The following is a 72,089-nucleotide window of genomic DNA, read 5'->3' on the forward strand; positions in this document are numbered from 1 at the left end:
CTCTGTTGATGCAAATTATATTTACATTAGAATGATAATATCTGCACTGTGGACTGAATAAAGGAAATGATGTAACATTGTCATACCTGTACAAAACTAAAAGGTTTTATTTAGATATAAAAACAGGTTGAAGAAAAAATGAAATATTAAAGGAGGTAAATTAATAAGGCACAAAAATGACAGATTTTGTAATGATTTTGACAGAAGTATCTAGTCAACAGTATGTAGTATTGTCATTTAAAATTTTATTTTGCTAGTCAGCAAAGGCTTGCATTTTTCTTATTAACATCATTAATCAGTCTTTCTGTATGATTATTTTTTCCTTGTAGTTCGTATTTGCAATTGGATTGCTACACTTTCCCTTTTGCACTCTTCAGTGTTAGTCTAAAATTAAAGACTTCAGCTCTCTTTGAAGTTAGGAAATATTTTTATGCCTTAGCTGCAAATTATGTCTCTTAATTAACAGGTTACTGGAAAAGTGTTTAAGTATCTAAGCCCATAGAAAAAAAAAAAAGGAATAAAAAGGACACCTCTCCCCTCCCTGCTGCTTTGTGGCATAGGCTTTTTTATTATTTGTACTGTGGTAACAGCCAAAGGCCCCAACTGTGAAGCTGCATGTGCTACAAAGCTACATGTGCTACAAAGCTACATGTGCTAAACATAGTAAAAAACACCAAAGGAAGACAATTTCTGCTGCCAAGAGGTTTTGACCTGAACAAAGGTCACCAGGTATTTTAATTTCACTGGAATTTGAATATTTATCTTACAGGTATTTCTGAATATAGACAACAACTTGAGTCTAATGTACTTGCAAATTGGCTCACCAAACTCTAGAATGGTTGCTCGAATGATTACTAAAATGTACAAATTATGGTATGTTACACTGTACTTCTACCAAAGAGATAAGCTTTCCTCAACTCACGAACATCCTAAAGGAAAAATTGCTCAGCAATACTGAAAAGAAAAAAATAAATACACCTCTGAGATTTTAGTTAACTCCATATAAAGACAGCTAAATTTTGAATCATAGAATCATAGAATCATTTAGGTTGGAAAAGACCTTCAAGATCATCGAGCCCAACCATCATCCATGCCCACTAAACCACGTTATGGAGTACCTCGTCTACGTGCTTTTTGAATACCTCCAGGCATGGTGACTCAACCACTTCCCTGGACAGCCTATTCCAATATCTGACAACCCTCTCAGTAGAGCAATTTTGAAGTCTATTTGTATGGGTTTCCATGTGAGCAAGGCAGCTTGGTTTACTAGCTCTTACAGGATCAGATCACATTTGAGAAACTTTTATTGGAATTTGTTAATATTTTCTTGGCTTCCTGATGGATTTCTGAAAGGCGTAAGCCAGCTATATGCTATATGTACCAGTCCAAGGTAGATATCTTGAAACGTCTCAAATGTCACTGAATGTGCTGTATATGAGTTGCTAGTCAATGCAGAATCTGGAAGATGATTCAGCTGCCTGAGCCCAGGTAACACATGACGTATGAGGAATCCTTTGCTATCTTGCCAGGTCTGTAGCTGCTGCCCCATAAAAACACAGGTACCTTGTAACTTCTGTGTCATACCTGCTAACTTCCTATGGATGTTTCACATAGGCATGGTGTTAAAGTAGCCATAGACACTAACTTGAGGTGCCTGAATCAATCCTGAAGAAAAGCAATTTTATGTGCTTTCCTGGAAGAACTCTGCAATGGAACCCACCCCAGTAAATGGCAAAATGAGTAAAAAGTAAAATCAATATACTTTTTCAAGCACTAAAACCTTCTCAGAGTAGATTTTTTTCCTGATTTTTCTTTTTTATAGACAGCATGGGAAACTTTCAGAAAGCATTAGGGCATCAAGGAATTTGAGACAAGTTACATAATTTAACCATTTTACATTTTTTTGCTAAAGCAATATTGCTACATAATTTTTTAAATTAAGACCTAGTAACAGATCATCAAACAATTTTTTGTATTGTGCATTTATCCATTGTAGTCGACCTATCTGTCCAAAACATTTGTCAAATCAGATACCCAGATAACAAAAACCTTTGCAATTGCATACCTAGTGATAACTGCTTTACACTGTGCAGAAATAGAACAATCTACACCAGAATGAAGAGAAATGCTTTCTCTTGATGATCTGAAAAGTTATGGAATTTGTTGAATTATTCAGAGTTACATTGTTCTAAGTCTCTGACAAACTTCATTAACCTTGCAAACATAACTTTTAGTTCTGATCTCCACTTCATTTCTCCTTCCCCAAGCCAGCTCATTGAATACAATTTTACTGACAGTTTTAACAAAATGGAATAGGCCAAATCATCAGAACACTGTGCAGCACTGTTTAGGATAAACCATGAAATTCCTGGAGTAGTTAATATATTTGAACAGCTAAATCCCCATTTACTGGGAAATTTTTCATTTTCTTTATAAAGATTTTACAAAAGAAAATTGCCAAATAAATGCAATTTTGTTGTTTGAATCATTTTTTCTACATTAACTAAAAGTACAAGTTCTAAGAGGACAACAAAGACCGTTTCTGGAAAACATGTTTTAATCTGTACATGGAAATGCGAATGCCAATGTAGACTATAACTCTGTAGCCCTATAGTTACAGTACTTCCACAGACCTCAGGCTTTGTATTTGCATGGACTCAGGACTAGGATTTGCAAGGCTTGCTTTGTCTGGACTTGTCTTGATCTGCCAGGAACTTTTATTTTAGCTTAGTTAACAGCAACAGTCTCACAGACAGATGGCTGTTATATTATTAGTTTTAGTTATTGTTTAGCTTTCTGCAATTTTGTTGTAAAACAACTATTGCCATTATTGTTTTTGTATAAATTTCTTTAACTAATAGTACTAACCAGCTGTCGTTCAGTGTAGAATGATCTATGACCATAGAACATAATACATGAGAGCAGTCTTTAAAATGTGCGTGCGGGATGAAGACAGAAAGCCCAGGGCTACATGCAGGTCATGGATCACCAGTTACTGATCATCAAAGAAAGCAACCTTGAGTGCTGGGTGAAAAGGGTATGGGGATAACAAAGAGAAAAAAAAGTCATGTATACACAGTATAAAACATACCAGAATAGTAAATTTGGGATATAATAAAAACACTGGCCAATGAAGAAAGAGCAAGGTGTACTGTTTATTAGAAAATGTTTTAGAATAGTCCTAAGTGGACTCTAGGGTAAGGACGAAGAAACCCCCACCATTAACGTCGTACTTCTCTCGGCAAAGAATTTGTCATACTGACAATTTGCTGTGATCCTTCCAATACCCACCTTCTTAAGGAAGGCTAACACTGTTGTCTTAAAGACCCAGAGCAGCACAGCAATGGTTAGCAAAGCAGAAATAGGGATAGAAACTGGAATGTTTGTGTATATCAGTTTTAACTATTATTACTGTGAAGCAGCACTGATAGAATACTTAAGAGAGTATGTGTTAGTATCATGGTAACTGGGTTCGTAATAGTGATATGGTTAGATTGCTAGTGTTTTAATTACACTATCAACAAATTACTGTGTGTATGTGTTAGCTGTTTCTTTAGCCCAGATAAGTTGCTTGGGGTCCTTAGTCTGGTATCTTGCCTTTGGGATTTGTTGTAAATTGTATGCAATCAGGGTAGACCCAGATGGCTTTGTCATAATCCACAAAAATGTCCCATATATCTTAGTACACTTACTCAGATTCCGTGAGACAGGTAGATAGTTAAGCATGTGAAAGTAGGAAGAAGTAGCATTAAGGTTAGATGTACTTTTAATTTGGGGCTCTCGTACACGTGCTTTATAATATAGTCCTTAATTACATGATCACATTCTCTATTTCACAATTGCCTTAAAAAAGGTAGAAGGAAAGAAAAAAGTCTCATTTCATTCACCTTGTACAACGTAACTTGCTGCTTAGGTCCATTAGTCAGAATTTTCAGTTAGCCTCCTAAATATCCTTTAAGTAACACAGGAGTGGTGGTGTCAAACTTTATGGATGGAATTTGGATCTAGATTCAGACACCAGATTATAGTGTATATCTGCATATGAATTAGCGAATGGGATCTAATTGTGTAAACTTTGGCCATCTGTGCATCTAAAATTACATACCTACAAGCCTTGTCTTTACATATGTTTTAAACTGATGTTCCATAAATGCATGTTCCAGCTCAATTAAATAAATACTAATTTGAAGAAGGTTTTGCGTGTTCATCTATATATCTATTCAAGAAAAAATTGTATTTGAAGGTATAAGGCACAGCAATGTATTGCAAGGTGAATGAATTAAGGACTTTTATTGCTTTTTTTTTTAATCTCTCACTGGCATAATTTTTCTGTGTTTAGTCAATAAATAGTAGGGAAGAATAATTGATAAATGATGCTACTTTCCTTTTCTAAATATAAATCTTCCCTGTGCTGTCAGATATTACTTAGGGTTTGGCCAATAGCCTAAGATTCCTGGATTGCTGTTTAAAGGTAATCTGTATCATTGTTTTATAAGATTTTTCTTCTACAGATTGTATTTAACGTATGAATTCTGTTGATTGCTAATTTTCTGTACTCTTTTAGGTGTCTACTTGTCATGTAATAGCCATTATCTTGATTCACCACACATATATCTTTTGCTCTCTGTACAATCTATCAGACCATATTAAAATAAATCTTTACGTGCAAGTTACTTAAGTGCTGTAGTTTTATTGTGCTCTGAAAAATCTGTACTTGTTTTTCCACTCATCTAATTTCTGTTAACTTATATAATGAGAAATGTATCCCAAACCTCAGTCATTTTTCTCTTCATATTCTTGTTTCTCAGTGTCTAGAACACTTGTGTTCAAATATTTTAATTTTTATTAGACTTTTTTTCTGCTTTCATTCTGTTATTCTCTTAATTTCTGTGAGATGATGATCAAGAAAATCAACAAAGTCTAGAAAGTAGACTAATTACATTTGTGGACAGAACTCAATTTAGTGAGCATAGAAGCCGAAGAAATGTATCACAAAAAGAAAGGTTAGATCCCCGATAGTTTGGTCAAGAAACTGAGGTTCACTTGATGCTACGTTGACACAATTAAGAAATATATTCTGCCAGTGCAGACTCTCCCACCAAGTTACATTTATCTTTCTTCTGTGATAAATAACATTGCATATTGTATATCTGATGTTTTCAGCTTATTATCAGTTATTAGGTAAAATAACACTCTAACCTCTACACACAGCATACATGAATGCCTGAATTCCCTTGGGCTGCGTATTATTTTCAGTTTTATTTTTTTTTAAACTTGTTGCCATCATGATGGGACACATGTACTGTTACAGGCAGTGAACCGTAAGTGGGAATGACTATACCATTTTGTTCCTTTTTACTGCCTGTGGGAAATTGCTGTAATGATTTCTATCAGGTCAGACTCAGCATCTCTAGGAGGTAAGCTTCTAAAATAAAACAGGACCACTTTCTCCACTGTATAAGATTTGCTGCATATATTTTTTGTTGCATATGTGCTACTTAGCATTTTAGAAAAACAACAATCCCCCCAAACTAAAAAGCTCAAACAGACAACAAAAAAAATTCATAGTGGAACTGCTTAATTGTACAGATTTGTGAGACTGGATCATAGAGGAAGCCATCAGAACAGAAAATTCCACAACATTTTAAAATCTGATTAATTTCTCAGAGTACAAAACAGTTACAGAACATGACTTCTTAAGACTAACAAAATACTAGATAACCAGGAAGAGAAGATATATATCACAGCATGTCCATATATTCGTGCAATAAGAAGGTAGATTTTTAAGATTTTTTTGTGCATGTTTGTCTTGGTGCTTCCTGTAATGCCCATCACTACTCAGTATTTAAGTGTAAGAATCGAAGTAGTCCTTACAATCCTAAGGAGGGATTCATCTCACTTAACTAATTTTCCGAAAGTTTTATGGTCAATCATTGCAATCAAACGTAGCTATGTGTAGTCCTCCTATTGTAGATAAAGGGAGAGGGCTTTAGAAAGTGATTTAATCATAGTCCAAGATAATTTAATTTTTTAAGATTTCTTTCTCTGTATTAACTGTAGAAGGAACCCAGCTAACTTACATGCTGTTTCTAATGGGTAACGAGAAGAAATCATATTTCTGACTAAAAGACAAAATCCTGTCAAACATAAGATGAATAGGATTCATCTCACCTAATTTTAGAAGTCAACAGTAGATATCAGCACCTGAATTAGTTTATTATAATGTGCTTTTCATTTCATGGTGAAATAAGTGCTTTTTGTGTGCAACTCATCTGACCTATTTTAATGATGATCATACCTCAGGAAGAAAGGGCAATCAGTGGCCTTGTGGACACTTTTGGTAATGGTAGTAAACTGCATTGTGTTTGGATGAGCAGCCTTATATTAGCAGGAAAGTTGTCACACTAATTTTGAAGATGAATAATCTAGTAAACTTTTCCTGAAGAAATGTTAATGTCTATTAAGGAGACACACATTTTCTGTTCAGATAGCTGACATTAGCATTACAGCTCTTTGCTATTGCCACATGTCACTTGAAGTAAGAGAAATTTGAATAGAAAAGTGCTAAAAGGCTATTTATTGCCTTATGCTTATTACTTGCATATTGTATGACATGTTTACTCGCTGTAGGTAATATCTCTTGATATGCTTCTTGTATAAGTATGTATAAACATATAATAGATCCAAGAAACAAATATAAAGATTATAAGATTGCCATATTTATCTGATTGAAAGAGTAAGACTGTTTACAACAAAAATATTTTTTCCTGTCATTAGTGTAAAGTTTTAAGTGTGCAAATACACATGTGCACACAATATAGTAGTATATATAGAGAAATATGGAGACGGTTATTTATTTTATTTTTTTATTTTATTTTATTTTATTTTATTCTTAAAGTCATGTAAGAAAAGCTACATTAATAAGTTAAGACAAGCATAAACAATTTTCAGGGAAATTGGCAGTATTTATCACGCATGCAAGAAGCAATATCTCTGAGACTATGTAATGTTTAATAAGCAAAATAATGTTGAAGTGCTAAGTAAACCACAGCATTCATGGTTATCGATGAAGCAGCCTTTACTTTCTATGAGCCAGTATTTGCTGAAAGGAACATACAGTGATCCCAAAGTAGATGCTGAAATTTAAAGTTTCAAACAAAAGTTTTATTATAAAAAGGTTTTTATTTTATGTGCTTTTCATCAAGGAAGTGTATAAAAATCTTCTAATGTATTGTAGTTGATACTTTAACAAAAGAAAAGGCTGAAAGAACTTTGATAAGCTTTCAAGATCTATTTTCCTCTGTTACAAACTCAGTTCTTTACTTTGTGAGAAATATTCAGTGCTGAACACACAGTGCACCATTATACAGAAGAGACCTACTTTTTGTCTTGAAAGTTTAGCTGCTGTTATTAGGTATTGCAAAATACTTAAGAAACTTCATAGAAGCCTCAGACATCTGTGTGCATCTTCATTTAAGAAATCAGGAAACATGGTCTATGTCTAACCTACACTGCAATATGGCCAAGTATTGTGATGTCCTGATGGACAAGCCCGGGTAACCTGCTGGAAAGCACCACAGGTTTTTTCCCTGCTCATACACCGGCTTTCTGCTCAGTAAAAATGTGAGCAAGAAGGGAGAAATATGTGCTTCCTGGTCTCATATGTGCTGAAGCTTTTCAGTGGTGTATCAAGGAACAGGGAATTATCCCTGAGTCCCTCGGTTTAGACATACATCGTCTGAGAAATTAGGACAGTATTTCCTGTCCTGGGGTCCACCCTGGCTTAGTATTTCATGGTAATAAGCTGAGCCAAGGGTACAGCATCACAAAGTACCTAAGGAAAGTAGAATCAGGCAAACCTTAAGTTATTACAACAATGGGCCACACTAAAAACCTCTGAGACAGACAAAGATGAAAAAGTTTTGTCATGGAAATTAGGGACATAGAGTCCCCACTGTTTATTCTCAATCTTTGTGTGAATCTCCCACAGGTATCAGCTGGCACTCCATTCAGTGGCTAAAAGAAAAATGCAGTCCCAAGCCTTTGTTAGAGTCTTCTGACTAAGTTTTCCTCTTTCATGTGAACAGAACAGATTCATAGGGTTATTCTGATCTTCCTGCATATGTTGAAACACCAGTGCCAGCAATGAGAGTTCTCTGCAAGGAAGAAGAACAGAATAGTTAATAAGTGCTCCATTGTGCAGACAGGAGAGGCGAATTTAGTTTTAATGATCCCATTACTTTCTGCTGGACTGCTAAAAATTGCTACACTGGATAAACTAATTCAATAGATGCTGCTCTTTTTTTTTTCGGAATAACTGGAATGACTTTTATGAACCTTAATTTTTTTACAGAGGCTCTGTAGGGCAATTAGGGCAGCTTAGTAAATTCTTTATTTCCCACTGGATATTGTAATTCATAACAAACTAATTAATATTTTATCTGAAAATGCTACATACTTTCATTGTTGTTTGTTTTTAATTAAAACTAAGGTGCTGAAACAGTCAATGACAATTACAAATACATGAAAGGCATTAAATATGATAATTTGAATTGTTAATTATGCATTATCACATTGACATGCTAATCATTTCGAGCGAAAAAACAAGATACTTTACTAAAATACTAATGTAACTGCACTGACCATTTCAGCTACTGAGAAGACTTATGTAGTGCCTGTACAGAATTGAAAAACTTAGAAAGAACAATAGCATATGGGATTTATTTGTCTTTTGAAAAATCAAAACATTCACCATGAGGACATTTTCAATCTTCTATTTGAGCTGTGAAAGACAGTAATGCACTTACTTACACCATAACAGTGCAAAACCAGAAGACAAATTTTAAAAGCTTTTCAGGAACCAATCCAACTATGTATTTAAATATTGCAAAATGCACCATTGCATAAAATAGTACAAACAAGACAGGCATCTAGATGTATCCCTGGTGGAAACTAATTTTCACAGGAAGAGGTATGCTAGAACTCTCTTATCATCAGTGGTATTGTGTTGCTGCCTCAAAACCACTAGAAACTTTGTTGGAAAGCTGAGGGGTTTTTTATTAAGCACCGTCATGGTTTAACCCCAGCCAGCAACTAAGCACCACGCAGCTGCTCACTCGCTTCACCCCCCCGCCCCCCCCACAGTGGGATGGGGGAGAGAATTGCGAAAAGAAGTAAAACTCGTGGGTTGAGATAAGAACAGTTTAATAGAGCAGAAAAGAAGAAACTAATAATGATAATGATAACACTAATAAAATGACAATAGTAATAATAAAAGGAATGGAATATACAAGTGATGCACAATGCAATTGCTCACCACCTGCTGACCGATGCCCAGTTAGTCCCCAAGCGGCGGTCCCCCCATCCCCACTCCCCTCAGTTTATATACTGGGCATGACATCACACAGTATGGAATATCCCGTTGGCCAGTTTGAGTCATCTGCCCTGGCTGTGTCCCCTCCCAGCTTCTTGTGCCCCTCCAGCCTTCTCGCCCGGCTGGGCATCAGAAGCTGAAAAATCCTTGACTTTAGACTAAACACTACTTAGCAACAACTGAAACCATCAGTGTGTTATCAACATTCTTCTCATACCTAGCTCAAAAACATAGCACTGTACCAGCTACTAGGAAGAAAATTAAATCTATCCCAGCTGAAACCAGGACAGACACCAAAATGAACATCATTGCTTTTTGCCCTATGCTTTATCAGAACAACAGAAGCTAAAGTCTAATTAGCATTTTGGTTGTCTTATTTCAGGATCATGAAAGAAACAAAAAATGTGTGAACTATTCTAGAATTTGATTGCTTCTGTGTTACAGCTGCTTTCCTTATAGAAAGCAAAATAAAATAATAAAAGAAACAACTGCTTGGGGAAAAAAAAATAAAAATCAGAAAGCTGGTTCTGACAGATAAGTGACACAAATATCTCATCGAAAATAATGCAACAGATTACAATTCCTTTCTGTTCCTTAAGGGCATGAGACAATGCTTGCATCCTGTAAGAGATATATCCTATATAACAAAGGCAACAGAAAAGTTTTTCAGTTACTTTGTTGTGATTTCACAACTCAGTGTGTATAGTTTAGAACAAGTTACTGTCTGGGACATGAGCTTAGCTGCTTTTCATGGATGCCAACACATGGTCAATCTCATTTATAGCTGTTTCTCAGTATCCTTTAATCTTTTCAAGCTGCACTGGGCATGGTACCATTACTTGGGACTGGTAGTAATGGTGTTTTAAAAGACACTTTTCACAAACAAATTTTATGATCAGTTCTATCAGAGTATATTAGACATGTTTTGTAAATACTTCTTGGAATCAGCTCCAAAGAAGATCAGCTTGACTGCATCTATGTCCTGGCATAGATGCCAAAGACCTTTCACAGTTATAGTCCTTGTACCTGTCTCATTTTATATGTTCATGACTATTTATTATTTTATTTTCCCCTATGTTGCTGAAAACAGAGCTGTTCACATGTACATGAACACACAGTCAAATTTTATAATGGTGACATTAACTAATACAACTAATAAAATAAAATAATCACTTTGGTGATAAAATAAAATAATTACATGGGCAGTTTCTGTATTCTTTGCAGAATTGTTGTTTTCTCTGTAAACTCCATTGTTTTAGCAGGCTGTAAAACCTCGGACACAAAATCTACTGGAGAATGTCAATAGAGTAAAATTTGTGCTCTGTGCTTTGTGTAAATCCTGCTGTTGGAGCAGTCAAGGGAGAGAAAATTGGATGGTGTATAAGCTTGCTGATAGTGGATTAAACACTGAAATACATTGCAAAAGAGTCTAGTTTGATTTATCGGGCTTTACTGTTTTCTGAGCAAATTCTATTCCTTGGCTGAGCTCAAACAGAAAAAGATATAAAAATGCACCAACTGCAGATTTTCTTGATAAATGTCCTTAACACTTGTAACAGTCTGCTTTGGCTTAACTGAAAAAAAAGAAGGGGGAGTACAGTGATTAGACTTTTTTACAAGCTATATCTTTTTTACACAAAATTATGATTATTCCTATTAGTATCAGCTGTTTAGGATTTCTAGAAAGGAAGAAAGGATGGAATGGAGGGATGTACAGAAAAAGGGAGGGAGGGAGGGAGGGACAGAAGTAGGGACAGAAGGAAGAATGGACAAAATGGAATTTGGACTGTCTGCTAGATAAAATGTTAGTACTTACTCAAAAGACAGATATAATAGAAAGTTCTAGTTCAAATATAATTTAGGTTAGGGATAGGTCCTTAGATCTTTTGAACCGTATTTTGTAGAAAACAAATAATTTCTTTCTTTCACCCTTTGAACATTGAAACTTGTCTCAGGAACTTCAGAAAGGAGAACCAGTTTTTGTAAGATTTTGTATAAGACATAGAATCGAACCCAAATTTCCCAGTATAGAAATAGAAATGGAACATTAATGCAGAATAACAAGAAGAATTTGCAAACCCTGAAGACGTGCAATGAATTCTAATCTTAACAGTGTTTTTGCATGAATGAGGCATTTTCAGGGGATGAAACCCACACTTTTAAATGCAAGTTTTCAGAAAATGCTGAACAGAGCTTTGTAGATTAAAAAAAGTACTTAAACTCTAGAAGACATAAACATGAAAACTAAAATTATATTTAGACAAAGTAGCATTTTTGTCTCATGTACATGCAGGAGATTAGTTCTGATAGTATTTTGCAATGATGAAGCGTGTGTCAAAAATTTGAAGGACAAGTTTCACTTACTTTAGTTGAGCAAATAGCCAAAGAGTATAGCTGCTGGAAATTGTTTTAAGAATGAGACTAGAAAAAAAACCCCAAACATAAAAATCTTTTGAATGTACCTATGCTTTTTCTAGAGATCTCATGCAGTGTGCCAATCTTTCAGTCAGAATTAGGACATTCTCGAACAAAAATCTTGGATATAATAATATTTTCTTTAATTTTGCCCTATATGATGGAAGTAAATTCTAAGCCATTACTGTTTAGAGAAGTCTCCTGAAAGTCTCTTAGTGTAAAACCTAAAATTTCATAGCTTTCGCTTTCATCACTTCAGTCGGACTCCTGGCCTTTTCAGCAAGTGTTCTCCCCTGACACTCTGCAAAAGTCTTCAGATCATTTTAATGCCTGGGATATTTCCAGTTCCTGACCTGTACATTTTTTCTTGAACATAAAAACATAAGGTCAAAAGTACTGGGTTAAAGCAACATCTTATCTCTGAAAGCAGTCAAATGTCAATCTATCGGAAAGAGCATGAGGAAAAGGGAAAGCACATATGATGCTTACCCCTAATAATCTTCAGCTTCCAAACACTTATAACTCAGCTAATTAAGTGCCTTTGTAACCCATAATAGTTTTCTTTTCCATGAGCTAATACAGCATTCCTTTGAATTATGTAATCTTTTGTAAAAGAGTTCCCCAGCCTAACTACACATTGTGTATGCGGGCAAAATAATAAAAAAAGAGTATTCTTTTTCCATCTTCTGTCACCTGCTGATGTTCCCTGACTACTGTGTTTAAACGCAGTGAACAATTCCTGTGAACAAACAACTCCTGTCCACCTTGTTCACTCTGCTGGTATGGCCATGAGTTGTTTCCTGTGGTATCTCATCTCCAAAAGAGGAAGTGTGTTCATTTCTCGTGGTTTGGTAATATTTAGAATATGTTAAGGCTAGGCCCTCAAAAATCTGTTAGGTGTTTAGGTTCCATTTGAATTGATAAACCTTATATATGACTGATATATTTGACCTTTCCCTTCCTTTTTCTTTCTCTGTCTACACCTGCGTCTCGTACAATTATGATACACTGCACTACGTCCTCTTGCTGTTTGGTCCTCTGTATTAGATGTAGCAGTTTGGGATGACCAATTTTTCTGCTAATGAGCTATGCCTTGAGATATGGATTCTGCATAAGAGGCTGAAAATGCCATGCTTCTGGTTTGTGGCATCTCTTACAATAAGGGATTTTACAACCAAAGAAGTCCCTGTTCTTTACTGAAATCTTATTTAGCAATGAGCCGAGTACCCACTGTCTGACCAGTCAAATACTAGAACCCCCAAAAAAGTGTGAATTCTGAAAAGTGTATTTAAGGTCCTAATTCCTTGTCTTAAATGGGTAATCAAAATACGCGTACGTTAAACAGCCAAATGATTTTTTTTAGAATTCTCTACTGTTGAGGTCTTCACATTCTCTGAATACTATTGATTCTGTGCCAGCCTTTCATTCCTCAGTAGCAGATAATTTTGATGAGATTTTTGAAGCCCAAAATAAGTAAATGCAATATGCTGCTTTGAAAATTCACCCTAAAATGTTATATTTTAATTTTGTCATTATTGCAGTGAGCTGCTTACATTGCTTACTTTTTATGCATTTAAATATTCTTGAACATAATGCATAAATGTTCAGAAAATTATCCAGCTATAATGTTATGCATAATGTTGCTGGATTAACAGTTCCTACTCAAATGAATGAGATTTGTGCTTTACAATTCATTTTGATAGAAATAGAAGTATCAGTGCTAAGCATTTGAAGATTCAAAAATCAATAAACCATGACATTTGGCTGTAGGAGTATATGGTTGTAATACCTTGTGACTACCTGTTGAACTGCTGTTCTGATATGGCATTAAAGTTGGATATAGACAATCCACATTCTGTCAGTCAGTGTCTATACAGATGCATATATTTGTATGTATATATATATGAAGAGGGTCCTACAGTTGTCTTCAGTAATTATTAGTTCATCTTTGTGTTAAAATTTCAGATGAAATAATCAACAGATATCAAATTATTTGTGAAAGAAAGTTTTACATAGTGATTTAAAATGAAAGAAAATCACTTTTGCATTTTTTTGCAACAAAAAAATTCTGATCTTAAATGAAGAAAAGAAAATTACAGGAAAGTTTTTGCTCCTCAAGGTATGTTGGAACAACAGAAGAAGATAACGAAATTCCTTGTTTCACCTCAGTTTGATAATACTATATGAAACTTTTATAAAGCCTTTAAGTAGACACTGCATGATATTTTGATAAAGAAATTAGAATAATGTAAATGTGAATTAAAAACTGATCAAAAGACTGAAGGTATTGTTAACAGAATAAAAAAAAAAACAAACAAACTCACAAACAAACAAAAACCCCCACCCAAACAAACCTTTACTGAACAGATGTATTTCTAATTTTTCTCCCTATGTTATGTTAGCATGGAATGGAATGGAATGGAACAGAATGGAACAGAATATTGAGAAGAGAAGAGAAGAGAAGAGAAGAGAAGAGAAGAGAAGAGAAGAGAAGAGAAGAGAGGAGAAGAATATTTCTGTTTGAGCTAATTAAGTGTCATTCATCTGCAAACCAAGACGACAGAACATATTATAAAACAAAAATTTATGAGAAGTTCCATGTTAATAAAACTACTGGCAAACACAGAATTAATCCTTTTTCAAGCAGAAAAATAATTGAGTTAAAAAGGAAAGCAAAATGAGTCAAACATTCTAGTGGACCATATCCACTAGAATATCATAGTACTATAAGAAATGACTGAGAAGCTAAATAATCAGCAGAAGGAATGCATGGAGTTCCATAACTGACAGTTGAGATGAGCTGACATAATGCTGGTCACATAAGAAAAGGGAAACAAACTGAAATGGACTCCATCTCACCTTGTGAGAATCTGAACATGGACCATACACATTCAGCAGATTATGGACACCTATTTTAGATTTACAATATCAACAAATAGCTATACGGTAGAATATAAATGATATATAGGACCTTAAGAAAATACTGAACCACTTGAGGAAATGGCAATAGTAAATATTTTTCTATTCATAGTGTATCAGCAAAAGTTTAGAGAATGGAACATGTATTTATGCCAATGTAATATCCCCTTCCGCTTTTGTCCAGCACCTCATTTATTTATTTATTTTTTTTTAAAAACACTTATTTTTGGTACACAGGATATTAAGAGGATGCTTGGACTGGGAAAAACAGTGGAAGGCCATTGCCAGCCTCTTTAAGTAGTTTTGGAAAGGACCAGAGTTCCTGAGACAGAATGAAAACATCAATATCTACAATTCTAAGTAAAGGTATACAATTCAGAGAAAATGTAATATAGCAAGGTACAAAGCAGATCATGTGATAGCTGAAGCCATATTTTCATGACAAAAGTACAGTTGTGTAAGTACAAGACACTCCTGTCGTATTGAAACACTCTGTGGCAGAATGAGTCATATCTTCTCTAAGGAACAGGACAGAAGAAAGAAGTGCAGAGAACCTGATTTGGAGGTGCAATAAGTAGACAAGCAGAATTTGCTGTTTCTTCAGAGCAGAAATGATATTTTTGCAGATAAGCCTATAATTGCAAAGACTTTAGGGTATTTCATAAGTTAACTAAATAAAACATAAAAATTAAATTCTGCTTTAATTGTGCACTATATTTCTATATAAATATAAACACATATGTGGGAAGTATATTGCTGTGTTTTAGCTTAGGAGGGATTGTGTGTAGATGGGAGGAGGAAGAGGAGAAAAGTGGGGCTAGAAAACAACTGAGCTTTCCCAATCAGAGTTTAAGTAAAAAAAAAATCTGTGAAGTTCTTGTTTATGTCATGCACAATCAGTTAGAACCAGAAGCAAAGCAAAGCTTGCCTTTTGCATAAATGTTAAGCAAGAATGATCACTGAACAATATGTACCTACTAGAAAAAGCAAACTGGGTGAGAGTTCTTGGCAGAGAGCTTAGACACTGAAGAAGAAAATAAAATGAAAATTAAAATGAAGGAAGTTTCTTTTTGTTTTTCATATAGGAGTGATTGGCCATATAAGGTATCCACCAAGGTCTGTCTATAATGCATCTGACACTGTGGCCATAAAAGAAAAAAAAAAAGTATTTTTTTTCTAGAATATAATTTTCCTTGTATGAACAGGTATCAATTAACAGAATACACTGAGTTGTGCTGCATTTTGGGTCCGACTAGATGATTGCCCCAGTGTCCTTTTGCTTCATTGCTTGTGAATCTAAGTAACCTTTATTTTGTGATCTTGTGTAAATGAGAATAAGAATTTCTTTGAAAGATGATGTGAAAAATGTTCTGATATTAATGAATGAATTGTTAAATTGCGAAAAATGTGTCTAAGGTAGCTGGGAGCTGCAAGCTAACAAGTAACAACTCAGAATCAAATTTAGTAGCTATAAAATCCTCTTGGTTCATTTAATGATGTAACTATTCTGTCAAACCAAAATAAAAGTCTAGCAGCTTCTTTAAAGAGCTGCAATTCACTTCGTAATACAAAAAGAACATTTAGTGCCATGCTGAGATTTAAATGTCCAGACATGAAGGAAGGGTTGAAACCTTTTTAAAAAAAAGCAAATTTAATTTGGTACATTACTCTAATCCCTGAAGACTTGACTGACTGAGTGATTTTCTATAGACAAATGATTCTTAAACTTTTTTAGAGCCAGATCACAGTTATGGTCTGGCTGCAATTCTTCCCACTTCCCAGTCTCTCTGGTTATACTCCTCAAATGTCAGTCTTTTTGCCTTTATCTCTTCTGAGGTTGAATCACACAATTCTCCCACTGTTAGACTGAACTCTTAACAACAGTGCCCTGTATATCAGCTGCACTAGCATGCTACATCCTGAGGACATTATCACCTGAGGGATTTGACTTCTGGGAACTATGGACAATGATGAATATGCCCAAATACTTTTCTTAAAGCAGAACATTTTTTACTTTAAAAAAGGAAAAGAAAATCTTTTAGGAAAAGATTTTAAATTTTTTAAAGTCTATGCATTTCTCACCTAAACCTTTCTGTCCTTCGTAACAAGTTATGTAAAGTTAATATTCTAATGGCAATCTTGATAAAAGAAGCCCAAACTCTGTCATCCACTAAATAAGATTTTTTTTTTTTTCCCCATTTATTAGTAAAGGCTACAGGCTTTGCACTACAGGGGCCCAGGAAATGTCTGGGCTTTCACAGTTTAGCTGGGAACCACAGAGAGGTGAGCAGGCTGTGATAACTGAGTGTATAAAACCAAGCCCACGTGCACCTAAGAATAAGGGACAGAGACCGTCACTGGCACTACACTTGCCCCATCGATCAAACCAGGATGCTGAGGATTCACTGTGACACCCACCAGCTCCCTGCTTGACAAAGGGTGTCACCATTAAATTTAGCGCTCGGAATGACCCTGGAAGTGGAAGTATAACACAAAAGAAATGGGGTAGATACTTATAAGACTTCTTGTACAACAATTTTGGCTGTGATACTAACAAGACTTCTCTCCATTAATCTGTATGATGAGCATCAGTACTACTGTAACAGGAAAAATGACAACTGTAGAATTTTGATGAGACTAGTTTACTTAGATTTTACTTAGGCTAACAGTAAGTGCTTGGTTCCAGGTATATAGTCTCTTCCCTTTTGCCCATAACAGAGTTTTTATTCTTGCCACTTCCTTGACTTTGACATAATTGTCAACAACTATTCAGTAAGCTGACAAAGCTAAGAATACCATTGCTTGTTAATGATTTTAGTAAGCCTTTATTTTTTCAGAAGATGGTTTATATTGTTGTTTCTAATCCGAGTGCTTTTTTTGTAGTACATTAAATAAATATCTTCATAAGACAAACTTAATAACCAGACTGACGTATGATATTTATGACTTGTTGCATAGTAACTTCACTTCCTTTGCAAACTGCATCACGTTCTGGCAGTAAGACTGTACTTTATCCATTTGTGCCATTTTTTACAATTTCATAGACCTACTCTCATCACAGAGCTCACTTCCTAACTCCTTGCCTGACTAAGCCTCACACTTTATCACCACAGTCTAACTTAGCTTCATACTAAATCCTAATTCTATCATCTACAGGCATGACCTCCCCATTTTGAGCCTGCGCATGTGAACTGCTAGTGAACTCACAGTCAGACTAGTCAACAAGTAGGACAAGAAGCCTGAGCGGGGCCGAGGAGCTTGAAGGTTTGGGTGCCAGCTACTGGAGGAGAGAGAGTGTCTAGATCCAGCTACTGGAAAGAATGAGTGACTGGGACCAGCTACAGCAGAGGACTATATTTCATGTGTATGTGTAACCATTAATGAACTTCAAGCTGAATTAGCTGATGAGAAAACCAGCACCTAGAAAAACCCTGGTTGGAGCTGATGTTTGGATCCAGGCATGGATATTGGATGAAGTTAAAGTCCACAATGATATTTTCTTCTTAAAGAAGGAAGTATCTCTCTTTTTCAAAGGTAAATCGAGGCCTCCAGAATCATAAGTATAATATGTTGTAGATTTAGGAAAAAAAATGGTTACTGAGGTTCTTATAAGACTCACAGTCTCTGGATGCAGGAATCAATACACTGGAAGTCTACTTTCTTTGATCAGACAAAAGATAGCTGCTTAAGAATTTCTAAGGCCTATTATCCTAAGACTTTAATAATTCAAGTTAATAAGCTCCTTTCTCCCTTTTATACCCTATTTAAGCACTTTCTTTTTAATTAACAACAGGTACTGAATTGGAAACCATGTGCATAAAAAATTATATCTTGTACTGTAGTTTGGGCTAATACTGATTTTATTCTTAGAATCAAGAACAGAAGATAAACCTGCAACCACCTATATGCTCATCACTAAGTTTCAAGCTATATCTACTTTGCAGTTCTGATAATGCAGTCTCATTTTAAGAAAATCTTGAACACCAGCATTAGGACATAGAATTAGATACATCATGATAGCTCAGTGATTTTCAACCATTTCAGGTAGTTCGGTCTGCATGGCTAGTCTAGTAACAGACGTAGTAGAGTATGTCTATGAAAGCAATATCGTAAAATCAGTTACATCTGATGACTAAGAACAGTATTCCATAGTTTTGTTTAAAAAAAAAAAGAAAAGAAAAAAAAGATAAAAGAAAGAAAGTAGGAATTTATATCTTTCTCCAGAGGAAGGTAATGGAGTCATAAAACTCCTTTATTACTTTGTATAAATCAGTGATGATTATCAGATGACTCATTAACAGATACTATGGGAAATCCTAAAATAAGCATCATAGTTACTATACTAATAAAATTTTTGTAATTAACTTCTGTGGACATAAAAGAACCAGGAAAAGATGTGTTTTATTACTCATCTGCCAAGATGAGGAGGAATCTGTCTATAATGATGAAAAAGGACTAGTTAAGAAGCCTTAAATTAATGCCATTAAAATGTAATGGACTAGGCAACAAAATATTGACTCATTCAGTCCTTAATGATATAATGAAATAGCTAATAACATATTTACCTATTAATAATGTTACATTTATTACTATGGAGTAAGTGAATATGGAGAAAAGTAGAAAGAAGTAGTAATACCTGTATAGTCAATAATAGTACACTACTACTTCATGCAAGTATTGCTTAAACTATTGAAATATTACCTTAAATTTATGTTCTTGGAGCTAATCCAAAATATACAGTACAAGAATTATTTGAAACAAACCAATGAGAACCATATGTTAGAATCCAACAGATTAAGGATGCAATTCATCTTCACCTCTTTCAGGCATACAAATACAGCTATTTAGTCCCAACTAGTCCCAACTCTCCAGGCAGTGGAGATAGTTGTACCTGCAGAAGTTATGTTACTCTATTCTAAGATAGCTGAATAAAAACTTTAGTGTGAAGCACCCTTTTAAGGACCTAATTCTTCACTGACTGTGGAAGTCTAGATTTTTATTGTAGCCTCTATGCCTAAATATTGAGATAGCTAAATTAGTAAAGATGAAGTGTGACTGAAATCAGTATTTATCTTTCACACGTTAAGAGAAGAAAAAGTCTGAAAAAATTCCATACCCTACTTATACATACCATATCTCACTCTATAACTCAAACCCCGCTTGTAGGTGATTTGGAACTATTGTAAAGCAATGAAGAGAAGTGGATACACTGATATGAGATAGAATAATTGATCTTGAAAAACTTGTATTCTGGAGGATATACCTAAGTAGGTAAAAAGGTAGAGTGACATATTCTGGTTCATCAGGAATAAATGTTAGGGACCATTAAATTATGTCAGCACATCAGAGTACTTATTCATACTTTTCAGCCAAAGTCATTTGGTATCTTATTGGCTTAATTTTTCTTTTATTAGAAACTGAAGTACTAATATCTATAAACTGCATACTTTTTTTTTTTTTTGCATTGTACGTATCATATCTTTTAAATCATATCAACACTGTCCTGATTACATGAGGCCAAGAACATAACTTCCTGAAATAACAGCAACAACAATAATAAAAAAATCTTTGGACTTCCTTTTTTCTTCTATTGTTTCTATTTCTTCTAATTACTTTCTATAAGCTGATTAAATTAAAAAAATAGAATTAAAGACAGAATTTACGAATATCATACCTTATAGCTTGCTTCCTTATATTGAAATTCTAATGAAGAAAAGTTACAGCTGAAGAATCTGATACTTTATTCCACAGATACTTGACATAAGTACTTATTCCAAAACAGTGCGTTAAAGTTATTAATCTATTCTTTAATATTCTCTTCAGCAACTCCAAACGTGCAAATACTCAGCTAAGCAATCCACACAGCTTTAAGGGTTTCCACTTTGTTTAGGAACACTTCCCACAAGTCCGTCCCCCGTCCCCTTCCTCAAGAACAAAAGATGTCAAAATGAAGTAGTGCTTTATTTTCATGATATGTAGCAGTGGGGAAGAGAGAGATTTAGAATGTTACATTTTTTGGAAGTTATTTTACATATATTTCTTGCATTTGCTCCTTGTGTATTATATATTTTTAAAGAAGTCTCCTGTAGACATAATGTAATATTTCCCAACCAAATCTTATTTTCATAGCATTTATAATTTCCTGCTTTATTTTATTCTTTGAGCTATAGCAGTGTATCAGTTGTAAATGTATATCTATGCATATACATCTATATTCGTATACACAAAGACATATTTATGCTTCTGTTACATACCAAAATATTTTATTTTTGTAGATGTTCCTTAAGAAATGACTTAAAGTTTTGAGCTTATTTTTATTTCACTGAAGGCCATATTTTTCACTTGGGGCTTAGTGTTTTTTCTTCTCCAAGTTCCTTGGCGAATATTTCCTTCATAATCTAATAGAATTTTAAAAGAGCAAAGTTTTTCTTTACGGAACAGTGGGAGAAAATGTTATGTACACAGTGATGTCCACTGTAACTCATGAGACGGGGCAGGTGACTGACTGCTTATCAAATGGTATTTACAGGATTTGGGTAAGGCCACCCGCACAGTGGGAAACTCTTATGCCAGCCCACCACGACTCTGAAAAACTCAATTAGAGTGCAGTTACCTACAGTGTGTCTTTATTATCAACAGCTGTTAATATGATAAGTTGCTCAACATCTACAACAAATAAATAAAGTCACAGTGAAGTAAGACTTGATCAGATCTTACTTTTCACCACAAAGAAGTCCATGTCCAGGTGTTGTTCTGTGATGTTATAAGCCCTGTCCATCAGCCACTCTGCAGGCTCCCAGGTGATATGCAGAGCTAATTTCTTCCATCCATCTTCCATGCCTGACATGCCCAGTCAACACTCAGTATTTCTTCCTGCTTGCTGCAGACTTAAAACTGCCTGAATAGTTTGTATTAACACAGAGTTAGATTAAACACAAGTAACACATTCTTTATTAAAAAGCCACTTTTTTGCTAGTTTCTTGCCTGGCAATTATCTAACCAGGGGTTTAGGTCTACAGCATGATTATAGTTTATTCAGTATTTGTATAATCATGTCTTCCACTGCTTCTGTGTCCTGGTTTCAGCTGGGATAGAGTTAATTGTCTTCCTAGTAGCTGGTACAGTGCTATGTTTTGAGTTCAGTATGTGAAGAATGTTGATAATGCTGATGTTTTCAGTTGTTGCTAAGTAATGTTTAGACTAAAGTCAAGGATTTTTCAGCTTCTCATCCCCAGCCAGCGAGAAAGCTGGAGGGGCACAAGAAGGTGGCACAGGACACAGCCAGGACAGCTGACCCAAACTGGCCAACGGGGTATTCCATACCATGTGATGTCCCATCCAATATAGGAACTGGGGGGAGTGGGGGCAGGGGATCGGCACTCGGGGACTAACTGTGTGTCGATCGGTGGGTGGTGAGCAATTGCAGTGCGCATCATTTGTACATTCCAATCCTTTCATTATTGCTGTTGTCATTTTATTAGTGTTATCATTATCATTATTAGTTTCTTCTTTTCGGTTCTATTAAACTGTTCTTATCTCAACCCATGAGTTTTACTTCTTTTCCCGATTTTCTCCCCCATCCCACTGGGTGGGGGGGAAGTGAGTGAGCAGCTGCGTGGTGCTTAGTTGCTGGCTGGGGTTAAACCACTACATTATGTAAAGCATATTGCAAATTATGTTTTGCTGCAAAGGCGTTTAAGAATCTCTGGCTGCACAGGAACTGGTGTTACTCCCTTTACAAGAATCCCTTACTGTTAGAGCACTCTCCTAGGAAATGGGAGGCTGGTAATCAGTACCTACTTCTCTTTCAGAGACAAAGGTCTAAAGGCGTTCGATGTGCCTAACTTTAAATAACTTGCCCATCAATCATGTAGACACACACAAGACAGAAGTCATAGCTGGGAAGCCTATATTACCTTAATCTATTGTATCTAGAGCTCTAGTTATATGGTGAACTAAAGACATCAGAGTGGAGAACCAAATGCATCCATAGTACTTACCAGGGTGATTTAAAGAATTTATTAACTGATTGTTTCAAGTAGCTCATGAAAAGTGTGCATGAATCAGTAAAGGTCAAGCTGTATTCGACTCTTCTGCCCATCTCCCAGGAACAGTTTTAAGATAACAGTAGGCTTGTGTATCCCAAAGGTAGTCACAATGCAATATATGTCACTGGAAATAGAGTATCTCATATAAATTTGATCTCTGTTTTTACCTCTTCCACAACATTGCTTTAGTAACACAGCCATTGCATCTGTTTTTCACAGTAATCTAGGCAATCTTAGATTTGCCTTTTTGAAAAAGCAGCAAAGGACTCATGAAAGACTGCCAAGGAAAACTAAATAGGTTTGATCACAGGTTCTACTACAAGTTGCATTAACAGCCCATTGGAATACTTAAGATTGATTATTGGGCCTTATCACTAGATACACTTCTGAGTTTGTTACGTTAACCTGTCTTTGTGTTAGCATCATACATTAATCTATGTTTTTTCTTTTTAATCCCTCATGGAATATATATTGTCTTCTTTATAAAGCATTTAATTAAAGGAATAATTTCAACATACTGATTTCGATTTATCTCAGTGAAACTCAGCAAGCATTTTTTGAGAAGAGTAACTGTAAAGGAAAGATCCGCTGAATGTGGGTAACAAACTAGTAATGACAGCTAAAGCATGGTTACATTCAGTGCAAATTTAAACAGATGTTACATTAATGCAGGAACAAGTCATCAAAATTTACAACTTTTTATTGTTATCAACAATAATAAGGTGGTTTTCTAGACTTCATGATTTCACAAAACATAAAATATTCAATTTGTAGAACTCTACAATATTATTATTAAACAACATGCAAAATAAATTACTGCTACTGTTTAAAAGATGTTAACAATTGCCTGACTGTAGAAACCTCTGCTGAATATTGTTGTGTACAAAAAAAGTATTCCAGATAATGGGAATGTCTGTGACTTTAATATCGTATTTGCATTCTATTCCTATTTTTCATTTGTGGTACCATTCACTCCTGATTTTTTGAAAAGGTATTTCAAGTAATTGCTTGCAAGTTTATTACAAATATGCTCTATTCCAGCACACTCTTGATTAACACAATACCTAAGAAATATTCTAAAGAAATATGAATTTACATTTTCCTATTTGTAAGAAGTTAGCATCTGAGGAAACAGAGTTCCACAATGACCAACTAAGGAAAATATTTTATATAATTTTTTAATGATCTTTGCACAAAAAAAGTGTTCTTGTGAAATGTGCTTATGAAAAGACAGAAAAAACTTTGGACAGGGGTCTCAAAGAAGTAAACTGCATAGCTGTGAGCACTGAAGTAAAAACCACAGATATTTAATTCAACAATACAAAAGTAATTGAATCATGGAATCACAGAATAACTCAAGTTGGAAGGGATCCATAAGGATCATCGAGTCCAACTCCCCGCTCCTCACAGGACTACCTAAAACTAAACCATATGACTAAGAGCATCGTCCAGATACTCCTTGAACTCTGACAGGCTTGGTGCTGTGACCACTTCCCTGGGGAACCCGTTCTAGTGACCGACCACCCTCACAGTGAAGAACCTTTTCCTAATGTCCAGTCTGAACTTCCCCTGGCACAGTTTCATACCATTACCTTGTGTCCTATTGCTGGTCACCAGAGAGAGGAGATCAGCACCTCCTGCTCCACTGCCTGCCTTGAGGAAGTCGTAGACTGCAATGAGGTGACCCCTCAGCCTTCTCTTCTCCAAAATGAGCAAGCCAAGTGACCTCAGCCGCTCCTCCTTAGCAGTGCCCTCGAGGCCTTTCACCATCTTAGTCGACCTCCTCTGGACACAATACTTTGATGTCCTTCTTATATTGAGGCGCTCAAAACTGCACACAGTACTCGAGGTGGGGCTGCACCAGTGCAGTGTGGAGTGGGACAATCACCTCCCTCGACCGGCTAGCTAGGCTGTGCTTGGTGCACCCTGGGACATGGTTGGCGCTTTTGGCTGCCAGGGCACACTGTTGACTCATATTCAACTTGCCTTGATGGGATCCCAGACCCCGAGATCTCTTTCCACGGTGCTGCTTTCCAGCCTCTCATCCCCCAATTTGTGTATACAACCAGGATTACTCCATCCCAGGTACAGAATCCAGCACTTAATCTTGTTAAATTTCATACAGTTGGAGATTGCCCAGCTCTCTAGTCTATTCAGATCTGACTGGCCGCCAGCCTGATGTAACCTCACTTACTGCAACTCTCTGAGCCTGACCTGTCAGCCAGCTGCTCACCCAAGGTATCATGGACTTGTCTAACTGTATGTTGGACATTTTGTCCAGAAGGATACTGTGAGAGATGGTATCAAAAGCTTTGCTAAAATAAAAAAAACCCCAACATTTCTACTGTTCCCTTGGGCAACTAGATGGGTGACCTTGTCATAAAAGGAAAATAAGTTAGTTAAGTAGGACTTTCAACTCGTGAACCTGTGCTGGCTATGAACAATGACTACACTGTCTCTCAAGTGTTTTTTAATAACTCCCAGAATAACCTTCTCCATAATTTTACCAGGCACTCAGTTGAGACTCACCGGGTCTTCCTTCTTACCCTTCTTGAAAATTGGGACGAATCAAGTCATACAATAGAGGATTATTAATGATAACAGGAATGTCTGAGTTAGGTTAGAATTCACAGATGGAAATGAAAGAGTTAAAAAATCCAGGTTTTAGTGGTCAGTCATAAACACAAACGGTAAATGTCATTTTAGCATAGATCAGGTTAAGTATGTTCAACAGAGTCAAAAAAGTTTTAATTTCATTGTACAAGGTCAGTGCCTCATTTGAAAGAGTATTGGTATTGACTCATGTTTAGCAGGGAGGCATATTCAAATTAATAAGCACAGAAACCAGTCGATGTTCTTGAGGGCAGCGCTGTCATTCAGAGAGAAATAGAAAAGCTGGGGGAATGGCCTAACAGGAACATCATGAAATTCAACAAGGGCAAATGCAAAGTCCTGCCTCTGGGATGTAAGGCCCCCCGGGCAGTGATACAAGTTGAGGACTGATGACTGGGGAGCCGCTATGGAGAAAAGGCACTGGGGGTTTTGGGGGACAGCAAGCTGAACATGCGCCAGCAGTGTGCCTTGACAGCAAAGATGGCCAGAAACATCCTGGGCTGTATTAATGGGGGCACAACCAGTAGATCAAGGGAAGTGACTAGCCCCCTCTATTCAGCACTCATTAGACCTATCTAGCTACTGCATCCAGTTTGGGGCCCATAATACAATAAAGGCATCAAAAACCAGGAAAGTTCAGCAAATGGTCACCAAGATGATATGGGTACTGGAGCATATGCCTGAGACTGAAACCAGAGGGGTTCAGACTGGTTATAAGGAGAAAAGCCTTTTCCCCATGAGGACAGGAAGGCAGTGGAGCAGCTTGCCCAGAGAGTTTGTGCCCTTGGCAGCTTATGCAGAGCATCTAAGTTTGAAAGCAATAAATGGAAATAGAAAATTGAAATAGAAAAGAATAAGCCCACAGAGGGTGAGGGAAACATAACTGAACTTCCAACACTGTACCAAAGACTGAAGACTGAGCCCAAGGTAGAAGCATTACACAGGAAGCCAGTCTGCCATCTAGGACTTGGACACCTTGACCAGCTGGATGAAGGAGTGTCCTATCCCCCTGAGTCCTTGTTGCCAGTCACAGCTGGACTGGAGAACATGACTGGTTTGAGTTTGTTTTGTCCAGAACAGGCTTGAGTGTGTATGTGCATCTGTGTTGAACAGAACTTGCTATCCATCCCCCACAGCCATCCTGCTCACTAAATGAATGTTTGATTTTATGTCACTGAGTGATGTGCTTGTGTTCTTGTCGAAAGCTTGAAGACATGGGAGTTCACCCATGATGCTAGTACTATTAACTGTTCCATTCAGTGGTACCTGCTACTCAGAAAACAAACAAGAAAATCAACCCCCTTTAATGCTATATAGAATAATGGAAAAAATTAGTGTATAATCAGAAATTAGTTTACCACAGGTGAATACCAACAAAAAAATGTCCTTATGGTTTAGGTCCATTGTGGTTAGTCATTTTGAGAAAGCTTCAGTCCATATTGGGAGAAAGTACATACTACAGCTTTTAGCTTATCAGAGAAATAATTAAATATTCAATATAGTAAATAGTGGAGACATTTCACCATTTGCTTGGCATAAAAATGATAGTATTGCCCAATATATAGACCAACTTGCAAGACATATACATGTGCTAGCCATAATAAGAAATGAATGCAAATGGAAAATAGCAAATCAATTTTTACTGAGTCCATTGGATAATTTTATTTCCACAGTTTGTTAATTGGATGTGACATACTTTTGACTACAGAAAACACTTCTAGCTTTTTCTAATTACTTAGAATAGGAAATGGTTCATATTTAGAGATATTGTATCGTCCAACTTGTTGACTGTTGTTGGTCTCAGAATATAAGAAAGTTTTTTTGTCACTAAGAATTTTACTTTCCCTTTCTTTAGCTGTAAGAAGTATAAATCAGATAGAATAGATCTCCTATAATCTAATATTTAATATTTTCTGGGGCTCAAATTGCTGTGAACATCTCGTTTTTATCAAATAACTGCAGAAAGGCATCAAACATCAGAATTAGTCATAGAGGCAGAATTTCTCAAAAATGTGTTTCTATTCTTCAGGAAGCTGATTCTGACTCTCCAGTGGGAGCTCTGTCATTGACTTGAATAGGTATGAAACGAAGCACATTGAGGGAAATTTAGGTAGCTGAAATGCTCTGTTAATGGATAATACAATTAGAGATAAAAAAACCTTAGAACTTAATCCCTAGCTATTCTTTAGAAGTCCAGTAAGTTTCCTACTGGTGAGTCTTTGTTCATTCTCTGAGATAGCCATTCAAAGTTTTTCAGAAAAGCTTGATTCACAGCTACCAAAAAATGGAATCTGTGGCTTGGCAAGATATCATAATACCATGAACACAGAAACCAATTCCATTCTCAGCAGTTTAAATTATTTCCTCCTTCCTTCCTCTTTGTACTTAATCTAACCATTTGTAAGCATGGCATTAAACACTGAATGAATAACATTAAACTTAGAATGATTTGGAAAAAACAACATAATAATTTTGCAATAAGTACTGTTAGCACTATATTATGTATTCCTCTAGTTTTTGATCAGAAGAACATTCCGTCAGCATTTAGTCCACTTTTCAAACAGAAGCAATGAGAGTCAGGTGAAAAGTAGGCACATTAATTCCCTCTTGCTCTCTTCTGCACTTTATTGAAGTTGCTTAAAATGACATTAGACCTGTGTGTCTAATGGGTCCCAGCTGACCCATTTACCCCAAACCATGGTTTGGTTGACATCAGTTGCATTCATATTAGCATGTTGGCTCAGATAGCAATGCGTGTTTTAAATGAATCTTCTATTTGTGCCCTCCCACTATGCCTTGATTTACCTTATGGAAAAGCCTGAGTGAAGCTGACAGTCTCTCAGATGAAACTGAAGTGGAAGATGTGCTACAGGGGTAAAAATTAGAGCTCTCCAACCAGTAACAGCACTTAGCTCATGGGGCCTGACAAGAGCCAGTCCTAAGGAACTCTTCCCTTCTACTCTAGAAGGCAAAAAATGTGGGTGTTGGGTGCCCAACCGAAATCTACTTCTACTGAGCAACACAATTATTTGATAATGTAAACATAGGCTTTCCTTTTACAGTCAGAGGAGACAGTAATCAAAACACCAAAGTGGACTATGGGTAAGTAATATTCACTTTCTATACATGAATGCTGGGAGAGTTAATTCCTTTTAACATGACATTCTAGTGGTGAAGGCTGATCAAGTTCATAAGAAGAATTTACACTGACACTGGATCCAGAGAGCAAAATTGAGACTATACCCTATTACAGCCCAGAAGCTGCCTTTGTAAGTGATTCTACTCAGTTCATTGGAGCCATTCACAAGATCTGAGGAATGCACTTGCTTGGAGGTTTGTTGTGTTTGTGATCTGAAGAGCAGACACAGCTTTATTTCAGTAAAATAGAAGGCAACACATTTCTGAAGCTATACAAATACTAGAGCTGTAGTGATAACAAGCAACACCATTCCTTCCAGAAGTTCATCCAGACTTTTTCTGCTTTACAGTAATGTCTCACTCCAGCCCTTGCAGTTTCTAGCTACTGACCTTCCCACCTGCTCTGAGTGGCAAGGTCATCAGCGTTCCAGGGATGGCAGCAACAGCAAAGGTCAGATGAAAACATTTGCCTGTTCTTCCAGTTCATCCTGCCTCTAGAGCATTTCTAACAAATGTCCTTTGATATTTGTGTCTGAGAGGTTGGCATATACAACTCCTGAAGTAGTCCAAAAAAGCATTATGCCTTTTAGACAAAATAGAAAATAAAAAAGCAAATTAAGAGGACCTTGAGTTTTCCATCATTCATATAAAGGAAAAGAGAAATAGCAGTTTTTTCTTCCAAGGTATAGAAATCAATGCCTTCAGTACTTTAAGTTACAAAACCAGGGTTGGTTTTTGGCGGGTTTTTTTGTATACATACGTATCTGCAGTTAGACAATCAACTTTCCATAAATAGATTTTCCTCCAATCATATATTATGTTAAGTTACAATTTTGTTTCTTCTCAGTTCATGGGAGGTATGAAGTGGAGAGAAACCGGGCAGGTTCGGTTTCTGCCTTCTTCTGCTTAACAAACAAATATATTGGTAGAATGCTGCTTCGTTTTACTTGCTTGCAGTTGAGATTCATATTGTGAGTTACAGAGTATAAAATTTGATTTCCAGAAACATGCAGTTTGTCGTAAACTATTTTCTTATATATTTTTGTATTTTGAAATGATATTGCACTTGTTAGAATGCAGAAAATAGCATTTGTAAAGTGTGTGATGAAGATGCATTTTCTAATGATTATACCGTCAATTTACTAAAAATTCCACTAAAATACCCCTCTAGTTTCATTAATAAGAATTTTGTGTTTTGATTTTAGGAATATGTTTAGATCCCTGTAAAAGACACAAAATAGACCTCTCGAATAGTTTTGTTGCCTGTGTGTTCCTTGACTGCAATTTTTGAAAGGCTTCTAATATATTCAAGTTGTGCATTTTCTGCATTTTACTCTAGTATTTAAAATGCAGAGATTTTAGCATCAGCACAGATTCTAAGAAATGCACTATGGGATTAGGAAAAATATTTAGAACATTCCGCTGGGTCTCTTTTATCACTGACTTCTGTTATTTGTATGAGTGCCAAAGAAAATAATGTCAGTGCTCCATTAAAAACTCTGGCTATCATAGAATCATAGAATCATAGAATCATTTAGGTTGGAAAAGACCTTCAAGATCATCGAGTCCAACCATCAACCATGCCCACTAAACTGTGTCCCGAAGTGCCTTGTCTACACACTTTTTGAATACCTCCAGCGATGGTGACTCAACCACTTCCCTGGGCAGCCTGTTCCAATGCTTGATAACTCTTTCGGTGAAGAAATTTGCTGTAATATCCAATCTAAACCTCCCCAGGCGTAACTTGAGGTCATTGTTTCTTGTCCTATCACTAGTTACTTGGGGGAAGAGACCAGCACCCACCTCGCTACAACCTCCTTTCAGGTAGTTGTAGAGCAATAAGGTCTCCCCTCAGCCTCCTTTTCTCCAGGCTAAACAACCCCAGTTCCCTCAGCCGCTCCTCATAAGACTTGTGCTCTAGACCCTTCACCAGCTTCGTTGCCCTTCTCTGGACACGCTCCAACACCTCCATGTCTTTCCTGGAGTGAGGGGCCCAAAACTGAACACAGGACTCGAGGTGCGGCCTCACCAGTGCCGAGTACAGGGGGACAATCACTGCCCTCGTCCTGCTGGCCACACTACTTCTGATACATGAGAAGCTCCATTTTGTATATGCTAAACAAGTGGCCTCTTCTAAGGGTTAAATATCATATTACATTTTTGATAATTCACCAATAAAAAGACTTGATGTTTCAGTGAAGGAATATCACCAGAAAAGCTCTTTGATCTACACATAGGGATTCCCATCTATCATGCACTATTGGAACTTTCTGCAGGAAGAGTCATAGGATGGGAACAGAAAGACATAAAATTGTAACTGAGGTTTCCTTAGAGGAAATGGTAAGGAAAAAATAAAACAAAAATATGCAGCAACAACCCATTTTTTTAAGTTACCAGGACATGTAGGAGAGAAGGGAAAGACAGAATCTTCCCATACTGAAGGCTATATTCAGACCACACAACCCAATATTGGATTTTGGGCTTTCCCCACTTAGATAGTGTGTGTTTTTTTCCAAGTATGTGTGAAACCTAATAGCACATTTATGAATTAGAGAAGAAAATCATAAGAAAGGCTCTCCAGCTTAACAGCAAAAATGTAGCAAATGTGTCAAGCAACAGTACCAACAACAACTGCCCTGTTATAGTGACCTACAAATTAGTCCCTTCTGGTCTGAATTAATAACTTTAAAACTGTATATATATGTATAAAAATTATTTATATATATATACATTTAATATACAAAATATATAATGCATAACTCATATTTTATATAATATATATTTTTAAAATAGCAAATGGGAAATAATCTAATAAACACATTCCTAAATTAAAAAAAATAAATAGGAATCAGAAAAAAGAGAAAAAAATTATCGCTGTTCTTATTTACTTAGTGTGTCCTAGTGAACCATCACATATTTTAAAGTGTTTGTATCCCATATCAGTTTGGAAAAAAAATCAACCAAAAAAACCAAACCCAAACAAAAAACCCAAACTCAAACATGATAAACATATTAAAGAACTAAGGAAATTCATACATTCCTCTTAAGCAATGTGGCTGTAAAATAATCCCTAGGTATCAAACTATTTATCAAGAGGTATGTGAAGTAGGGCTTGAGTGGTCAAGCTTCAAGTACATTCAGAAGCCCTCTATTTCCAAGCTTCAGATGTTAAAAATCAGGGGAGAAAGATTTAAAAAAGAGAGTTTTCCAGAGATTTACCCTGAGGAAAATGCTAATGCTCTCTGACTGAGTTCTATTAGATATTCTACATATGGAGGGTGTAATATTTAATATCAAATTTACTTATTTGAAGAAATTTGGATTTTTGATTTAGCAGAGTGATACAAAGTGTACTGAATTCACTATACAAGTGTAAGTTATACTTTGCAAAATAGGGCAATTGCAATCCACAGTTCAATCACAATCCCAATGTGATCCCCATTACTGGTCTTTATAATATGTTCACCGACATGACACAACAGCGTCCCCAGTTGCTGAGAAGGAATACATGTGTTGAAGCCAGCTCAAGCCCGTTGCTCTCTTCGAAATTGTTTTATTAGTTGTTCAGGTCTTATACTCTGTGTTGGGCTGAGACATGTATTTGCTCCCCTTCGTGCTACTCTAACTCAGTTGGATATTTACACTCATTTAATAAAACTCAGGGAGAAACATTTACACCACCAATTGATCCTCTCAGCTGTGATGCAGTCAGTTGATCCACTCAACCGACATAGCTGTTTATCTCAAACACAGGCTACCCTCTGGACCCCTTTGTGTTGAGATAAAGTCAGCTTTCTTTGCACCAGCTGTGGTCAATCACACCCTCCATTATTCCCTGGGCTTCGTGGGCACATCGTCCTTGCCCATCTCCTCTGAGCCTTCTTCCATTGTGGGGGTTTATTGGTCAGTCACACAAATGCATCCTTTGTATACCAAATATAGTTTAGCTTCATTTAGTTTAGTTTGGCTTGGCTTGGCTTGGGCCTCCCCAGCAGCCATTACAGGAATGTTTTCAAATACCTACAACACATATCTAACATGGAAAAGTAATGACCGCCTTTAATAAGAATAGTAGTAAGATCAATAGTAACATGTGACCAACAATATATAGCTGGAAATAAAACCTCAGCATACAATTTTATTCTGCTGGACATTGTATAATGTTGAGGAAAGACTAATTATAAAGACTAATTATAAAGACTAATTAGTAACAGCTACGAAAATGCAGGTATGTTGAAGGGTTATTTTCATGTAGATTAAGTGGTATCTCAAGCTATTTCTTCATAGTATTTACTACCTGTAAGTAAAAAACTGATGCAAACTGTCCAAGGAACAATGCTAGAAAGGGAATGTGTATCTCAGTTAAGCAAGGTAAAGTGAGAAATGCTTTGGTCAACCTTGGTTCTCCTCCTGAGTGCAGAAGATAATACCTTGCGCCGTGAATGGGGAGGAGGAAAAGGCCAATGCTCCCATTTCTTTCTTCTGTAACTGGCTGAAAGCCAGGAAGGGGGAAGGGAGAAACTGACTTTTTGCCTTTTATGCTTCATATGCTTTGGAGTGTTTTTTTAAGAACAGGTACTAACAGTACTGTTGTTGTACCTTACCTGGTGAGTAAATTGAATGTTGACTGGATTACAGTTCTAAAATGCAATGGTTCTGAGTGACTGCTAGTTTGGAAATCAGAGTAGAATCTTTCCTTTGGCAAAAAGCAATATGGTTCCTCCTTCTTTGCTTTTCCTCTTCATCTCCACATCCACTTTAGAAAAAAACATATTTTTCACAGTATATAGCTCTGATTTTTGCACAGATTTAGTGGGAGTGAGGCAATGAAACAGTTAAATAAATGCATAGTTCCTAAAGAAGTGAGTTGAGGTGCATTTGATCTAACTTAATGTGCCTCACAGAAACTACAAATTGGATTAATATTGCTTGTTCATGCTTGAAGCACAGAAAATTGCTCAAAGGCAGATGGAGGGAGAGCAAAAAATCTAAAAATAAAATTCCCAGTGGAAATAAGGATTTTCACAGTTCAGTTTGGTTTCTTCTAAGATATAAGTCTCAAGACACTGAAGTGAATAACTCACATGAAGGAAATTTAAGAGTATTATATAGCTTAACTTTAGTACTACATTTTCTAGAAAAAAACAGAAATATGAAATCAAGAACTATGTAATTATAAAATTAATCTTCATTTGCAACTAATAAAATACCTGAAAATTGAAAATAGAAAGGAGACATAGAATACAGCCACATAATACCAATTAACTATATTCCTCTTGGCTATTATTCATAGTTTTATGATTTAACTTGTCTATGAGAGAGAAGAATATTTATCATTTCATGAGCAATGGAACACAATCATGTTTGCAGCATATTTCAGTTTAACAAGAAATACTCTGTGGACACCTGAAATGAATAACATTCTGCTATTTATAGTTTTTGTCTACCAGCTGGTGAAAAGATAAATCTCTAGCTACTGGGATCACACTGCCTATAAATAGTTCAATACTTCTGTTTCCATTGTAACAAGAGATCACAGTAATCATGAGTATACTGAACAACTCATAAACATAGTGCTTGCTATACATTTTGGTGAAGTTAATAACATAAATTAGTGTATACTAAGATTACTTATCTCTGAATTATTGAATGCTATACTACACTCATTTTCTGACATTTTCTCTTCTGTCCTTGTAGTGCTACAGCTATGTAGCACTAGTAGTCTAAGACAGTGAATAATCTAGTTTAACATCAGGTGTCCAAAAGTTGTGTATTTAAATCTGAAATGGTCACCTCAGATGGTCTTAATACAAGAGCATTTCCAAAGGGTGATTTACCTAATCTTAGTTGTCTATTTTAGAGGGGACAAAAATTATCCTATGATTACATCTTTCAAGTGACTATTGTCTAGAACACAAACTTTGAAGTAATAATTTTATTTCTAAACATCTTAAGTTAGGATTGATTAACCTATGCCTTTCCATACTAACAGTAAGCTGTCAGCAGTTTTTCTGAAAGATATGTAGACTGTGAAATAAAATATTTGTTCTCAAATCCCAAAACAAAACAAGTTTGTATACCTGTGTTCAGAGCTTTGCCCGATCTTGCATTTTTTCTTAATTAGAAGTTGTGTATAGTGGGTAAGTGGTAATGTCACCATATTTAGCCTCATTCGTTGTTAGAAACCACAATCTGCAGATTTCTGAAATCTTGTCAGACACTTTCAAGGAAAAGTAAACACAGAACATACAATGAACATCCAATTCGGGGTGCAGCACTATACCATTGCAAGTCTACACAGGTAACTGTAGATGAGCTAATGACATAGCTTTTTATTATATTTTTTTTTCTATTCTGTAACTATCAAATAGTTATCATTGTGTTCAGGCATAAGGCAATTGAGGAGTCTCTCCCTTTTTGCCTACCCATGCAAAACACCATGCAATTATTTTAAGTTTTTACCAGAAAACAGGATGATAAAAATAACTCATGAGTTTTACACTAAAAGCAATACAACAAAAAATTGTTAGCTTTAGTATAGGTTTTCGATGAATGATGAACTTATGAATATTTCCCTCTAGAAACAAAGTCAAGGTGTTTTGCATAGCCAAAAAGATCCCATAGAATAAGCATGAATTATTAATGAAGAAAAGAGTATTTAAGAAAAATGGAAAAGACATTAAAAAACTATTCTTTGAAACAGCTCATAAGATTTAACAGTCTTGCTACATTTTAATTGAGGCAAAATGAGGCAGAAGAAAACATAAATCATAAAACGCTAAACCTTGGTTGCCTAGAGAGAAGAATGATTAGGCATAACCTTATTATAGCAGCTAAATATCACTATGGAGATTAGTTTGTACATTACCTATTACTTATTTGTCACAAAAAGGGAATTATTTGGGTCAGATCTCATTTATAAGGAAGATATAGCTGTTTAAATCAGGAAGAGTAAAGTCAGTTTTCCTGCTCCAAAATCTTAAAACTAGACCTATGAATTAATTATATCCAGGGGCAGCTCTTACCTTGGGAATAGTGAGATCTGTTCCCAGCAGAATTTAATATCCTTTGATTAAAGCAATATGACCCCCAGAATCTTTCTGTGACTTGTTTTCCTCTTGCACTTAGCATGAACACCATGCATGCTATCACCAAGCCCAGCTCCAAAACAAACTGGAACAGGAAATGTTTAATTCTTTTGTAGAATCAGTGAAAATAAGTAGCTGTCTTTGAAGACCTCGGGAAGTATAGCATGTCTGACTAATTTGGGTGCCTAAGTTTCTTAATCATAATTGTCTGTTTGATGGCCCATAACAAAGTTTTTAGTCCTACCTCAGGTTCCAGTCTTTTCAAAACTGATATGTTTTTAAAGTCAGAAAAACCTGTACTGTACATGTGGTGATTACCTTGTCAGCGTGAGGGTGAATGAGGAAAATACTGACTCTCACATTATTTTTTCTGGTAAGTATAGTGAGTATAGAAGAAAAAAAAGGTAATATAAATAAAATTTCAAGAGTAATTTCATAATAACTCCATCACTGATTAAAGTCTAAAATCAGGGGGAAAAAAACCCACCTACAATTCCATTTTTGTTATTTCCAAATTTTCTAAACTGCAGGTCATTTTCAGTAAAGGAGGGCTAAAAATATAAATACTGTAAACATTTGTTAAAAAGATAAGTAATTATTTTTATCAATGACAAAATCTTTTCTGAGGGCATCATGGACTTAGTTCTTCACCACTCTAGTCAATAAGAACACTGACTTTCAAAATTTGTATTCATAAGCAACAAAGAAGCTTCCTAAACTTACAACCCAATAAGGCCTAATTCTGTCTCTGTCATTGGCTGATTTTGTTCTTTAAGACTGTGCACAAGTCTGCTGAACTTTTACCACATTTGTGAAGTCTTTTTCATCTTTGGATTCTCTGATTTCTAAGAACACATGACCTCATTTTGCAGCTTTTCACTTGATCAGCCGTTTTATGTACACTCATAGGTCTTCTCATTTTTAACTCCTTTCTCATTTTTACAAAGAATGTAACTGAAAAGCCTTCCTTTAGTCAAGCTTGCTAATGGATACTACAGTTAACGGCAGGCAGATTGTATGAAGGATGATGGTATCAGCTTCATCTCTTTAGGAAAATGGGATAAAAATAGTTATTTTCACCCTCTATAGAATACCTCCCAGTTCATAGAAGACTGTTTAAACTCCAAGTTAGATGCACATTTCCATGCACTCTGATTCACCCTATTTTGGTTTTCTAATAGTTCATATTTAAAAGAAAAAAGAAAAAAAAAAGAACAACACATAAGTAGAAGCTCTAGGTGGCTTTCATTTCATGTTCTGATATATATTCTATGATTCTGACGCTGTTGCTGCAAGTTTGCTCATATATGCCAGCTATACTTGCATATCTTTTAGCTCTTGAGTGAGATTGCAGATTCTTTCCTAAAGAAACATGGCAAATTAAAACACAGGTTCTATGCGAGCCTCTATCTTAAGAGTTTTCAGCTGAAATTCACTGAGATTTGAATTTCTTCTATTTACCTACCTTTTTTTAAGTTTTGAAATGTTATATATGATAGCATGGATAATAAAGATTTCATTTTAGGAGTTACCTGTGCCTTCTGGTTTACAAAATCTGATAGACTTTAATTTCTATAAACAATGAATTTGCAAGGCAAGACAGATCAATCAATTTTCCAGAAAACAGGTGGCAAAAACTGTTACTGATAGTTTTATGTGCAATGTGCATGTAGAAAATACTGTAAGAAAAAACAAGAAAAAGATTGGAAAAGAATGGACAATTTTTTTTTTTTTAAATCCTTCTAGTATGTTAATAACACAGGATATTGGCAACTATACGTAGCATCAGAGCAGGCATTTTTTCCAATTAAATTTACATATCCTTATGGACACTATGCCAGATGGCTGTTAAACACTTTTTCTTTCAAATTTCGTGTGGGAGAAAGCAAAAATTTGCAGAACTTTAAGATGGTTTTGCTTGAGTTGTAGTTTTATTGTCTTAAAGCAATATAGGGTTTTCTGACATTGAGGGCAACACATCCCACAGGGTAGTTTTTCACCAGAGAGATGTTTTTAAAAGATATTTAAGAGATGTTTTTGAAATGTCAGCAAAGAGAAGGCAAGCATTTAGTATTTTATAAACATTTCTACTGGTCTTTCAACATATGGCACTATAAACAAATGCAGTTTTCTGACTTACTTTAGTGAAGGGAGTACTGAACAGTGCTTTTAAATTATCTGAGTTAAAATGGTCAGTTTAACATTTGCTTCTCTTTAATTTAGAAACGCAATAGTGAGATGGACAGAAAGAAGCCCTTTCATTTCCACAGCAGGGGAGTATCTTTTTTTTCTTGAAGTGTGCAGCCGTCCTTTGTAAGTTCATGTGAGGGATGGGTACTGCGTTTGGAACTTTGCATTCTGTAGTGATGGAGGAATGTGTCAGATCACATAACAGGTGAAGAACATTAATAATTCCCATGATCCAGATGAGAAGTGGGGCTCATATCCGGCTCTTCTAAATGTAAGACACCAGACACTTTGCTCTGGCACAGCACTGTAACCTGTCTTTAGCTCTAAGATCTTGTTCACAAATTGCAGCTGATTCCCCAATCAAAGATGAAATTAGGTTGGCCAAGCTGGCTTTGATATGTGACTGTGCCTTACATGAATGAAACACAAGAGCAGAAGAGGAATAATCTGCATGAACTTTAAGGTGCTTGCTTTTCCAGCTGTACTACTATTTCTATTGGATAAATATATAGCTATATCTTGCTTAGGGACCTTCTTGAGTCATTTAGTAAAAAACATGCTGAGACATCTTCTCAGATATCAAGAGTATGTAAGGTAAGGCTAAACATTTTGATTTAATCTGGATATTCTGTATTAAAAAGTCAGCAACATTTGTACAGTCCTGAATGCACCTGAATTACACTGAAGGGATGATAGGATATTTCCACTATGCAGTTGTACCAAGTACTAATGCTTCTAACTGTTGGATATTCGTAAGTGAGAAGGTCTCGTTGTAAAATGCATGGGTAACTTACAAAACTCTAAACTCCTCCAGCAGTATAAAATCTACCATTGCATCATGTTTTCCTAAAATGTCACCAAGTCTGCTTGATTTGTGTTGTCAATAGCTTAGTCTGGGGATCTTCTCTGGACAGCTCTGCATCCCATGACTCCTTTCCTGTTGCCTTTTTCTTCTCAAGCTACGCAATAAATAAAAATGCCTTCTTCAACCACCTTATGTATATCTCTGGCTCCTGTGCAGTCTGCATGAAATTAATCTACTTTTTAAAGCTATTTCTGGTAAAAAACCCCACAACAAACAAACACACACACACCCCAATATGTTTTATTTTAAAATAAAATATTTTTTGCTTTGGACCTTCCTCTCAGAGGTCTTGGGAAAAGATTGATTAATATAAGACATTCAGTTACTACTATGTCCTTGTTTCAGCTGAGATGGATAGTTAATTTTCTTCCTAGTAGCTGGTACAGTGTTGTGTTTTGGATTTAGTATGACAATAATGTTAATAACACACTGATGTTTTAGTTGTTGTTAAGTAGTGCTTATCCTAAGTAAAGAACTTTTCAGTTTCCCATGCTCTGCCAGAGAGGACGTTCACAAGAAGCTGGGAGGGAGCATGACCAGGACAGCTGACTCAAACTAGCCAAAGGGATATTCCGTACCATAGAATGTCATGTCCAGTATATAAACTGGGGGGAGTTGGCTGGGGTGGGGTGATTGTTCCTTGGTGACTGGCTGGGCATTGGTCAGTGGGTGGTGAGCAATTGCATTGTGCATCACTTGTCTTTCCTGGGTTTTATTTCTCTCTTTTTTTTGTTATCTCCCTTTTTATTACTTTTTAAAAAAATTGTATTGTATTGTATTTTAATTATTAAACTGTTCTTATCTCAACCCATGAATTTTACTTTTTTTTTTTTTTCCGATTCTCCTCCCCATCCTGCTGGGGTGGGGTGGGGGAGAAGTGCGTGAGCGGCTGCGTGACGCTTAGTCGTTGACTGGGGTTAAATGACGACATACCAAAAGAAGTACAGCAGAACAGCATATAAATGATTTAAACAGAGATTATTAAGCAGAAGTCTCAGTATCTGTTTCTGTCCTCATTAATATTCTTTTTACATACATGAGTGAGTTATTTGGTTTTGGTGTTGGTGTTTTTTTTCCTCCCCACTATAACAATATCTCTTTTCCCTATATTTTAAGATTCTGTGACTCTTTCTAATTATATGAAGTACAAAAAGAACATAAGAAAATCACTTATCTTTTCAGGGGATTTGTAAAAAGTGTCCATTCATGCAATGAGACTGTAAAATATAAATTAACCTGCTTGCTTAAAGGAAGTATGAGCACAATATCACACTCTTTCCTGGGTGCCTCTGAGGAAAGATGCAAACTCCACTCTATTGTTATTTCATTTTGTATCTGGAATCTGTCTTGGCGTTGCCATTCAGCATGAAAACAGAAGTTCCCCTCTATATTCATTTCTGCTTCCGTTCCAGGACTATTCAGAAAATAAATTATGCAAAATAACTTCCTGAGTGGCAATTAATAAGAAATTGTCTGCTTGGAGTAAACAAAAACATTTACATGCACTTTGTTTCATTTGCAGTTATCCTATTTCCATGGGGAAATTACAACAGCTAAATCACAGCACATAAGGATAGATTCATCTATGAAGTATGTTCACAGTGTTGCTTTTCACATCCTTTTTAGTGACAAGTGGTACAAGTGGCCATTTGAAGGCAACATGGGAATAATTTTGTGTAACCGATATGTGTTCCTTAAAATATTCATGTCACACAGTCCTGTCTTGACAAGATGTTATTCAATCTCCATGTCTATGAAATAGTCCCTACAGCAGAAAAACCAGGACGAGTTGCAGGGGTTTACTTTTTGATGATTGGCTTATCCTTTTTTTTTTTTTTTTTTTTAAATAAATAATTATGTAGCAAGTCATCAGGCTGACGTTGTTATGCTTTGGGGGCTAAAAGACATGCATCACAAACACCAGTGTTAAAAATGCTTTGCATTTACTCAGTTAATCATTATTTGTAACACTGCATAGAGGCAATTTTTTTATCTTTTAAAAACAGTGCTTATATAGCAACAGTGACACCATTTTTAGTGGTTTCTTTTCAGTATGTACTTATTTCTTAGACAGATGATTTGAAACATTTAGATATTGCCATTTAACGTGAAAGGTAGTGGTTTATAAAACCGGGTCTCAGAGGCGTTCATATTTTTTACTTCCGCAAGATTGCTTATTCCATAATGAAGAAAGAGAATGAATATTATACATTCCATTGTGTCATTTCTAACTTTAGGAGTCTATATATTGAACATCTATGTCTTGAGTCAAATCTCTTAGAATCCGTCTTCTTACAAAGAAGAAAAATAGATTGCTTTTTGTCTCAGCCATAGTGATAATCATCGTAAGTGGAGGCAAATAATGTAATACCAAAGGAAAAGGATACTAATGCAGCAGTTCTTCATGTTCTCTGGAATTTGCAGTAGTTAACTACGTCTATCATCAAAAGCATTTAATAACAAGTTATAAATGGAGATAGCATATACTGGAGCTGTATTACTGGAGCTGTATTACTAGTTTGTTGGAACATTCCCTGCGAAACTGAAGTTTATTGTAAAATTCTAGCCTAATCAGGCCTTCCAGAGATTCTGGACTCCATTTCTTTCCAAACTTTTTTACTTTGTGTGAACTCACTGCTCAGTACAAATTCCATGACTAATTCTGGGAGCAAAGACTATTGCTCAGGATCACTCTACTTTTAACCTAAAGGCGACATGGTCAAACTATAGAGCCAATGACTTTTTTCCTGCTTTTCTTAAACAAACAGTTTTGCATTCTTCCTGTCCGTAGTTTTTACATTATTTGCTGGTTTAAGTTGCCTTCGTGCTGGGTTTGTTAATATTGTTTGAGAGGAACTAAATTCTCGACCTGAATTTTGCAGAGAATGAGTCTAACTGGGCTGGTATTGTGAATTCTAGTCAGACTAAAGTTGACCGTAATCAACAAGGACAACACATGAAAAAATGCCTTTGGTAACTGAAGAACCTTTATTTGTGGTGCTTCCCTTTCTCATCTGTAAAATAAAGACAAGGGTGCTTTTTAGTGGTGCTGGTAGGAAAAATATGTTAGGAAATTTAATGGGCTGAATGAGAACTTTTACCTCCTAGGTAGTCAGGTTTTGAGGCTTTGGGGTTGGATTTTTGTTGATTCTTGACCAACAGACCAGCTGGTCTGGTTATCCAGACACTGATTAGTCTATGCAAAGATAGACTTAATGAACTTTTAACTGCATACTTTTAATTAGGTATGCTGTGAGTGGAAATGCTTGTCTTAAATAAACACTTTAATGAAAAATAATGTTTCACTGTCTTAGTATTTTCCAGTAGATACCTGAAATGTGTTATTGAGGTGCCTTTTTTTAATTGGAGGTATAGCTTTTGTTGTTCCTATGAACCAGTTGTAAAATATGTGTAGTTTTTAGCCTCTGAAAATCTAGAGAGAAGTTTGAGATTCTTTCTATTTTCAAGGTTTCAGTTTCAGTTTCAGTTAAAACTACTTGGAGAAGCTGGTGCTTTATTGTCCCATTGCAACAGCAAACCTGGGCTCACACAATCTCATTTTAGGTTTTCATGTGACCGTCTGTATAGGCACATTATGAATTAGTCTTTTAATTAAATTATCAGTATTTTTCCCTAGCGGACCTTTGCCTTACTCAATACAAAAGGTGTTGGATTTTCCTTCATAAGCAACTATTCAGTATTTATGTTTTGTCTTCTTTGCTTTGCCTGTATTATTCTAGCTCTATTCTGAACAGACAATTACTCATGTTCTGACAAGACTTGTCTGTGGTGCTCGTCACCATATCTATGCTATTTGAATGCGTAAAAAATATTGATGAATTCATATGCATAAAAGTTCCTATAAGAAGAGACATTATGAGTAGTATTTTAGAGTTACTGAGAAAGTGAAATTAATAGTTTCCACTGGAATTTAATGACAATGGTCATAGTAATTTTGTTTCATGAAGGATTTTGACATCTGACTTCTCCCAAAACTTGCCTTCCTTCAATTTCATTCCTCTTTTAAATCAAAACCATAAATAGTTGAATACTCTGTGGAAAACTGTATATGCATCTCCCCAGTTCCACCATAAAAGCAGTGTTCCTACAACTCTTTAGAACACATACTAATGAGAAGCTATGAACCTTGCAGCCAGGGCTTCTGTGATTCTAAGAGATAGCCTACCAAAGAGGCGTCTATTGTTACTAAGCAAGAAGGGTTCTGCTGGACTCTCACTAATTATCAGAGGAATCTTATCAGGACTGGATTACCTCCTTGAAGATACTCCATTTGAATTTTAATGAACAGCCAATCCAACAAATAGGTTTCATTCCCACTAATCTCACCATTCAGTTTTTCAAGATGTGGATCTGATTTTTCAGATTAATTGGTACCTAATTTTTTGTTCAAAATTAAGATCTCCTAGAGTTCTGTTACAATTCTTAACTGCAAATTAGAATAGACTCAGGTGAGCCTTGTCATGAATGACTAGTGGGAAAGATTTAGTTCCACTGACTTTCTCAAGGTTACATAGGAACCCTGCAAAGAAAGGGGTAGAATCAAGTTCTCAGCAGGCACCACTCCATATTTTAGTCATGAGAATGACCCTTCTTTTTGCGACTGGCAGACTCACCTTCAATATTCTCTGTTGCACAAAATGTTCTATGCTCTCCATGGATAAAAAATATTTCCTTTTCAAAAGACTTCCCTTGGAACTATGTATAGTCTTTAATGTAAAATGAATATCAGAATCAGGTTGCCATACAAATGGGGTTGCAAAACTATTTAAATATATATTACATGTTTAGAATACAAGCAGACTTTACAGATGCACTGTTCTGGCACATAATGATACATCTGCCAGAAAATTAAGGAGTGTACCCTTTCAATTGCATAGTATTTAGGAATAATACTCTGTTTCTATACCTACATCTGCATCTATCTATAAGTTTAAGTCAACACCAACAATGGCAGCACTGACATTGCTGGAAGAGTAAACACCTATAAGGTGTCAGGAAGTCTTCATTATTTTGTTGGAATGATCAGGTGGTGCGTAGAGGGACATCAATCACTATTTTTCCTGAGAAAAAATGGAGGTAATACTCAGAGATCTTTCTGAAAAAAAAATCTCAAAACGTTCTCAGAAACTTTTTACTTTCTCTGAAGGCATAACATCCTTTTTTTAAACTCAACTTACAAACATTCAGGACGTGTATGACTCACTTGCCAAATTTCACTTTTAAAAATCAAAACCACTTAGTGCTAAGCAGTAAAAGTGTTAAAAATCAGCATATCTCTTACAGGTTTAAAATAGAACTAACTTAAGAATTTCAGGGAAGAAAAATGTCTTTTCCTAAGATCATGTTGCAAATTCCTCTAAGCACACTGACTGAATAAAAAAGGTAGATATTGAAACACCAGTCTTGGTTTATCAGAGCTTTGGTCAGACATTCCTATGCTAATTCCTGTTCTTTATCTGTAAAAAGTCTAGAATTGCTTTGCCATGCTATCTTTAACACTGACTAAGACACTGTTTTATCTGTTTAACAGAATAAAAGGCATGACAATGCAGAAATAAGTTGTCTGTCATGATCTTCAGCAACAAACTATTCAAGGTAATTATTTTAAGAGGAAAACCATGGAACCTGAAGATATCTTGTGACAGTGGTATACACATTATTTCATCTTCTGACTCATGTGGTAAATCCCAATTAGTGAGCATAATGTACCTGATGAAATTATATATGATAGTTAAAGCATGTTTTGTTGTCCCTTGGTTTTCAAATCCTGAACTGTATATCCATTCCTTGGATATATACCATACAGCTATATTTTATGATCCAGAATCTGTCTTCATTCCTAGTTGCCTTGAAAGGGAAGAACGTCATACTACAGTCCCATAAAAATCCTGACAAAAGGAAAAAGTAAGCAATATCACTTTTTTAATGTTATCCTACTCATGTAAGTTTTTAAGTTGACAATGTGGCTTACATTCACCTGTTCGTTTCAATCCGAAAAGAAAGACTGCTTAAAAACACAGATTAAAGAGAATAGCAATTTAGGGGCAGAGTTAAAAGTATTTGCAGGAAAAGTTCTAAGAACTGATATAGCTGGGATGAAAATTAGACTAGGATTTTTGCTTTTTATTTTGTTTAAAACAGCAGAGATAAAATGAAGGGTTATTGAATGTGTCTCGTATGTACAGACACCTCCTATTATATATATAGGAAGTTTATCAAATGCCTAATGATGTTTTAAGACAACAACAAACAAAATGTGAACTGACCTAAGAAAAATTCATGTGAGTAATAAAGCACTACGCAATGGCCTATATCCTGCACAAGCAATTAAGTTTCTATTAAAATATGGTCTGCTTTGAATTATATTTCCTTCATAATTTCAGTATGTGTCTGCTACCTGGTCCTGATTTACTAATTCTTCAACAGTATGTCCATTCTCCCTGATTTACCATCAGAACTACCCTTGTAGTAGGAATTCTCTTATTGTCTTTCATAGTACAGATTAATTCAAAAAGTTAGTTTAAAGTCTTCACGATTTCACTGACGTCTTGGAGGCTGTACTCTCTTTTTAAATGCTTTAAAGGAACTACAGGCAACTTTGTCCTTTTACAATTTGACTTGCTAGGATATTTTTGTTTTCCAGAATATAATAATGACCTTGTTGATGCTCCATCAAAAAATAGATTGGTTCTCAGAATTAAAGCAGGAATAAACTTAGTACTATTCTGGGTCTACTTAATTGTTAGGTAGTCATTCATTCAGCATATTAAAATATCTTGTTTATCCTGGAAATAGAGCAGCTCCTACTCATGTAAGTTGTCTTACATGAGTAAGCACATAGGTACAAGGATCACATATATGAAGGATATACTGCATGCACTGAAATCACATTTATGTTTGAAAAAATTACATATAGTGATGAGATCTTAAGTTACTTCAGCTGTACTGAGAGGGAACTGAAGATATTTTGTACTTCTTAGAAAAACTCATAACTTGACTAATCAGTCCTTACAATTTTCTGAGCTACTACAGTGAAGCTACTGACACATTTTCTATCTGTATCAAGTGTTTATTTACAGGATAACTGAATAGATTTAATTCAATGCCATTAGATGTTTGAGTCTCCCATCTGTTCTTCAGCTGCCTCCCCAAGGCAATACCAGTCTCCTATGTTTTGTGCCATATCTGCTAGACCTTCACTGAATATCTCAAACACTGCAGGGTAGCTCAGATGTCACCAGGCCTCTATGTGAGGGTGACAGAATTGATCTTGTGGTGTAAAAATAACTAGTCCATTATAGTGGGGCTTTTTTTTTTTTTTTAAACCTTAGCCACTTATTAAAAGATCAGAAAAAGGATTCCAAATTTTGTTAGAATAAGAGTGATCCAAAAAAGTTTCTTTTAATCACAGAAGATTCTGATGTGAATTTATGTGAACTAATACAGTAATTTTGTCTCTTTGAGATGATTAGATACTAGGTAAAGAGTTGAAATATAAGAAAAGTTATTAAAATACAAGTAGCATTAGACATCATATACTCGTTAACATTAAAAAATTATTCTGATACCTACATGAAAACACATTAAAAATATATTGAACTCATACATAGAAGCATGCTTCTGTTTTCAACATAGAAGGATTCTGATGGGGATCTTCAGGTTGATTATTAAGTAGACTACATAAATCACCTGAGAAATTTTATTTTTCAATTCAGTGTGTGCTGAGGGCTTGACTGAGGCAGAGATACAAAGACTTAATTTTATACATCTGACATTAATTTAATTCTGAAAACAAATTGAAATTGTAACTTTAGAGACACTGCATTCCTTATCTGTGTCATTTTTCTCTCAACTCTTCCCCTCCCTTGACCTGTACCTAAATCAGATTCTTGAATTATTATAATTACATATACCTTTGATTTCTTTCCCTTTGATATATAAACTCTCTTCAGTCACGTAGGTAATATACTAGAAAAGGTAAAGGCATAAGCAGTTTAGAATGTTAAATCATTGCTCAGAAGAATTTTAAAGAGTTGAATACTACAATTAATACACAAATGAAATGTAGGTTCATGTAAGGACTAGGAAAAAAAGGGAAAAAATTCCTTCTAGAAACTATAGAAGAATTCCCGTGGCATTGTATATCTGCATTGTGCTAGTATTTGATGAATGGTGCCATGTTATTTCATCTGGAGGAATATTCAGACCTTCAAACTTCATAGAAGTAACTTTGGTATTTTGAATTGACTTCTGAAACCTCCCTGTACAGAGGGAGCTTAAGGTTCCTAAATTCTACTCCTTTGACTGGCTTCTAACTGAGGTGCCATGGAAGCTTAAAGTGGATAGTGGAACTGGCCTGCTCAAATGTTTAATGTTTAGATATAATGGCTTCATTGGAAAAAGTGCAGAAAGATCAGTGGCCTAGAAAACATGACCAATAATGGAAGATGGGAAAAGACTGATTTGTTTAGGGAAGGAAAAGAATGCTAAACTTCAAATATGCAACTGTTTGCTGCAAAGAGGCAGTGAAAATTGTCAGTTCTTAAAACGACAAAAATATCAGCAGACCTAAATTATAATTTAAAGGTTTGGTTGGAGAGATATATATATATTTATTATTACTTAGTAATAGCTATCCTTTGTATATACTTTGCAATAAAGTCCTATCTTTAGGGCATTTTGAGCAATTTAAAGAAATAAATTTGCTTATTCCTGAACAACTTCCATTCAGAACTGTTCAGTGTAATGAGTTTGCATTTTCTTGTGTAAAATGTTTCTGAGCAGAAAAAAAGAATTTAACATAAGTAGTAAGGTATAATTTAGTGTCAATATAATAATAAGAAACTAATTCACAATCAGGATGTTTATGTCTGTCTTTTTTCCCCTTATTTCCTGTGAAAAATAAAGACAATAAAGACAATGATAATCAATGTAGATAATGCAGAGTCTAAGTAACAGATAAATCTGCCTTCTCTACCACAACAAAAAGCAGAAAAGTAATTAGTATTTCAATATTTAATCACACAATATAATCACTCAGTACAAAATACTTCAGCATTAAATTCAGTAAGATTAATTAAGTCCAGCTGTGTGCATGTTCCCATTTTTTTAATGAAAAAAATTCAAAGCTGAAGTATTGCACATAATTTTTTTAGCTCTTCAAGGTGCTAAAATATAGCTGAGAGGAGATATACAGAACATGAGATTATCTCAAAACCTCTTATCCAGAATAAAGCTAACCAGCTTGTGTAGAACTCAGGTGGACAAAATTGCTTAATTTATTTTAGAATGAAGTAGCCCATTTCACAGTTGATCTTTACTACTACTGCTGCTGATACTTCTACTACTCTTACTACTACTACTATCACCACCACTACTATGACTACTTCATTGCTTATGATGCTTTCACTGCAAGCTAAAGCACCTTCACATTCTAACTGTGACTTTGTCCACATCAGTGGTATTCCCACATTTCCTTTTGCTTCCTCCTGTATTCCCTGTAATGATCCTTTTTGTACATAAAAAACGTGCATGTTGTGTCTTGAAAAGAACAGAGAAGTTAATGCAATGTAGCAATAGTAACAAGTATGATGTTCTTTGGCCATTCTTCAGTTATATCTGTGAGTTATTAATTTTGGTCAGTGTAAAATCCATTAGGTAAAATGCAAGCAATAGGTTACAGGTAATCTTGAAGTAGGCTGCTTATTATTAGAACTTTTCCCCAGAAAAATTTAGAGTATACTGATTTAGCTGGTTACTTACACTTTGGGTTTTATTTATTTACTATGCATTAATTCCTCTCATTGTAGGGCAATTTTTATTGTACCTGGGTCAAGTTTCTTGTGTTCCTTTTACATAAAGGGAGAATAGTTTAAGTCTAAGAAAATCTTGACCCAATGTAAAAATATGAGAACAGCCTGAAGATGATATTTCCAATGAACTAATGAAGTGATTCATAAGGCAGTGAAAATAATAATGCGTAAACAGAGAAAACTGATTTAGCAAAATACCCATCAATAAGAATTCTTCCCTAGAAGGTGACTGTGCCATTTGAAACTTGCAGGACTGTGCAAAGCACTTTCAGAACTACTTGCATTTGCATTTAGGCTTGGAACCAACATCAAAATACTTCCAAGAACTGAAGATGATCCATTGTGACAGCTGGCACATACTGAGAAAAGACTTTGTTGAGAATGCTAATCCTCCTTACTAAAAATTCTGAGAGGTCGGGATTTTCACAGACAAGATACTGTAATCCAAATTAAAAGATTTACAAGTTATGATGTCCAACACTGCAGTATCTGAGTAAAATTGATCACTTATAGCTCTTACAGAGTAGGAATGCCCAAACCTAGTGATACGTGAAATTCCTTGTGCTTGAAGTCATCAAACCATGGCATAGATGACCAAACTGGCCATTGATTTGGTCTGAGTATTTGCAACTCAGAGCAGTCTGGACTTTCAGCATTTTGAAAACTTCTGGGGGTACACAGAGGTTATGGTTTCCTTTGAATCTTATATTAAGTAATGCAAAGGAACTTCCCTCTCACATGCATCAAAATAATGGTAAAACAGAGATTGGCAACAACATGTTTCCCTGATATCAGTGTTCTCATGATTATCTAGTGCACTGAACCATTTGTTCATAAAAACAAACAAACAAACCTTTGAAACATTAATCTTGGATGATGACCAATACCTTTTCATTACGAGAAGCTTCCCCATCTTTTTTTTGTAAAATCTGAGACATTGTACTTCCAAGAAGCAGGTGTTCTAGAGACAGATGAGGAAAACTGGATTGGCATACAAGTCAGATCTTCAGCAGGAGGGGATAAAAGAAGAAGCTGTCTTTGACTTCTGCTTTCCTTGGTGTATTTAACTTTGTAAGTATAGTGTTTTATCCAGTGTTAGTTTCCTCAGTTTGAAAACTGTAGGGTGATCTCACTTTCATATATATTTCAGAATAATTCTTTCATTATGCAGTATTTTTTCTCTTCATTTCAGTTACTCTAATGCAATTTAAAGAACAGAAATTTTCTAGAAGCTCATGCACCGTTTTCCCCAGGACTCAGTTCAAATGGAAGGACAATTGCAATATTTCACACAATGTGCAAACTTTACCTACATTTAATTTACCTCTCTTATTTATGCTCCTACTCTCTTCTAGTAAAGCAACTATGTAAGACACCATTTGATAGTCAGTGAACCATAAAGAGTAACTATTTTGTTGAGTATTATTTCCTCTGTATATTTTCTTTTAAAAGCTGACATGCCTGACTGCTATTGAAAAGTGGCCTCTGTCAGAGACTTAGAGGGAGGCATATTAGAAATGACATCCGGAAAGACCCTTCTTTTATAAAATTTTCCACTTCCTATTGTAATATATTATCCTTCTTCTAAAAAGACATATAGATTATAGCTGAAATAACCCCAAATATCTTTCTGACAAAAGCAAGGCAAAGATGACTTAAACTAGCACATCATGTGCTTCCACCAAGATTCTGCATTTGAAGATATTTGAGGATTTTAAAAGCAAGAGAAGTCTGTAATTTCTCTGCCATTGGTACAAAGCCACTAGAAAAAAAAAAAAGAAAAACAAAGGAAGAAAAAAAAAGACTCTAGTGCATAACTTTTGTGTATGTGTGTTATTTGGCCATGCCAATAACATTCTCCCTTGGCAATGACAATGAAACCATTATTTTCAGCAAATCTAAGGAAGAAAAATCCCATTAACAGAAAAAGACTATAGCATGTTTAAATAACTTTTCTCCTCTTGATTTTCTTTTTTTTAAACAAAGGACTAATTTAAAAATCAAATAGCAACAGATGAGAAAATATGAACAAATACATATTCCTACTGCTCTTCAAATAGTGGGTATAAATCATTGTTATACTTGCTCTGTATTTCTGATTCAGAGTGTTAAGAGATCACAAATTTGTGAAAACTTTCAATTAAGACTGGTCTCCCTGCATTACAGAAAAAAAGGTGGAATCCTTTTAGGGCCTGTTTAGTCTATTGAACTTGGCTTCTGTAAGAGCTTGAGGTGAGAGACTATGTTTTCCTTTGTGCTGCTTATAGGCTTATGTAGCTCATATGATGTTTTTTCTTAGCTCTAAATCACAATTTTTTTCACAAAACCTTCATTTAAAAATACATTTAAGAAAACAAATGAAGTAGTAGGTAATGTGCCAAAATAGTTAAAAAGTAAACTAGAATTTAAATTCTATTTTATTATCAAATTTATTCATACCTTGTAACAGCCTCACTTTCATACTCCCATGATAACATTCAAGATGCTTGACAGAAACTTTTTTTCATAATTGCCTGTGCTGATGGCAAAAATTCTGCTCATTAGGAAGTAAATTACATATTGGAATGCTGTTTCCCTTATCTATGCAGTTTGGTGTACGGGTATCTGGGAAGTTTAGAAGTCTGGTGTAACATTTTGCCTTAATGATGAAAAAAGTGAAAAAAGGGATACTATATTTTGCTTTATACCATTCAACTGGAAAATGTGTCAGCAATCATACTTATTGAAAAAGAATAAACCAGTTTTTGTAAATCAAGACTGAAGTCTGGGTTCATTTCAATGACTTTTGCAAACTTAACTGTATTTTGTAGCCTTCTGTCAGCTATTATTAAAGTCAAAGGAGAGAAACATACACCATGACAAGATGATTTGGGGAATGCTTATCTCTTTCCATTGAGTACAATGTGAACCCTGAGCAATCATTGTCTAATTGATATCTCGTTAAAATTCCTGAATTTATGTGGAGGAAATCTGGGCTTTTATATCTGTAATTTAATTCTATTGTTAATTTCTCTGTATTTGTTAAAGACATTTTCTGTTTCAATGCTAAAAGGTACAATGGGTGACAAGAGAAATTATGCCCAGCTGCTTATAAAATTTCTTTGATCCACAGCCCCTCTGTGACTCATTTTCCCCGTGGCTTTAATTAACATAACCATTTCTATTTATCTGATAGTGGCATTGAGGTTCTTAGAAAAAATGAGCTATGTAAATGCAGTGTATCTAATACAAGTATAATTATTTCAGATTATTTTCCTGAGACCGGTGAGGAATTCTCTGTATATTTAGTGTACAGAGGGAGAGAAACAGGCTATATATACTACTGTTTAATTTGATGAGACAGAAATGGCAGTGTAAGAAAAAAATGGAATAAAAGTTTGATGATGGGGGTTTTTTTTGAGCTTGCCATCTTCAGTTTTGTTCAATGCCCCTTGTTCTAGTACTGAAGAGACAATGAGATAGTTGTTTCTCATTTGTCATCTCTCCAATGCAAATAATTTTATAGTTTTCTATCAGTTCTTAATCTAGAGGCCATTTCCATTTTCATCAGCTCCGTTTCTTGCTGTCATGAGGCTGGAGATGCTGGTTTGTAAATTGAAACATTATGCAATGTCCCTGACAAACTTGTTTGCTTTTCTTTCCATTTCTCAGCAGCACTGAGGCAAGTTTCCTAGTAGTTGAAAGATATCCCCAAAGATGTTCATCAACGTTTCTCTGTCTTTCTGAGTTCCTCCAGAACAGACTTCATTATGTTGAAATGCAGCCATTTGTCTCTGAAAGCCATGTGCACTTTACACATGCCACTACCAAAGGATCAGGTAATAATTCTCACAATACTCAGTGCAGTGAGTTGGAACCTTTCCCATTCCTGTCTCTACCAGGGGGACTTCTGCTTGCATTCTTTTGACTTCAAGATATCAGTTGTTTCTTTAGTTTGCCCAGCATCTGGGTGATCTGTTACACTTCTGAAATACATACATTTTAAAAAGAAGCATATCACATTGTACTATATTTTCCATTTTGGATAGTATCTTGTATATTTCTTTTAAAAATAGTTATAAAATCCTTACAGATTACTGAAACTGTGTAATGCCTGTTAGTGAAAGAAAAGTGTAATTGTTGTCACGCATTGTAGTGTTAAGTGCTGTGCATTTTCACTTATCTTTCCACAGGAACTGGAAGAATATAGATAACAAAGAACTGAATGTATTAAAACTTAATATACATCATATTTAACATAATGCACATTCCACATTTAGCACCATATAGTCAACAACAATATCAGCCATCTACTCTGCTTAAACTTTCATTATATGTGTTTCAGGATAGGCAGTAGTAACTGTTCACAGCCGTACTCCATCTGGAAATGGGAGGCAGCAGTAGTGCTACAACCCTGTAACACTGCCAAATGATGTGATGGGATGTTAATTTTATGGTTAAAGAGCAGTAAAGTTAGTTCCCATGGGATTGCTTTTTCGAAAGGAAGCTTTATTTTCAGCAAGCCTTCCAACTGTAAACCTCTCTAACTCCTCCTCACTGAGTTATTCTGCTATTTCTTAAAATGTCCTGCTGGTAAAGACCCTAAATAATATTCATCTATAGTAGTGAATACAGGATTTGGAACCATTAGTATATAGCACTATACTCTGCTACCTTATAATGAACTAGGTGAATTTTGAGAGAAACTATGCTTGTTCTGAGCTCCTCCAGTAAAAATTTTTGTCACAACAGTGTTAGGAAACATGGAAGACTATACTTGAATATAATATATTTTTTTTTCTTCGAGCTGCTGACTTCTTGTTTTAGATATACAAAAAAAAGCCTAATACCAATTAGAATAGATAAGAGTATAAAATGGGTCTACTTAATAAAAAATTCGAGGTGGGTATTCCTCATAAATTCATTATGTTAACCATTGTGAAGTCAGATAGGAAAAAGCCTCAGGAGACCCATCTATAGGACCCCATTATCACTGAGAGGGCTGTAGTAGACAGATTTAAGCAATAGTATTTCATGCATTACTGTTAGCGTCATTCATATGTCTTATCTTGCCAGTAAAGGTATTAAAACAGAAATTGAATTGTCTCACCTTCTCTGGCTACTTTTAAGTGGTAAAGTCATAGTATCAAATTGCAAGAATTCTCTCCGCATGTTCTATAACAGAAAAGGGAAAAGAAAATCCTACTTACCAAGTCACCTGGTTTAAATGGAGATGAGGCCAAATAACTACTTTGAATTTCCTCTAGTCACCGTAGCTATCTTAGTGACATTAAAACCTTGCTCTCTTTAAAGGCCTTAAAAGCTGTGCTTTCTGCAGATGCTATTTATGGCAATTGTGTATACTTCTGCTGAATTGTGTGTGTATATATACATCATCTGTATACATGTATATATAAAATAATCTCCATTTCCTGAAATACTGAAATCCTGAAAAAGTTAAAAATTTCAGGAAAGGTACAGCAGCAATAGTTTTGCTTCAACTTTCAAAATGATCTGGTTGAAACTCCCCAAGCACCTATGTTTCTGTGGCCAGATTACAAAGATATATATGTTATCATTTTCTCTCTTTAATTTACTTGCAGAAAAGTATATTTGTTTTGTACCTAAAGCAGTGAATTTCTTATGTTTGTCAATTTTTATTGTGAACCTTGTGCATCTGTGGAAATGTTTTTTGTACTTACCGAAAATTGTTTAAATGTTCATTTTCATAACTGGCTGCAATATCCTAGCCTGTGACTCCTGAAAAGGCAGCAACACTAAAACCCAATGTAAAAGAGTGGGATTCAAAATACCTTTTACAAAGTTTGGAGGTATTAAATTTACTCTCTTGGTTTTAATCAATCACAAAGATACTAAATCAGTAGAAGATTTTGAGGATAAATCAATTACTAGAAATCAAGGCATTAGCATAAGTTGCTTGAGTAAAGTCATAGTAAATTCCACTATGCCATTAGCGGCTCTATGTTTGGCCTTCTAAAATGGTGAGAATTCACACAGAATCTATGGCAACCACCAAATTCTTGCAAAGCATGACCTAAAATGCCCTTGCCTTGGTGTATGTTTTTAAAGACAACCCACTGGTTATAGGCTTGTCAGGGCATGGAAATTGATACCTGTTCAATACTCTTCACCGCCTTATAGAATTTACATGCCGGAGAGTGTCCTAAACACACAATATGCGGTAATCAAACATGAAAGTAGTAATAATGGGAATGGTGCAGTTTTATCTTAAAATCTTTACACTAAGAAGAAATTTTCCATGATTCCCTGGAGAGTAGGAGGAAATAAGGCTTTCTAGACCTTTCTCAGTTGCAAATGAGTAAGAATATTTAGGTTCCATTTCCTGATCCTATGTATAAGTACACCTATACATATGTATATGTACAGTCACAGACACACACATACATACAAACATATACAAGCACTGACTATTTAACTGGTATCCTGGAAACTGAAATGATACCTTATTTGGCCAAATAGTTTTAAACTGAAAATTCCAACATTCATATGTACAACCTTCACTTCAGTTCACATAGGTTCCTTCAAATGTAACAGTACTTGGGCTATTAAGTGCAGGCTGAGAGGCATAAGACTGAAAAAGAGCAAGAACAGGGAAATTACTGGGAAAGAATTGGTAGCCTAAATAATGTTTGTAGCAAAGGAATGCCTTGCTAGAGAGGAACTGGCTTATAAACTTCTCTTGATCCAACAAAAAAAGGGGTTGCTTGTTCATTTGCTTGTCCATTTGCTTGTCCTGCAGATAACAAAGGCAAATATGAATGAAAATATTTTAGTTCATTGTATGCATGCAAAGTCATTTATGTATTTTTATATATATGTATAAATATGTTGACATATGTTTGGAATTAAGTGCCTTAAAACTCTGTATCTTATATTCAGGGAAAACTAGATATGAGAAAATAATTAGATTTTTCCTATGACAGTTATGTATAGCAGATACAACACTTACATTAAGATCTATAGTATTCACTTCTTTTTATACATTAGTCACTTAGTCATATTTTCTTCAATGCGTCATTGATATATTTTGCTATATATTTTGTGTTCCATTTGGTAGTTTCCACATTTTAAAAACAATTAATTAGAGCAATTTTTATAGGGAAGCAGACTTGTAATTATTGGCTAAATTAAGAAGAATGTAAGACAATTTTTAAATTATGTTAAAAGAGCTATTATGAATATTAACATACTACAAGGAGCATTTTTACATGAAAAATTCCAAATCAATCTTGTTTAGCCAAGGTAAAGATGATTTTTCTCAGCAGGACGAATACTACCATGCCAAAATATCCTTTTTCTTGATTTCAGTTGGAAATCTGTATTTCAAGGACACAGCAAAAGTCTACTTTATACAAAGATGAGGCAGATTTTAAAACCACCACATTCAAGAAACTTGTAAATTGTCTTCTCATTGTAACTGCTTTAATATATCCATTTAGCACATAATGCTATATTCAAGGGATCAGCATCTTATTATACATTCATCTCAAGAATATTTCCAAAGGAAAGGTCAAACTGATTAGCTTTCTATATACATTATTTGCTGTCACCCTATACCTCAGAAACTGCACAAAAGCTGTTTGTGGATTTATAAAATGCTCAAAGCACATCAGATCGTACAGGTCTACAGGTAACATGAGGTTTGCGATTAGAAACCAATTAACTTTCCAGTTTTATAATCTTTTCCTCACAAGGGATTGACAGAAGGTCATATTACAAAGAAAAAAATCCAAATTTTTCCCAGACAGGGCATGATCTAATCATAGGGTCTTGGGGTCCACTCTTACCTCACTATTAAGCAAACCCTAACAAAATACAGAATAATACATCTGACCTATATATTCCTCCATTCTTATTTTTATTTTTGCGTTAGTATCATGAGCTTCTGTCAAAAAAATATTTTTTTTATAACAGTGTGAAATGTGAAAAATATACTTTACCAAGAAATATCACCGTTTAGATTTTTAACAAAGTACATAAACAATAATTAAATGAAGTGGAATGTAAAAACTGGTCTACTATAAACCATCATCACTGACACCTTTATAGTATTGCTCAAATACTTGCTATTGCCCCAGTATTGTACAGAGGGTGAAATAAATGTCTATTAGGTGTGACTTCTAATGAAACCTGGGCTATGTTTTTGGATCTTTGTGTTGGCTACACGTTGAAAGGGCAAGGAGGGGAATAAATGTAACTGGAACCAAAATAATGCTATTCTTGGCCATGCAAATGTCTGCATGAAGTCACTGACTTAGCCAAATGCAAACATTTTAGATTCTTTTGATTTCATGAACATCAGCTCTTGTCCAGGAATGATTCAGTTGTCTGTTAATGTGCAGAATTTTGACAGCTTAGCAATGTGTAGCCTCTCTACAAAAAAAAAAAACCACAACAAAACAAAACAGGATAGGAACTTTATTTTATACTTTGCTGTTGGTTAACCTCGGTAGGCAGTTAAGCCCCTGTCTAGTTCCTCACTCATTCCCCACCCCAGTGGGATGGGGAAGAGAATCGGAAGGGTTGAAGTGAGACAACTCATGGCTTGAGATGAAGGCAATTTAAGAGGGAAAGCAAAAGCCGTGTACACAAGCAAAGCAAAACGAGGAGTTCATTCACCACTTCCCATGGGCAGGCAGGTGTTCAGCCACCTCCAGGAAAGCAGGGCTCCATCACGCCTAACGGTGACAGATGTCATCACTCCGAATGTCCCGCCCTTCCTTCTACTTCTTCCCACAGCTTTATATGCCGAGCATGATGTCACACGGTACGGAATATTCCTTTGGTCAGCTGTCCCAGCTATGTCCCCTCCCAGCTTCTTGTGAACCCCCAGCCTAGTCACTGGTAGAGCAGCATGGGAAAAAAAGAAAACCGTGATACTGTGTAAGCACTGTTCCGAAATAGCTAAAACATTCCTGTGTTGTCAACACTCTGTTAGTCACAAATCCAAAACTAAGCACCATACAAGCTACTGTGAAGAAAACTGGCTCTATCCCAACCAAAATCAGTATATACTTCTATAAGACTATATATTCTCATGGAAATAGCCTTACATTCCTATCCCTCTTATGTAAGACATCTACAATATAATTAAAGTTAAATTAAACTTAAATATTACTCATTCATTTGAATTAATTTTATGATAGGTTAACTACCCATATATTAGTGCTGGGGTTTAAAATCAGAAATTAATTCAGACTTAATTAAATAATGTTATTGATTTATACAAAGAAAAGTATAATGAAATTCTTTGTCCTATATTTTTTATCTCACCGTTACTCTGATCACCAGATCAAAATGGTATCAAATGTCTCAAACAGTTTTTTTTTTCATTAGTTGCTATCTGTTTGCAGAATTTTAGTTCTGCATCTAACAGAGGTATTGGAAAGATATATTAGCAAGAAAAAAGAGGGGAGTAGAAAACTCAAGTATTGCTTTCAGAGGACTGGTTTTTATTCTAAGGCGATAAATTAATTGAGAAACACCCCAGTTCAATATTGGACACTCAAAGTTGATAATTTCTAGGTCAACAGCATTCTGCATGTGTTTAGAAATTGTCCTGTCAGAAAATGCATACTAACTTTCAGATACAGAGCATATGTTGGGATAGAAACATATCTACTGAGAGAGTAGCACAGAAATTATTTTTTGTGTGTTTTAATCATGCACTAAGAGAACTGAATGAGAACAACCACAAGAACACATCTAAAACCATCTTTGACCAGACTTTGTCACCACAGCATTATATATAAAAACAAACCAAAGAATGATGTGAAGAGTCAGATTTCTACTGACAGGAGGGAAGAGAAACACTATTTTGTTACAGTCATGAGTAATAGCTTTCAGAGATGCTCAAGAAACACAGAGTCTTAGGAAATACAAAAAATATATATGAAGAAGATAGAAGGGTGATAGATTGCACTGCACACCTTTTTGAAAATTAAGGCATTTATTTTTGTGATAGAGGAATTCTAATTTCCCTTTATAGAACACAACATATTTTCCTACTTGAGTGAAAAACTACACCCAGGTTTGTGTTCTGAGATAATATATAGCTTTCTTATGACTTACTTCTGCAGACTTTACTTGAGCAAAATACCATTTGACTTCCAAAAACTTTTGCCAACAGCAGGGTCAAGCCTTTTACATTAAACAAGCTGACAAGTTTTTTATTGTCTCTTGTAAACCATTTTTTTCTATTATGAGATGTTTTAATACAGTCTGAGGAAAGTAGGTATTAATGCAGAAGCAGACTCTATTTCATACTTGAGATTAACCTTGTCCTTCAAATTTGTAACCACAGTTGCAGTTTCACAGTTCTGGCTAATGCTATAGTTAAAATTCAAAGAGATAAATGTGTGTTACTTCCTTAATTGGGTAGTGTTCTTTTAGCTAATCAAGTACTTATCTATAGCATGCAATATTCCAGCTACTGCGGTTAAAACTGACTCAGTCAGAAGGTTCAAAGTATCCAACAAACAAATTCTGACAACAACTGAAAAACATTTGAGCTGACATTAAAATAGGATCACTATGTATTAAATTTTCTGTTAAACATTTCAGAAAGCAGTCAAATTCCTTCCAGTCTAAGCTCCGCACAATGCAGAAGCCAATACAGAAGGTGTATCAAACACTAAAGGACGCTGTCAGTTGTAGAATGTAGCAAACCTGAGACCTCTCTGCTAAGAATCAGTCTGTGTACAAATGCTGGATGTTGAGTAAAATTTGGGTCCTTGAATCAAAGAAAATGAATCAGAAGGTAAACACTGTTACAACCATCTTAACCTGAAGATGCCTAAAACTCACTGCTGTGCAGTAATGCCTAACTAGATTCATATACCTATATTCCTCTTTCCATACCCAGACTACATCTACTATTTCCTATTAGGTGTTGCCAAGAGATTAAGGGAAATCATGTTCTGATGTTTGGCTAATCCGAAGAGTTTCTTCGTGAGGGCTATCAAATCAGTTGTCTGGTTTCTCTGTCAGACAAGTCACTATTGCCTTCTTTATAACAAAATAAGGTAATAACAGTTCATGTGCCTGACTGTCATAAATGATGTTTAATTCTTTCCCCCCAGCAGGATCAACACCTGCTCACAGTGTGAGTCTTTCCACAGTCATCTTGCTTTACTGGCAAACAAAGATTATGAGCATGGAAGCAAGTCAATAAAGGAGACTGTAAAGATTTATATTGCTAGAAGAGAGGGGAAAAGCTGACCTCCTTTTTTTAGGGTGGGATGGTGTGGGTGGTGGTAAATGAATTTTAAACTGAAGACATTATTTTTAGATAAAAAAATATAAGAAGAAAAACATAATTTTAGTTTTTAATATTTTTGTAGAGTTTTCTTTTCCTAGAACTTGTAGAGCAAAGCAGGCACAAAGTACTTCTATCATAGAAATAGTTGAAGTGGCTCTGGAGTTTTTAATTCAAACCCTTCTGTTTAGTACTGGACTCTGTACTTTATACTACCATAAGAATTCTGTCTGTAAAGAAATTTTACTTTTTACTTTTATTAATGTTAATATGTGTCCTCTATAACATCGCTATAGCAACAAGATGATGTTGTTTCCTTGACAATTGCATATTGCCTTGCTAAAACTGCAATATTTTCCTCTTTTTCTTCTCTCCATAGTCTTTTTTTTGTAGAAACATAAGAACACTTCACAACCACTAATTCACTAATTAATGATTTTTAAAATATATTTACTGATGTAGTCCTTCTATTATATGAGACATAGCTCAGACTCTACCCATGTAATTGGGGTGCCTAAATTTGAAAGTTTTGGGGTTCCTTAATTCAAAACTTCTACCTTGAAATTCCCTGTTCATTGGCAGGTCTAACCTTAAAGGCCTCTAAACTGTGTATATACCTACGTTTGTAATAGCAAAGTTGATCAACTTCCAAATTTCCATTTATGGAAGTGCTTAAGTGATAATGTTTCTGGCCAACATGAACATTGGCTTACACCAAAGCACAGTCACTACCGATACGTTACAAATTCTCTTTCTTTGTTCCTCTCCTAATGTATCTAAACACTTAAAATGTATATAAGCTATCTAAAATGTATCAGAAACAGCACAATACCAGTATGTCTTTTGAGATATAATTTGGATTCCATCCTAAATACTCTTAAGAATAGGTATTTCCTCACAAACATGAATTCAAATAGATTTATTCCTGGAAACATCTTTGTGAAAGTTTTCTCCCATGGAAAAAGAATCACCAGTATATCAATGGAGTAGCTTTCATAATGAATTAAACTTTTTCTTAGTGTTGTTATGCTGCATAATCTTGCATTCTGTGACTTTTCTTCATTTTTTTATTTCATAGTTCATCTAATTGTGCATGATACACACAAAATCTATTATGTGCCTCTTGAGACCTTAATCCTCTGCTTATTGGTACAACTCCTTTACCAGTTCTGAAATTCACCATTTGCTGCTAAATTGTTTTTTAATTAGTTCAACTAGTAATTTTGTTCTCAACCTCACTTCCATTTCCCCAAGGTAGCAATCACCTATTTTGACACACTCCCCATGCCCCACACTGTTTGGTGAATAACTGTAGTCTCAGTATGACTTAAGTCATATTAAAAAAACAATAATAATGTGGGATTGGTTCAAGTGATTAATGTTTCAATCAGTTTTGCTTTACAACTTTTCCCATGAAATAGAGCTACACATTAAATCTGGAGAAAGGCATGTGTACAGACAGATGTGTGCTAATGTACTGTACATGATTATCATAGAAATTAATCATATAAAGTATTTTCCCTTGCTCTATATTCTAAAGGCACAATTCTAGTCTAATATATATACATAGCGTACTGGGTCTGGCTGGGATGCAGTGAATTTTCTTCATAGTAGCCTGTATGGTGCTCTTTGGGATTTGTGGAAAATGGCATTGAAAACATACCAATGTTTTAGCCATTGTTGAACACTGCCTGCACAGCATCTTTTTCCCGTGCTGTCCCACCAGCTGGGGGTTCACAAGAAGTTGGCAGGGGACAGCTGATCTCAACAGGCCAAAGGATATCCCATACCATATGACAGGGTGCTCAGCAATAAAAGCTGGGGATAGGAAGGAGGAAGCAGGGGACACTTGCGGTGATGGCATTTGTCTTCCCAATTAGCCATCATGCATGCTGAAACCCTGCTTCCCAAGAAATGGCTAAACATCTGACTGCTGATGGGATGTAGTGACTGAATTTCTTATTTTGCTTTACTCACACACATGCAGCTTTGCTTTACCTATTAAACTGTCTTTATCTCAACCCAACAGTATTTTCAGTTTTGCCCTTCTAGTTGTCTCCCCATCCCACTGCAGGGTGAGTGAGCGATTGAGTGGGGACTTAGCTGCCTACCAGGATTAACTCAAAACACATACAAAAAGATAAAACTCTCAGTGGAAAATGGGATCTTCAGCTTTAAAAACCTGTTCTAAATCAGCTGCTAGTCACAGATTGTTTTTCTACTGTAAAGCAAAAACAAACCATGAAAGCTCAATGTTATGGAGCAAAACACAAAAAACATTTGTTTGAAATCAACAAATTTTCTTTGAAATGTTCCACATTAAAAAAAAAAAATGCTTGTAAGATATTTTCATAGTCAAATTATTTTTTGTTCATTTAGTTTAACACTCAAAGTTGAAGCTTTTGGAATGTCTACAGTGTAGGTAGTATTCCATGCTCATGGTGTGAGTTATCCAAGCTGGTTTTATTTCTACTTACTGTGAAACAAATTGTACAGAAGGAATGCCTGAATCTCTTTCACCCAATATAAAACATAGGATACTGTAGATGTATAGATAATGTAGAAATGTGTGTATCCACTATGAGATGCCCATAGGTCATTCCCACTGTTGCGTTAAAGGGTAAAGAAGTTTGGCAGAAAATAAACCCCCTTGCATTCCAGCTTGTCCTCAGATATCAGAGGGGCTGGGGGAAGCTAGGCTTAGGTTCTGAGTGATGCCCAGTTCAACGCTATAGGTCCGGTCGTGTTCAATATATATTGAACTACCACAATTATGGCTCCAGTAATATCGTAATATACTTTCAATCTAGTTGCATTCAATGAACTATCAGAGCTAGATTTTAATGAACTGTACAGTTTATTAAAGCAACAGAAATGCAGGTTCTTTTGGATTGCCAGTGATAAATCACTGTCTGCAAAGCATGTGCAAGTACCAAGAATATGAATAATACAGTCAACTACAAACACATTAAATTATGGAAAAACTTTAGATATTTCTAAGTTTCCTGGGGAAGCACTTGATATAACCGAGGGTTCGAATCTTCCCCAATAGGCGTCCCTATGGGGGGGAAGAGAGGTTCAGCCCATCAACTGATCCCAGAAGTCAGCGATGTCCTCCTGACTTGTCTATGATGGTATCTTCCGTAGCATTCCTCCTCTCTTAAGCCCTTTTATATTTTCTTATTTTTAGGTGGAACTTGAGTGACTTTAGTCATACATTCCTTTATTATGATTGGTGTAAAATCTCCTCGCTTCATTTTTACAGGTATATGCTAGAGAAAATTCAGAGCGCATGCTGAGTGAGGGGTGGTCGCACCTTGGAGGTGGGTAGCTTTGGGGCTGGCGGTATGTTTTGGTATTATAATGAGATTATAATGAGCAAAGTTCACCCAGAAGACATGATTTAGTGTGTCACTACTCCAGAACTGGGCAATTCTGATATAAATCAGAAGTAAGACAATAGCATTGACAGAACCCCATTGTTTCACCTCCTTGCTTCAGTGAACTCGATGCAGGGACCTTCCATTCTTGTTCCAGTAGTTCCAGTTCCCCATCCCTGCAGTGATATCACAGAGCCTGGCCATGGTGTCTCCACTCCACTCCACCCTCCGTGTTGTTTCTCAGTCAGCATACCAAGCTCCCCTGGTGTTGCTAACATCTAAGGTTGCAGGTTATGTTGCTTAGGGAATTATTATGGAACAGATTTCTTCTGTATCCACCGCATTCCACCCTGGAGGTTTACCTTCCCTTAAGAGGGGGACATATCAATAAGTCACATCCAGCAAACATTCCACACCCACCCAGTGTATAAAAAATAGTTTATTATGTTTCTTTGCAAAAACATGTCTTTCATAACAACATCCTCTGTCCCCACCTGCTGCTTCTAACAGACCTATCTGCTTTTTTTATGCCTTTATCCTCCAGTTGGAGGGTTTAGCTTTTCTCTGAGAAATATGCTTGACTGGTTCCCTACTTTTTTCCTCTCCTCAGCCAATTTCCTCAGAGTGTTAAAAACCTCCCATAAAATGTCCAGTTACCACTATGATCAAATTGTTCTGTAAAGGCATGGTAAGTTTAAACACGGGTACTCACAATGATTTTTCCCTTTTGAATTTTATTATAAGTAGAATAACCTCTTGTTCTGAGATGCTGATTTTTCAACAGAATGAACTACTCATATTCAGGCTCTGAAAATATCTTCACAGGTTTAGCTAGAAAAACCCCCACAATTATTGCTGATAGAACAGAACTTCTTAACAAAGCTAAATGTTCAGAAAGACATAAAAAAGACATCAGAAGAGACATCCTTGACTTATGTTGGTAAATGCAATGTTAACCATTGACATACAGCAAATCTCTTTTAACAGTGGGCTAAGACTATTGTCTTCTCTCAGAGAGCAGTTTAACAGCTACAGTTTACTACGGGAAATGTTGGTGGGACCCTGAGTAAAGATGCATATGCATGAGAAAATCTGAAACATGACATTAAAGCAAAGAAATACCATTTTCCTGGTAACAGGATAAGGAAACAATGTACTACAGATTAAAGTAATTGCTAACATGCATCTTTTATGAACAACAATGGTTGTTGACATGCAGTTCTGATCTTCAGCCTGTTGCAAAAGATATTTAAGAGCCATTCTATAGATTTTTAATTTTTTTTTTTTTTTTTTTTTACTTCTTGAAGATTAATGTATATTTTGAGGGCTATCTTTTAGGAATATCTTCTACAAATTGAAGGTCACTAGAGTTGTGACCTTATGGAGTAAAAATGGAGAAGATTCTTTGGATATTGTCCTATCTTTACAGAGCATCTTGAAAGAAATAGCTTGAAAGAAATAGTGGCAATTATCAGCAACAGTGAAGTTGGTGACTTTTTTTTTTATGTTTGATGTGATTTAACCCTTTGTGGACTGCAGTACTGCCTATATCAGATGTACACATAATTCAGAAACTAGATATCATTCAAAGTTTCCCATTATTTGCACAATCAACAAGTATAGCTTATCATGTAAGGAATCATGAAATTCTGATAAATAAAAAACATGCTTCTCTGCATCTCAGCCTCAGACATTCCAAGGTGATGAATGTGAGTTGGAGAAGAGACTTCTTCCCCCTTTTATATTAATTAAACACTGACAATGCAGCACTGATACTGCAACAATAATGCTGGAAAACTCATTTCTCATGGCTCCACTGCCACAATTTGCTGGCCTCCTAAATCTGTGTGGTGTGTTGACCAATGTTGGCTGGCGGCCAGATGCCCACCTAGCCACTTTCTTACGCCCCATCCTCAACAGGACAGGAGGAGAAAATAAGATGACGAGCTCATGGGTGGAGATGAAGACAGCGGGATCACTCAGTAATTAACATCATGGGCAAACCAGACTTGACTTGGGGAGTCAAGTTTATATTAATTAGTTTAGGTTAATCAATGAATTAAATTAATAATATAATTTATTACCTCTGCTCACACTCCTTCATCCTCAGCTCCTCTACTTCCCCGCCTCCTGTGCCACTGGGGGAGAGGGAAATGGGGGTTGTGGTCAGTCCACAACACTTTGTCTTTGCTGCTCCTTCCTCCTCACACCTTTCCCGTGCTCCAGCATGGGGTCCTTCCCATGGGCTGCAGTCCTTCACAAGTTGTTCCAGCATGGGCTCTCCACAGGCTGCAGTTTCCTTCAGTGCATCTCCACCTCCTGCATTGTGGGGTCCTTCACAGGCTGCAGTGTGGATATCTGCTTTGCCATAGTCCTCCATGGGCTGCAGAGGGACAATCTGTTTCACCATGGTCTTCTCTGCAAGCTTCAGGGGAATCTCTGCTCTGGCACCTAGAGATCCCCTTCCCCCTCCTCCTTCTCTGACCTTGGGGTCTGCAGGGCTCGCTCTTTCACATTTTTTCCTCTCTCTCAGGCAGTGTTTTGCCCTTTCTTAAATATGTTACCTCAGATGTGCCACCATCTTGGCAGATGGGCTCAGCTGTGTCCTGCGGTGGGTCCATTGGAACTGACTGGAACTGGCTGTGGCTAGCACTGGGCAGCCCCAACTTATTCCCGCAGAGGCCACTCTGCAGCCCCCCTGCTGTCAACACCCGGGCACCTGCACCCAATACAAGCTGCAAGAATGGACATATGATATTGTCACTTTAGCAGGGCCATTAACATTTTTGGAAGTAATAAAAATACAAGAATCCATTTTTGTAGTTTTACATACCACCTCAGAAATTAATAAAGAGAATCAATTATGCTCAAGAACAGAAAAGAGGCAATCTCTGATGACAGTGTCCAACATACAATTCTGAAGTTTGGCTTTTTTTTCAGAGAATTCCTATTTCAGTAGAATCAGAGCGTATTCAAAATTCAGTAACTAGTTACAAAAAAAAAAAATTAAAATATATTTCTGTTTTGCAAAACATATCTAATGATATACTAGAACCTAATTATTTTTTCTTTTTAAAAGATATCTATAAGATAAACAATAAACCAAAATTATAAAACCACTTTTGTGATTTTATGTGCTTCAGAGTATTTTCATTATGCAAAACTCAATACAATCACAAGTAAAGCATTTGTAATAAATACAACTAAAAATGAAATCTTACTAAAGTGTTTTTCGAACAAAAAGTCCTGTTCACAGCCTACAGAAAACCAAGCAGACTGTGGGATAAACTGAAAATAATCACTTATTGGAGGGTGTGGATAAAAAATGTGGGACGTGAGGAATGGAATTTGGAAACCCAACCTCTGATCCCATATGGAATCATATATGGAAAGTATAAGATTCCAAAGCTATTTTTCATGCTGATCATTATTGTCCTATTTATATTGATGAATATTTTTTCTTAGAGTCAAGAATTACTTGTATCAGATTTGCTTTTTTTTTTACCCTCTTCTAAAGAAAGTCTCCCCTTCCCACATAAGAAATAAAATAAACTGGGTTTTTCTGCAGTGTTTAATAATCCTTTTCAGTGTAATAATCTGACACAACACCTAGTAGTGTGAAAAGCAATTAAAACCTTTAGGACTCCAAATAATGTTCTTACGCCTCCCAGAGACACACTGCAGGTATCAAGCATAGGTGTTATGCTGTCCACACACTCTTAAGAAAAAATAGATACCTATATTCTGTTTATTAATTTTTTACCATAAAGAAACCACATTTTGTGGAAGGGGGACATATTTATAATATTTTGTCTCTGAAACTCAGTATGAATATAATAAGATAGTTGTAATTAGAAGTTAGCTTTCAGATAGAATAAACTTGAGTCAAGCACTGAAAGGTATTCCCCCTCCTCAAGATGTAAAGTGGACTGTTTATTTTTTTCATCATTCTCTGAAATACTGGAGACTTTGTAGCTAGAAATAAGACAGACGTGAAGGCAATAAAGTGCCCTCATGTTTCTAGAAGCACAAAAATTCGTTCAGGTGCCTGGTCAATTTATCCTGAGGCTCAGTTTAGCTGTAAAATTGGATTTGGGATCATGATGGAATTTTCATATTTACAAAGACTCCTGGACATTTTTGCTGTCTTCTTTTCTGTGAGGTGTAGTTCTCTCCCAAGGATCATCACGTCAGATAACAAATTCTCTGCTTTGGCAAACTTCAGACCTCATTTTGGTCTCATCTATTCTGTGGAGAATACTAGCCTGTGGTTTTACTCTTTTATACTTCAGACCTTTATGTTGTTACAGGCTGTTGGAAGCGTTCTGCAACTAGTGTTAAGAAGGATCATGTGCAACAGCTGTTCTGTAGACTTCTGATATATGACCTTTTTGCATTTGTCCATAACTGAGAGAGGCTGGTTTCAGTTCCTATGTCTATACTGGAAAAATGACTATACTGGAAAATAGAGAAAACAGTGCTTACCCCCAGAGCCTCACATCCATACAGTTTATGGCTAGTGTAAAGTTACTTGATTTATGATAATAATATTGTTCAGATGTTATTATAGGGTGCAGCTTCTGTTTAACTGAAAAAAGTAAACTACCAGCAGGAGATAGTTTCTGCTAATTTATATTAACATTAGAGAAAACAACTGAAGAGTACTTCTGCTATTCTTTACACTACTGAAAACTGAAACATTTTTTAAGTCTTATAAATGAAAAAATAGAAAAGTTGGAAACTTGTGCTTTAAGTCTAGGGGAATCTGGTTTTTAACCCAAGGAAAAAGTTTAAAACAGGATGTGGGGAAATGAAAAAAAATCTTTGCTCTTAGTTGAATGGAGATATTCAGTGAAAGCAGCAGTACAAGACAAAAGGAGGATGAGAACAAAACCATTTTACCTGCAGCCAATTTTCTTGTACTTTGATGAAGCAATAAATAGGAAATTCAGACCGAATAAACTTTGGGATTTAAGTCATTGGTTCACCAAGGTAAAAGTAATAGTATTTAATATGAATAGGAGAAAAATCCAGTATGATACCAGTGGCAATGTCTAGGCAGAGAGGTGATCAGAATAATTACTATAACTGAGGTAATTCTGTCCATATTTTTTTACTTTAGGAAGATGAAATGAGATTAGGGATGAAAGAGTACACAGACATAGCTAAGGACAAAGATAGATGACTGAGATTATGGAGAAGAAATGTATTTTGGAAGCTGTTATGATATCATAAGCATCAAGAAAACAAAGGCTATGTGTAAGGAAGAGAGACAAAACTAACTGACTGAGCAGAAGCCTTGCTGAAAAGGAGCTAGGGGGGTCTCACTAGAGAGCAGGCTGAATATGAGTTGAAAGTGCACTCTCAATATCAATAAAGCAAACTGCATACTGGGAGGACACAGTGGTGCAGATGATAGAAGTTAATCTACTTTCTTTCATTTCTCAAGATAAGGAGAAAATAATATACTTGAATACCTAATTTTCATTCAAAAATATCTTTCTGCTCCTGTTTTTTCACCAACACCAGTTATCTTTTCTCACTGGCTGTCTCAACTTGGAATAGACAAATATTTCTTCGACTGTTTCAACAGTGTAGCTGTAAGATCACATCAATCCTGTTAGATCCACTGCTCTTATGCTATTACTAATATGTCTTTACTCTGATGATAATATACAGTTTCACCTTTTTTTCTGATTTGGAGGGAGAAAAGAAACAACAAACAAACTTAATAAGCTGTCCATAATGGGTAGCTATTGTTTTACATCAGCCCAGAAAACTAGAAGTCTGAGCCAGGAAGTCTCATTATACTTTGACACCAAGGAAATAACAGATTATTCTATTCAGTAATATAATGAAAAGGTATGCTGGACCTTTTCCAAATGTGTTATAAATGCCCTACCAGTAAGCTCCCACAGTCTGATTCTTGACACCAGTTTAGCAAGCAAGCTGTTATGATGAGTCAGTGACTTACAGGACTGAGAGCCTTGATGTCATCTCACCAAATTACAGCTGCTGCACCACTAATCTCACAAGGGACTTATCCTTCACAACAGAGCTAGACAAGAACCTCTAACCAAGATTCTTTTCCATGTTTTCAACAGCTGCCTGTTCACTTCCTCTGATTATTGCCTATAACTCACGAGTGAGCCCAATTCATTTGTTCCCTTTAATGAATCCTTTTAAGCATACCATAACAAATGGGTGAGCAGGAAAAAGGAAGGTAGCGTGACAACTCCTGTTCACGCCAAGTCATTTCAAAGGCTTTCTTTTTTTAAAGGAAGATGTAAGCCATGACAGGACTATTAATTACTGGGTCCCTTGCCTAATTTTTTTGACTGAAGCCAAGTAATAACATTGTTGTATTGCCAGTATTTTTGATGGGTGAGTATCACACGAACAAATGACTCATTGGTCTCACTTTGTAGAGAGAGAACAGTCTGACTGACTATAGGTAATGGAGAGACAGAGCGTCTTACAGAGCACAATTAACTCCCTTGCCCTCCAGGGTGAACACTTAAATGAGTCAGACAATCCATGTTCTAAAAATGTCTATTTCTTTGAATCAATATGAAAAGAGTTAAGTGTGACTACTTCAGATATAGATGTCTACACTGTAGACACCTAAAGCTAGCTGAGCTGTATGTGTGTCAGAGTTTTATATGCTATACAATATTGACTTGATTTTTCTTGTATAGATTGAAAAGAATGAAGAATAATGTTGGAATAAATCAAATTTTATATAATTTTGAAGATTGTCCATTGGTTATGTCATTAAGGCCATACTGGGATTGAACAAGGAACCTCTGAAACTGGAATATATAGTTCTCTGAAAATTACCGTGACATTTGAGGGTAGAATCCTGATGTTAGTTGAGCTCAGGACATTTTTGCCACTGATTTCTTATGAGATAAGCGTTTCAATCTGTACACAGAGCTACACCAGGTTCTGTGATCCAAGAAGCAAATGGGTGAAACACTCAATCCTGATTTTCACAGTAGTAACATATTCCTGAGGCGTGTAGCACCACTCTTAGATAAACTACAGAAATGTGTAGAGAATTTATATGTAAGAAGAACTTGGCAGCTTCCAAAATGGCACAATACATTGTGGCTACTTAAAAAAATATTAGGGAAAAAGGAAGAATGAGATTAAGTTACTTTATAATTATTTGAAGTGTAAAAAATAATTTAGCCCAGTGAAGTAACATAGAACTAAATCAGGTGTGGTGAAACAATCTTTCATGTACATAAATAGCAGAGTAGCAGTTTTGTATCCACAAAGACCTATGGTAAGACCTTTATCTCTTGGCACACATTTGGCAGGTCTCAAACATGTATTGAAAATGCCAAAAGAAGAAAATACAAATACAGAACTGGTCACTGTTGAATTGGAGGTTGCCATGGGAATAAGCCAGCATGAACTTACTATGAAGAGAGAAATGACTTACAAGCTTGAGGTGACAGTCCTCTGTAGTTGTTTGGGATTAAAAGGGAACAATTTTCATATTTTTGATTGAGATTGTCCTTTTAGTTACACTGATATAAATTCATGTGGAGTGTTGCTAAAATAAATTAAGTTATATTATTAAAACTGGAAGCAGAGCATTATACTGTATTTCTCTGGAAATAATCATAAAGGATGAAAATGACTTGTGTAGAACATGCTACTTCTATAGATCAAAAAGAGTAATCACAATAGCAGCGCTTTGTAGGGAAATGAATATATGGGTGAAAACCAAAGCAGATTACTTCCAAATCTCCTAAATCATGCAGAATTTAAATATATTCTAAAATAAATTTTCTGCCATTACTTTTTTTTTTTTTCAGGGACTTCTGTTCCAATTAATACGAGAATCTATCACTCATTTACTAGTGCATACTTCATTCCTCAGTTTCTATCATGCATCTTTACACTGATCTCAGTCTTTGTTCTTCCATTTCCTTCTCCAGTGAAAGGTCTCACACATGAATGTAGCACTTCTGTAATAATTTCAGAGCTACTTCTGTACTCTAGATATTTACCTTGTGTCTAAACTAAAATCTCAGCCTCTTTCTTGACATTTTCTTATTAAAAAAATCAAACAATTAGTTGAACATAAAAACAGTCATACCTGAACTTTCTACCTTTGTCCCCAAAGTCTTCTCCCTCTTATCTTTTGTAATCACTATTTGCCCATTACAATTTTCATTTTTGCTCAAGCTTATATGCTGAACTTTGTTTTCCAAGTGAGCCAAAAGAAGTCTTAATTCAATTGCTGCATTAAGTATTCTACATTCCTTTTTGAAAATCTCTCTTAGGTGCGCCAAGACAAAACTCCCTTTAGGTTCTCAGCATCTTGATTTCTACAGTATCTCCCCCTCTACTACTGAAAATGCAATCTTACCCTACATATATTTATATATATGCATTCGAAACCCTGCTACAAAGTTCTAGTCTGTCACTTTATCTGCATCATCTACTTCTTGCATTGCACTAGCTCTTATTTATTTAAATATATTTCTATGAGTATAGGAGATTTATATTAATATCTCTGGGCAAAAGAAATCACAATAACTCATGTAGTAGTGTGTGGAAAAACTAATCTGTGAGTGGAAGCTAAACAATTCCTGCTTAATTATGTTATGAATTTTATATAATTTGCACTGAAATGTCTAGAAAGGATCATATTCTATCATATATGCTTTTGACATTTAATATATTCATGCTTCAGTAACTCATATTGTGTTTTCTTGCTTATGTTCTGTCATACCTACCAGAAGACTTTGGTCTCAGATAATTCATTGCTCTTTTTTTGTTGCAATAGCTAAAAAAGAATCATAGTAACATCAAGAAGTAACAGGATGCTGTTGAATTTGAGACACACCTATGTGTTGATCCAATTAACTTTGTTCGTTAGATATTCTGAAAAATTTATATCTTATATCTTACATACAGCTAATAAATACA

This window comes from Harpia harpyja, chromosome 4 (genome assembly GCF_026419915.1).
Source record: "Harpia harpyja isolate bHarHar1 chromosome 4, bHarHar1 primary haplotype, whole genome shotgun sequence".
Taxonomy (NCBI): domain Eukaryota; kingdom Metazoa; phylum Chordata; class Aves; order Accipitriformes; family Accipitridae; genus Harpia; species Harpia harpyja.